We start from the raw sequence: 70,533 nt of genomic DNA on the forward strand, positions 1-70,533 counted from the left end.
TAAAAAGACAGTATAAGTCATTATAATCAGTAATTATGTCCCCACTGGATGCAACAAATGCCTCGTTTGTATATGGTTTCATTGGTTTTGTCTTGTCACTCTGGGACACGGCATCACAGTATGGTGAGGGCCGTAACATTACACAAAACTGATATGTGCTACCTTACGGTATTACTGGGTAAGATGACCCCTTAGCTAGCACAAGGTAAAAAACAAGGTAAAATCTCAGCTGTCATGTTATTTTGTAGAATATATAAAATACATATGACAGCATTTTTCAGAAATTATTTGAAAAAGCTGCTGTGATGTGCTGGGCATCTCTACAGGGTTTTTCCATATACGTTCCAGCTTCCTTGTAGCAATTCATAGTGGAGTGTTTTGGAAAATGGATGCATGGAAGAATAAGGTTTAATAATGTTTTTTAATGTTTTTATTATACATTTTTTATGTTTTTTATTATAAATTTGTTTTTCCCCTTCACAAAATCAATATCAAACTATTTCAATAATCAGCTTTAAAAATGAAAAACCAGTCGTCAGATTTAATTAGTGTAATTTACAACCTCTCTTTTAGCAATTTATCACCATTCCCACATACTTGCCCTTTGATACTTTCAACAGTCTTGTCTTCAAGCCAATTAAAATGGTCATTAAATGTAACTGACGTACGAACGGACAAATGGTGTACTGGGTGACAGGGACAGAAGCGCAACTAGCCAATCAGATTAGGTGAAGCGCGCTGGAGGCGGGACATGTGGGGAGGAAGCGCTGGCGCGAGCTCATTGCCCGTTCTGTCACGAGCTCCGTCCGGGTACAGCGACCGAACGAAAAGTCTCGTACAGTATTGACGGCTAATTATAGCACACAGCGATCTTTTCCTTGAGAAAAAGGTCTGTTAGATTAATTCGTCAGCAAGCAGGATTCCCCGTTGTCCGATCGCGGTCATTTGGGTGATGTATTCTAACATTTGATAGAGCTAGCCAGCTCGCTAGCTGTTTGGCTAGCTTGCCGTGCGTGTTTCAAAGTCAGAGATCTGTCAATTGTTATTTTAACACCATCGACATATAGGCGCATAATCTTAAATTAAAAGCAACACGGTGGCTTGTTTTTTAATTAGTCAGTAACATTACCGCAACGGAAGTGCATGCCTTTCCATAGTTTTCCCATTGACGAGAGTTCACGGGATTGAATGAATTAGCCAACGGAAACAGTAGTCTCTCCCTCGCTCACTCTCTCACTAACTGCATTCACTTCTTTTCTTCATAAACACCCGCAGCTTCATTTCTGTGTGCTTTAAGAGCGCTTACAGTTTTACTCAGGGCTAAATTCGCGGTTTAAGTGTGAGTTAACTTTAGCCCGCTAGCTCGGTTCATTAGAACTAAAACCGCCGTCTGTTTAACTTGCACCTCTGAACATCTGAAAGTCATTTGTTTCTTGTTGAAGCCGACTTGAAGAGAAAAAGCGAGCAAACATGCCGGCTGTGTCGAAGGGAGACGGGATGCGAGGATTAGCTGTGTTCATCTCGGACATCAGAAACTGTAAGTGTCCCTGTCACACTCAAACACAGCTGCACTGAACTCTTCCTATATACGCCCTAAACTGGATCAAATGGCTTCTGGTTTGCTCCGTGATGCTTTTTATCCAGAATTATAGGCTAAAGTTAGACGAGTGGCTCTTGGCTTTTGGACGATCACCCGGGCCCGTTAGCTTTAGCTCCGGTGATGGAGAGATGTTTTATCGTCAGTGAGCCCGCTAGGCCGCCACCGAAAACCGTGTGTTTCACTGCAGATGGTGTATCCAGCATGTCTTGTCTTGTCTATTTTGGTCTCGTCACCTTGACTATTTGGATAGCGGTTGATATCGCTGCTCGCCCAGAGGATTCAGTTCAGATGTGTTTTTCACGATAATCCAGTTATCAAGCAGTCGCCTTGAGCTCAGCGTTATAGGAGGGTCATCTGGTTTAGATGTTTCTGTAGTTTTCTGCTGCTGCTTATTTTGTACCTCTAATTTTACCTCTTGAATCTTAAAAGGCTTTTTTGTGGTAAGTTCCTATAGTAATTTTGTGGTGTTTTAAAGAATGGCTGCAAATAAGATTGATATCCATGAACTTTTTCATCCTCACCCTTCTGTTAAACATCTTAAGACCTAAAGTATGAAAACTTGGCACCACATACACAGTTATATATATATATATATATATATATATATATATATATATATATATATATATATATATATATATATATATATATATATATATATAATGTATATGTGCATCTCAATAAACTAGAATGTTGTGGAAAAGTGCATTTATTTCAGTAATTCAGCTGTGAAACTCATTTATTAAATAAATTCAGTGCACACAGACTGAAGTAGTTTAAGTCTTTGGTTCTTTTAATTGTGATGATTTTGGCTCACATTTAACAGAAACCCACCAATTCACTATCTCAACAAATAAGAATACTTCATATTCATATGACCAATAAAAAAACATTTTTTTTGTGAATTGTTGGCCTTCTGGAAAGTATGTTCATTTACTGTACATGTACTCAATACTTGACAGGGCTTCTTTTGCTTTAATTCCTGCCTCAATTCGACGTGGCATGGAGGTGATCAGTTTGTGGCACTGCTGAGGTGGTATGGAAGCCCATGTTTCTTTGACAGTGGTCTTCAGCTCATCTGCATTTTTTGGTCTCTTGTTTCTCATCTTCTCGAGTAGTGTTGTCACGGTACCAAAATTTCAGTATTCGGTACCGATACCAGTGAAAATCCACGGTTCTCGGTACCAATTTCGGTACCAAAGCAAAACACAAAAATATGCTAATTAAAAAAAAAAAACTTTTTAGCACTAAAAATAAAACCAATGCCATTCTTTATACTTATTTACAATTGTGTTTAAAGTTTTTCTACAAGTTATATAATTATGAAAAACAGTAAACAAGTTTCACCCAAATTGAATTTGTCTTTTAATTTATGAAATTTAAACACATTTTTTGGTAAATAAAGGGGATTTGCTATTAAAATTAAAACATGGAAGAAATATTGTGATTTATTTCTTTAAAAAATAAAGTTTTAAAAAAAATTCAACAGTAGTAGCAGTATCACATACATTTTACTAAATAATAGTAATATTTCTAGCACAATGCCTTTATGTAAAAATGAACTTTTAGGCCTAATGAATGCATATTTGTCATTTTAACTGAACTGAAGACTGGTGGTGATGCTTAAGATATTTTTGGTCATTAAAGGTTTCTGTAAAAAAAATAGTAATAGATCATATAAATTATTATTAAAAGATAATACTACTACTAATTCTACTATCATACTAATGTATATACAATGCACTATGAATTGATGAGCTGCTGGGTTCATGAATATTAATCACGTTGTCTGCGTTTGGTCAAAATGATTTGCTGAAATCAAAACAGCGCGGTAAGAGATCAGCGCCAGCCAATGAAATTGCCATTTGCGCATTAGCTCCGCCCACTACCGGAGAAACCGGTATGTCTTCTGCTTGTTCGAAAATGAATATGAATAATTCTAATTTAACTCCATTATTTTGACAGGAGAAGACTACAAAGAATAGTTTACATATAGCGTGTCGATTCAGCGTGGTAAGACTCTCGCTCTCTCTCTTTGCGTGTGTGAGAAACAGCGCTATCAGTAAAGCGACGGTGAGTCGTGCGCCTTCACAAAGAGTTTACAGAGCATCAAATACAGGTGCGCTGTGCGTCCATTGAGATGAACTGAAAAGTTCAGATCGCTTGATGGAGAGAGAACTCTGAAGCTCAGATGCTGAAATTAATGCAAGCGTCATGCGCTTCGGTCTATGTAGTAAACAAACCTGCATGTCTCTGCCATTCATTAATTCACACAGAGACGCGCAGAACACGGATTCATATTTCAAACAACTTTTGCGCCTTTACATTTACAGATACTGGTCCATATGGAGATTTGATTTGATTAATTTATGCTAACTTTGACAAATTCCACGACTGTCCATATTAAAATGTAAGTTTCATTTTCATGACTGGATTTTGAGATTCCGTCCTCGTTTTCTGCTTCGCGGAAATCATAGCGCTGAACCGGGTTTGAACGGGACCTCGGTACTACCGGTACTTAAAGAAACTTGGTACCGTCACATTTAAATGTTTTTAGTACTGACTTGGTACCGAAGTACCGGGTCTTTTGACAAAACTACTCTTGACAATAGCCCAAAGATTTTCTATGGGGTTCAGGTCTGGTGAGTTTGCTGGCCAGTCAAGCACACACACACACCATGGTCATTAACCAACTTTTGGTGCTTTTGGCAGTATGGACAGGTGCCAAATCCAGCTGGAAAATGAAATCAGCATCTTCATAAAGCTGGTCAGCAGAAGGAAGCATGAAGTGCTCCAAAATGTCTTTGGTTTTGAAAAAACACAATAGACCAACACCAGCAGATGACATTCAAGTTCAAGTTCAAGTCTGCTTTATTTTTAATTCTTCCACATGTACAGTACATACATACAGAGAATCGAAATTGCGTTACTCTCAGACCCCCGGTGCACACAGATAACATTAACATTAAAGCCTAAAAATCTAGATCAAAATATAAAATTTAGATACAACTATACCATAATGGAATGTTTATATAAGACATATAATAAAATTAAAAATAGTTAAAGCAGCGCAAGGCAAATGGCAGATAGAGTGCAAATCAATGAAGTGAACAACAGTGCAGATAAAAGATTTAGTGCAAAAACAAAAGCTTATTAAGTCTGATTAAAGTGGCAAAGGGCTCAAGAACAGTTATTTTATTTAACTGACTGATGAGGTAGTGGAATGATGTCAGTTCCATGGAGAATGAGGTAGTGAGCAGACCAAGGCTGCACAAAGTGACTGGTGCATGTCATCGTATATTAGTGGGGGCGGGGGTTCATAGTTCAGTGGTGCCTGGGGCAGAAGAGGGGAGGGGGGGGGGGGCAAGTTCGGGAGTGAGTTCAGCTTCCTGACAGCCAGGTGGATGAAGCTGTCCTTCAGTCTGCTGGTGCTGGCCTGGAGACTCCGCAGTCTCCTCCCTGATGGCAGCAGGCTGAAGAAGCTGTGTGATGGGTGGGTGGGATCACCTGCGATGCAGAGGGCTTTGCGAGTGAGACGGGTTCCATAAATGTACTGGAGGGAGGGGAGAGAGACACCAATGATCTTCTCAGCTGCTCTCACTATGCGTTGCAAAGTCTTTCGACAGGACGCGTTGCAGGCACCATACCACACAGTGATGCAGCTCGACAGGATGCTCTCGATGGTGCCTCTGTAGAAGGTGTACATCAGTGGTTCCCAAACTTTTCCATTCTACGACCCACCTAGACAAGTGTAATCTATTTCACGACCCACCAAAATATATATATATAAAAAAAAATAAGAAAACGATTGACATTACTTTAAGCCTAATCTTAAAAGTTTGATGACAGAAATTAAGTATTTAATAAAAATAAAAAATTTTCACTACTAATATTTCAGTTTTAATTTTTGTTTACAGACGTTAAAATATGTAGTGTCCATAAAAACGTGAAGCAGGCTCACTCTAGTGAACTGTAATCTGCGCTGCTGTGTTTTGTTGCAGAAAATACATTCATGATCTTCCGTTTGTGTCGTCGAGAACGGAGCACAATCCAACACTTATTTAGAAAAGCATGAGAAGCAAAGCAGAGCTATCTAACACAGTTTTGAGATTAAAATAATTGTGAAATTGGTAAAAAATTATAATAAACAGATGTGTCTCATTTTAAATAATAATAAAAAAAATATATTTATTTTTGTGATGGTTAAATAAATGTTCAGCAATATCTTCAAAAGACTTCTGAACTTTGGCAAATTTTTCTCTAAACAGAGATGATACATCAAGGAAATATTGCAAACTTTTGTACATTTTGTTACGTGGAAATGTTTAAATCTTGTAGTGTTACAATTAATCCTGCATTTGTGCCCTGCTTATGGAATTACATTTGTTTCAATAATAATGAACGAAACTTTATAAAACTGAACGTAACTTTTTCAGAAACTATCAAAAATATGCCATTACAAAAGAAGAAAAACACTATGAAAATGAAAAAAAATTAACTCAGTCGCACAAATTTAACAGGCTCTTCAAATATGCTTCATTCTTTGTTAATGTTTTTCAAAGATTCGTTTTCGCTAATCGTGGATTCTGAATTCATTGCTACAGATTTCGCTTACGTTTCGCAGTTTTTCGTTTGGTGTTTTGACACAAACATCTCATGGGGGTGGTGTTAACAGTGATCTACTCTGATTGGATAGTGAGCTTTTGATGGACAGGTGCTCTCTGACCGGGAAGTACAGACGCCACCCAGTGGCCTCTCTCGTCCTTCACTGTCGTCGCTCCTCTTTTGTATACTTCCTATCTCCTCCGGGGTTCTCGAGACCGGTGAGTGTTGCAGGTGTCGCTCATTTCCCAATCACTCCACGGCTCTCGGCCCCGCCCCACTCGTCACATTCGTGCAGCCCTAGACTGAACTGTGTGAGTGTGTGTGTGTGTTTTTACTGAAACGCAAATTTAGCTGCAGCCAAGTGACTTTGTGTGACCCACCTTGTTCCATTCTGTGACCCACAAGTGGGTCGCGACCCACAGTTTGAAAACCCCTGGTGTACATGATGGGGGGCGGGGCTCTGGCTCTCCTCAGTTTGCAGAGGAAGTAGAGATGCTGATTTGATTTCTTGGCCAGTGCTGCTGTGTTTTCAGTCCAGGAGAGGTCCTCTGTGATGTGCACACCCAGGAACTTGGTGCTGCTCACTCTCTCCACAGTCGCACCGTTGATGGTCAGAGGAACGTGCTGAGTGTGTGCTCTCCTGAAGTCAACAACAATCTCCTTCGTCTTCTCCACGTTCAGAGAGAGATTGTTGTCACTGCACCACCCGGCCAGGCGGCTCACCTCGCTCCTGTAGTTTGTCAGAGTGAAGAGGAGGGGTCTCAGCACACATCCTTGGGGGGCCCCAGTGTTCAGTGTGATGGTGCTGGATGTGTTGCTGCCGACCCGTACTGCCTGAGGTCTTCCAGTCAGAAAGTCCAACAGCCAGTTGCACAGCGAAGTGTTGAGCCCCAGTTGTATCAGTTTGTAAATGAGCTGTTGAGGGATGATTGTGTTGAATGCTGAACTGAAGTCAATGAACAGCATTCTGACATATGAGTCCTCTTTGTCCAGATGTGTGAGTGCTGAGTGGAGGGAAGTGGAGAGGGCATCATCCGTCGAGCGGTTGGACCGATATGCAAACTGGAAGGGGTCCAGGGAGGGTGGGAGGACAGACTTGATGTGGTGCATGACTAGCCGTTCAAAGCACTTCATGAGGATTGGGGTAAGTGCAACAAGGACGGTAGTCATTGAAGCAGGATGGAGATGGCTTCTTCTGAACTGGGATGATGGTGGTAGTTTTAAAACATGTGGGAACAACAGCCTGTTGGGCACCTTGGTTGGTGACATTGCACCCCAAATCATCACAGACTGTGGAAACCTAACACTGGACTTCAAGCAACTTGGGCTATGAGCTTCTCCACCCTTCCTCCAGACTCTTTGACCTTGGTTTCCAAATGAAATACAAAATTGTCTCTCATCTGAAAAGAGGACTTTGGACCACTGGGCAACAGTCCAGTTCTTCTTCTCCTTAGACCAGGTTAATCGTCTTACCTGGGCTAAGGAGACGTTGTCTTTGGTTCAGGAGTGGCTTAACAAGAGGAATACGACAACTGTAGTCAAATTCCTTGACACGTCGGTAAGGTGACACGTCTGAAGTTCACTCAAATTCTTGAATTGATTTTGCTTGACAATCCTCAAAAGGCTGCGTTTCTCTCGGTTGGTTTTGCTTCTTTCTCTTCCACACTTTTTCCTTCCACTCAACTTTCTGTTAACATGTTTCGATACAGCACTCTGTCAGATTCTTTGGCAATGAATGTTTGTGGCTCCAGGTGAAGGGTGTCAGTGATTGTCTTCTGGACAACTGTCAGATCAGCAGTCTTCCCCATGATTGTGTAGCCTAGTGAACCAAACTGAGAGACCATTTGAAGTCTCAGGAAACCTTTGCAGGTGTTTTGAGTAGGGATGCACGATCATGATTTTTCTTGGCCGATACCGATTTCTGAATTTTTTTTTTTTTTATCTTTAAGCAACAAATATGAAAGAAGGAAAGTGTGCATAAACAAGATGTTTAATTGGTATTTTATAGGCCAAACTGGCTTTTGGCTATTGAAAACAATAACCGTAACCATCTGAAATTAATTGCAGTAACTGCATAGTAAGTAGCCTACATTCAATACAAACATAGATGGTACAGACATCAGCATTTAGCTTTTGTTTTTGAATTGGGTTGAAACTACAGAGAACTGGCCTTAAATTAAAAGATTAACTGTAACCATGTGAAATTAAAGGCAATAACTGCATAGTTCTACAGTCCAAACAACACAATCAACACACATTCAATAAGATGTTTCTTAATCAGCATTCAGTATTTTAGTTTTTAAATTTGGTTTTAAATAAAAGTTCTTTACCAGTCAGACTAAATGAAAGTATGCTATATAAATACATTTTCCAAATTGTTAAAATGAAATAATGTTGGTGCGAATAAAACAAAGATGCAAAGTGTTTCATTCATCCAATAAAAATGATTCACATCTATATTTTTATTTCAAGTTAAAAAATATAGATGTGAATCATTCATTACCCTAAATTTTTTTTATTCGACTAATGAAATACTTTTTCAGTGTGCTACAGCAGGTGATTTTTAAATCAAATTAAGTCGATGTCATTTTAAGGTAAAATAAAAATAATCATCCTATACAGAACTAACGTTTACTTCTGGCTTTTCAAACATGTATGCAAGTTCTACTTTACGAAAAAAAAAAAAAAAAAAAAAGCATTTCAGTTTTGTCACAGTTTAGTCCGTTTCATTTTCTCTTCCAACACGTGAGAAGTTGAGCTGAACTGTCTCCGCTTGTGCAGTGCGCGGACAGGTACTTCAATGAGCGCAGGAAAGGGACTCTTATTTTGTGCAGTCAGCAGTTCGCTTCCTGCTGTGCCAGTGCTGAACGGTTGTCCGTGTCCTGCGCACAACTTTCGAAATACTTCCACACAAATGACATGATAGCGAATGATTACAATGTAGTCTGTGCACGCGGGCGCACTTCCGGAAAAATCGGCCAAAAAAAGACCAAAAACCGTCTCCAGTTCCGATTTATGGCCGGTCAACCGGTGCATCCCTAGTTTTGAGTTGATTAGCTGATTGGAATGGCACCATATTCTAATTTGTTGAGATCGTGAATTGGTGGCTTTTTGTCAAATGTGAGCCAAAATCATCACAATTAAAAGACCAAAAGACTAAAACCACCTCAGTCATTGAATTGATTTAATAAACAAGTTTCACAATTTTAGTTGAATTACTGAAATGAAGTTTTCTACAACATCCTAATATGAGATGCACCTGTATATATAAATATATGGCATGTCTTATGCAGGTATACGAGCAAGTAAAAATATGTCCACACTTTAATTTAGGTCCTCATGCTTAAAAATGCGTGGCTTCTGTACTAAAACTTTTGATGCACAATTAAGAGTCATAGTGGGTAGTGCATGCGTTTATGGAGATGTTGTGCTGAGTAGGGGTGTAAATCAGATGTTTTATCCCAATACGATCTGACATTAATTCCCTTTCAGCAATGTGATGCTTGCCAGTACCTCAAAACATGCTGTGATATTATTTGATTAGATTCAGGGGCCTGTGATCAATATTACAATGTTATGTGCCTATATTACATAAAGTTACATTTTTATTAATTTAAAAATGCTAAAAAATATATAACACATCATATAATTGAACTCTCTGAATATTTCAAATTGTGTATTCCAGTTGGAACATCAACAAAAAAAAGTCTAATTTTTTTTTTTTTAAGTGATAAAGAAAAAACAAATCAGTCACACATGAGATCATCAATCATCTAATAACAGCTCTACAGATAATGAGATAAGTAATGACAACAGTCCAGAGATTCTTTCAGTCCTCTGTGCTCTCTAAAATGTGCAAAATTAGTAATAGGACATACACAACAAAATGTGCATAAATTGTTAAAAAAATACAACTTAACAAAATAAAGTTGTTAAAACTTATCAGGTATTTGATGACACCTCAGTGGCAATTTGACATTACTGTCAAATATCTTGTATGTTTTAAAATATAAATATAATTTTTTTTTGTCATATCAAATCCAGCGTGAATTTTTTTGCCTGTCTGTCTTGCTCTATTGCATTGCATTATATTAAGCCATACAAGTCTTAATATCCAGGGTTCCCTTTAAGTAGTGGATTGATCCACTCAATTTATGATCCATTAACTGGTGTTCTCAGTATTGTACAGGTGTTTGTCACTGACACTATTTGAATGAGCTCTTTTCAGCATCATTATTGAGCTGGAGAACAAAATAAATAGTGCGTCAAAAAAGGATATGAGAATGCAATGTATGTGCTGACATTCTGGCTGATATTTGATTTTGAGGTCATTGCTAGTGAGTTAATCGTGTCAAACAAACCATAAGATTTGGCTCACTGATTCCTTTGAGGTTAGTCCTTTTTTGGTTAAGGTTGTGCATCACTTTGCATGTCATCTGGTAAACTTTTGAGGGTGTGTTTAGTACTATACAGTCTGAGACACCTTTATGATGCTTTTACCTAATAATCTTTTACTTAACATATATGCACAAAGGATTGTTTATTCTGTTGATTTGTTTGAGTGTTAGCAATGATTGGTGTTAGCCACAATTGAAATCGGATTGCATGTTACTGCAAGCTTTCATACAGAGAACCAACCATTAAACAGCTTGAACTTTAAGTTGGTTAACATCTACGCTTACATAAATTGTAGGAATAATGTTGACCCATTTTGTTTGCTGCTATGTCAAGTTACTTTGGTGGAGGGAGAGTATGATTCAGTCTTTCATTGCTGCCATAATTGCAACATTAGTGGGTCTGTTGCAATTATTATAAAACCGGTGGTTACTGCAAATTACATTTGCATGTATTCATCAAAAAGTCGATTTCTAAACGTAGTGTAATTCATTAGTGTCCTATTAGAATCATTAAAGCTGCAACACCAGTAAAAGCATGTCTGCATGGTCAAAGTTAGGTTGACTAACTTATGACTCTACTGGATGATAATATTCTCAAAAACACTAAATTCTCAGACACTAAATTGCACCAAAATATAATAGTACTTATTTGCCAAGCTGTTCAACATAAGTTTTTTTCTTTTAACATTTGGTTTTATTTTCCTTCCAGCATTCTCATGTGTCAGCAGTTACAAGGATTTCATCAGTTTCCTTCTTGAAAAGTGCTTGTGCAAAGCAGAGTGAATATTTATCTGTTGTACATGAGTAACACTGGAAAAAATAAGAAATCTTTCAATAACATTCAATAATGAGCTGTACAACATTTTGTATATGTAGTTGCAAAAACATGGCTTTTGTCATGCAAGTGTGAAAATTAGGGATGTATTTTACCAGACTTTGTGAAAACTTTAATATTTCCAAGGGCTTTATCCTGTTTAACCCCCCCCCCCCCCCAAAAAAATGTGTTGCTACTTCCTGTCGTCTTTCCTAGTTTGCCATCCTCTTCATTTACCATCTGCTCCTTTGACCCTCCTTTTATTTCATTCTCAATGCACCAACTTTTATAATATCAACAATGAGGGATAGAAATTTACTTTTTTGTCCACCGGCCACTGTGGCTGGTGGATTTCAAAATCTACCAGCCACTCAATGTTTTTAACCAGCTACTTTCTTGTTTTTAACCGACAATGTGTAACTGCATGTGAAAATTAATACTACAAGATCTACAATAATTAAGCAGTTTATTTAATCTCAAGTCGCAATGAAATAATGACATTTTCTCTTTCAGTGTTGCTCAAAAATGCTGCCTATCTATTTGAAACAGCCGACTCTTACTGAAGCAGCTCATTCTCTCAGCTCCGTAGCCCAACCGGATGATACACAACTTTTTTAATGCACAGAATTTTTATGACATTCTAAACCATTTTCGTACGCATTAATAATGTTGTATTTAATTCCAAAGGAAAGGCTTCACCAGTATTTGTATGTGTAAGTGTATTTATTTATTTTTTTTTTGTGGTTGAGGGAACACGTGGGGAAAAGTCCCCTGATCAACACTGTATCACTGAAAGAAATCTCGGCTCGCAAACTTCCGTCAAACGCTCGCAAACACCCGACAAACGAACGCACAGCGTTTTTAATACATCGTTTTTATGCGTCTCGTCACGCCAGAGCTGTCAAACATGTGTAGTGATACAATGTTGTTTCTACATAACTTACAACCCTCTACGGACACCTTGGCAATTGAATCGCCATTGGCTAGTAATTATTTTAGTTTACTCGCCAGTCAGTCAAGCTTTATAATAATCAAGTATCATTTAAGAATAGAACTTTAGTAATTAGAAGTAAACTTGATAACCATGTTTGAATGCTTATTAGTCATTTTAACTGAACATTTTAACTGGACTGGTGGTGGTGCTTTTTTGGTTTCTGTAAAAAAAAAAAAAGGAAAATAAAACTTACAAAAATACTGATAAGATAATAATAATACAATTCCTACTAATAAAAACTATAAAACACACTAAGTATTAATGAGCTGCTGAATTTATGATTATTAATCAGGTTTTGTGTGTTCACTCGAATAGATTTGCTGAAATCAAAACAGGGACGATAATAGGTGAGCGCCAGTCAATGAGATTGCCATTCGCGCATTAACTCCACCCACTACCGGAAAACCCAGCTGTTCTTAAAAGCTGAAGTCTTCCATAGGAACGCCATTATTTTGACAGAAAAACACAACAAATATTGTTTAAATGTAGCACGTCAATCCCCTCTCTCTCTCTCTCTCTCTCTCTCTATGTGAGTGTGAGAGAAAGCGAGGGTGATTTGTGCTCCTTAACACAAGAGTTTACAGTACATTTATACAGGTGCGTTGTGGATCCATTGAGGAAAAATAAGCACACATCGACTGTTTGCGAGTGAAAATATCTATGCTAAACTTAGCCTCCAACTAACACACTGGCGAGCAAAATCAGAGAATTTATTAGCCATTGGCTAATATTAGACATCATTTAGTTGCCAGAAGGAAGATTTAGTCGCATATGAGAGTGATTTACTCGCAGTGTAGAGGGTTGACTTACTAGCCACAGAGCTAACATCTGAAAAAGTACTTGAAGACTGGAAATAAAATGCATCCCCCGGACAGCAGTTATTAGACACGCGACCGATAATACTGTTTGTTAGTTTGCTTATTATGCCGTTAAAAACAATAAAATAAACACAAACTGTCCATATAATCTTAAATGTTGCAGAATGCTACAGTATGCGGAAACTTGTGCGTGATAACAAATTCAACTCTTCACGCAATCTTGTATAACATGAGTGTGTGCTATAAAACGTACTGTAAATAACCAACAAATATATCACTCCGCAGGCGGCACTAACTTCAGCTGCAAACACTGTACTGGGAACAATGCCACCGTTTCGAGCCCGGTTTACACTGCCTTTCTCCACAGAGCTGCTTCCGATGATATTACACTTAATTGCGTGTTGTACACACACCAGGGATGGAAATGAACTTTTTTGTTCACCTGCCGGGTGAAACAGTATGCTATTTTTATTTACCCGCCACGGTGGCCGGTAGGTGAAGCGAGTTTACCTGCCGCAAAACAAAATCACACGCATTTGGCTGGTGGCAGGTGCTAATTTCCATCCCTGTCAACAATCACACCACATAACTGTGGCCAAAGGTTTTTTTACTTTTCTTTTTTTTTTTTCAGATTCCTGATTTTGATCCTATTATGAAGATCCTTGATACTCATTTATAGATTTTTAAAAAAGATATAAGCATTTTGATTTATAACTTTAATTACAGTTTTATACAAGAATAATTGAATGTGAAATGAAAATAATGGCATGGAAAGTGCATATTTTTCATGCCTAAAGAGCTCACAGCTCCGTTATACTGTCTAAGCTGTACTATGGTAAATGCAAATGCTAGCTATGTCCATTTGAGGCAAGATATCAACAGCAGCCGGGCATTTTGTCAGCTTGTGTTGTTTCCTGATAAGTTCAGATCACCCAGTGATAACCAATTGTTCTGGCAGTTGAAATCCTGTTGTCTGAGGCTCCCTGTGTTTCGTTTCTCTCTTCAGGTAAGAGTAAAGAGGCCGAGATCAAACGCATAAATAAAGAGTTGGCCAACATCCGCTCAAAATTTAAAGGAGACAAGGCTTTGGATGGATACAGCAAGAAGAAGTATGTGTGCAAGCTGCTCTTCATCTTCCTTTTGGGCCATGACATTGACTTCGGCCACATGGAGGCTGTCAACCTGCTCAGCTCCAACAAGTACACTGAGAAACAGATTGTGAGTGGAACCATCTCAAATATCCTACTGTGTGTGGATGTGTGTATTAAATTCTAGAAGGAGTGTTGTTTTAAGGTGTTTTGAAATGTCTTTTTATTTTGGAATTGAAACTGTTGACTTTTGTGAGTGAGTGTGTGCAAGCATGTATTTTTCTGGTAAGTTATTGCACACTTTACTGCCACTCACAGGCAGATAAGTTACAATGTTTTTGGCCAGTGAAGTAGACCAAAGGTTTAAGGAAATGATGCAAAATATGACAACTGTACAGGAAATAGTTGCATATCAGGATAATTAGGTACACAAAGTGCAGTAGTGTCTGAATTCATTCATTTATTTATCCTGGCATTCATGTGGCAATCACATTCACAATACATTTACTGGTAAATAAGTCAAAGTGTGCAGTTTCGAAAACCGCATATACAAGAAAATATAATAGTTTGCAATGCCTCTTACATGCTTGTTACCTGACACTCCTCATGAGTTCAGCGCCATGGCAAGATATCAGCAAAAAGTAAATGTTTTCAGTTTTCTCTTTTTTTCTTTCAGTGAGAGATACTCTCTTTTGTCTGCATATAGACATGTAAGAGATTACTCATGCAAATGATATGCAGGATATTGACTACATTACACTGTTTTGTACAAACAGATCCAGTGTGCAGTGTTAACCGCTTCTGAGGTGTAGCTACCAATATAAACTACCAAACTACGAATATAAACTCAAAGTTTGGGGAGTTAAAAAAAATATATATATTATTTAGTAAGAATGCATTCAGTTCATCGAAAGTGACAGTGAAAATATTTATAATGTTATAAAAGATTTCTGGTTTATTTAGATGCTGTTCTTTAGAACGTTCTATTCATCAAAGAATCCTGAAAAAAAAAAACTGGTTTCCACAAAAATATTTAGCAGCATAGCTGTTTTCAACATTGATTATAAATGTTTCTTGAGCAAAGCAGCATTTTAGAATGATTCCTGAAGAATCTGAAGTAATGGATGCTGAAAATTCAGCTTTGTCTTCACAGGAATAATTATAATTTTTTTTTACATTGCAATGATGGTTCACAATATTATTGCATTTTTGATCAAATAAATGTACCTTAGTTGAGAACAAAGCTTATTTCAAAAACATTTTTACAAAGCTTACAGACCCCAAACTACAGTTGAACAGTAGTGTAACAAAAGTATCTGAATTGTATTACTCTGCAGTTTTAAAGGTGCCATCTGTCATGTCTGGCAAAAAAATCAAGTCATACTCCACATTCCATACCAGATGGGGGCAGTATGCCTCAATAAAGTGAATTGGTCTACTCTAGAGTAACAAACGAGAAACGGCATAGTCTCTATGCTCCGCCCCTACCTTCACAACAACCTTACAGCCATAGCCGAAGCCTAAGAGGACGTTTTGCCTCCAGAGGAACGTTGGGTGATGTCAAGTGATTTTGAAACATGACATCTTCAAGCTACTCCCCTTCACCTTTACCAGTGAATATGTTCCTATTCGTTTTGTTCATATTACATTTTGAGTTGTATATACACATTATTTGAATTAAATTAATTTGACAGACAGCATTCTGTCAACATCATTGGTCAACATCAGACAGCTAATTATCAAACGCAGCTACGGTTAGCTATCGCTAACATTAGCACGTTTATCGAACAGCCTTCGATACATTTCTATGTTACAACTTCCCAAAAAAAAATACACAAACATATAAAACAAACTTCTAGCGAAATACTAACAGCATCTAACTTACCAATCCAAAAGAAATGTTGCAAGTTCGGTGTCGAACCTCATTTCTTTCAGGTCCATCAGTTGTCTCCAGCGATTGAAAGCAGTGCCGATGTTTACTCTGGTTCGGCTCCTTTTCTTATCGGATTTGATTTGTGATTCCGAGCGCGGTTGTTTCCCTGTAGCGGGTGGTGGTCTCTTGCCAAGGGCTTCAGTCATCCTTCCGCTCTCTTCCCTGAACTGAAATGAAGTAGTGGGCTGTACTTTCCACACGATTGACATCAGGTTCAAGTACGCCCACAAGCCGTGCGAGTTATTCGTGTATTGCAGGTTGGCTGGTGGTTATGTTGCCCGCATACCACCTCCCATGGCCGAAACTGGTATTACGACACCTGTTGGGCCGGGGCTAGTAATTCTAATGCTAATTAAGGTTGATATCTCTGCAGCACTATAACTTGACATTTTTTTTAATGACATCATCGCCCTTATTCTCATTCTTTTGATGCGTGTAGGTCATTTTTTGGATATTTTTACCTCAATTTTTGCACATGGCACCTTTAACCTTTGTAGCTAGTGAGAGTGAGCAACAGATGTGCTTTTAGCTTGTCAAAGAGGCTTAGTGGTGCTCCATGCCATGTACACCTACCATGAGGTCTAATTATCTCCTGCTGATCTAACAGCCACGCAGCGCTCCACAGGGTAACACTGACAGAAGCAGGGCCGAATCTGGACAATCTGAGCATGTTTCGGTACAAAAAGAACAACAAACTGAGGGCCATTTTGAGTCAGCTTATCTTTTTGTTTTAAAGGAAAAGCATTAAAATAACATTTACCAAGCAAACTAAACGACAACATGTGTTGTCACTAAACTCCACATGTCCTTAGCATCTGTTCTTGGATAATGCTGCACATGGCAAAATGAAGGATATTTACATAGCACTGAGAAATTGTGGAAGGGTTGTAGAGCACACCAAGTCATGCATCTTGTTAGCCTTTGTTCAAGTCCTTTTCACTGCAAGTCATTCTAGTATAATGCTGAAGAATGAGGTGATGTCATCATGTTTTGACCTCCCATACGGGTCAAATACATTCAATGCAATATTCAGTTTCCTGTGAGCCCTGCCCAAAAACTCAGCTTCTTCACTCAAATAGAATACCAATTTTCTTATACTTCTAAACCTTACAGATTTCTGTGATTCTCTAAAATGAGACTTATAAGCACATCAAATAGATTCCAAACCTGATTTAGGTCACTGAACGGCCGGCTGTGTAAGATTTGGTCTCTCAAACTAAACAATAAGTCACAATCTACAGATAACAGTTTCAACACATCCATTAGTCGGAAAATTCCACTGCTCTTCCGATACATGATATACTGAGTCTTGGATGCTGAATTTAGCTGCAGAAGGTTATTTTATTACAATTTTTTTATTTTTTATAAATACAATTACACCAACAAACAAACAGACTAATAAGCAAAAGGTACTATAATTTATAATGTATGTATGTACCGATACATGGCAGAGAAAGAAAAGGTAATGGGCAATCAGAGAGAAATTTGTAAAAACCTAAGCAAAGGCTTCCAGAGTGAAGATTGTATTCTTGATCAATTCAGTGAACTGTAATAATGGAGTTTCAATACACCAAATAGAGCGAATGATTGAATTTTGCTAATGATAGTAGAATTCAGATGATTCTGATTGTCTTGCAAGACCCATTCCTCCAAACCTCCAGCACGCACAACATCATGATGCAGAGAGAGTGGAAATGAAGCAATTCAAGAGAGCTTCAACCCTTGCAGCAGTGAGGGAGGCACATTAGCTCAGCGAGGGAGAAAAGCTCTCTCTCGTGGTGTAGTGCTTATCCACAGAGCTTGCAGGGCTGCCGCTCTGAGCCTGTTTGAAGATGACAGTTCTTCAGTGATGCTGTCTTCATTTCAGCTTTAGTCTGTGTGCAAAACATAAAGCATAACCATCAGCTTTCTTTTGACTGCTTCTTTTTTTTTGTCTATGCTCCAGGGATATCTTTTCATCTCTGTGCTGGTGAACAGTAACAGTGAACTGATCAGGCTGATTAACAATGCCATCAAGAATGACCTGTCCAGCCGAAACCCCACCTTCATGTGTCTGGCTCTGCACTGCATCGCCAACGTGGGCAGCAGAGAGATGGCCGAGGCCTTCGCTGGAGAGATTCCTCGCATCCTTGTGGCTGGGTGAGCAACTTTGGGTTGGAAGGATTGTGTGAGAGGGATTTAGATTGAAGGACCTTGCATGAGGAGAAAAAGAGGATTAATAAAGTATGTATTAAAGTGTGTATTTGTGGTGTCACATGTAAGAAAAGTGAAATGCTTTCTTGTGTTCAGTTTTAGAGATTATGATTTGGTTTTTTTGACCGTTATAGCCTACACTTTTTTTTTTAAGGCAAGACAATACAGGCAAAACCCATTGTTTTTTTCAGGCACTGGTCAATTTTGAGGATTTGTTCCGGTAACACTTTAGAAGAGAGAACACATTCACTATTAACTAAGAGTTTTCTCTGAACAAACTCCTAATTTGCTGCTTATTTAATAGTTAGTATGGTAGTTGTTAAATTATGGGGTGGATTAAGGGATCTAAAATATGTTCATGTAGAATAAGGCTTTAATATGTGCTTTTATAAGTACTAATTAACAGCCATTATGATAGCAATATACATGCTAATAAGCAACTAATTAATAGTGAGAATTGGTTTTTTAAATAAAGTGTTACCATTTGTCCTATTTGCTTCCATAACTTGTTTTCTTTTAAACTAGTTAAAAAATAAAACCGCCAAAATACACATTTAATTTTATATAGATAGATAGATAGATATAGAGAGAGATCTATCTATCGATCTACCTACCTACACATTAGAGCTGTGCAATTAATCGAAATACAGTTTCGATTTCAGTTTCGGCTTCCAGCGATTATGAAAATGCAATAATCAAGATAAAAAGATTATTGTGCCCCATTCCACCCCTCGAGCAGTGCAGTTTCACTCTCCATACAAGCCCAAGATCACGTGCAAATCAGTAAAAATCGTGTAATGTGGCACCGCAAAATGGGCTTAATTTGTTCGATTTATTTGTGTTTTTAAAATCAGTGTGCATGCGCTCAGACACGGAACAAAACTGACAAGTGAAGTGAATTTTTAGCTAAGGTGTGTGCCTAAATGGCCAAATACACACAGGGATGTTTCAAAATGTAGCACTTGGTGATTATTCATGTAAATCCTCATCAATTATGTCTTAAGTGAACATAACGTGTATAACATTAAATTGGATCTGTGAGGCTCTTAAAGTGACAACAGGTAATATTCCTTCTGCCGCCTGTGTGCTTAATATCAATCAAACAACAAAATACAAAGAGAAAATTACTGGTTTCTGACTGAAGGACTTTTGTAGCTTTAATAAGACACAAAACAAGTTTAAATCTTACAGTGAAGAATATGCCGTTTTATTTTATATTTGATTATTCAATTTCTGTAGTTTACTGTATACTAGCTGAATGCTTAACTTAAAGCACTGTTTGTTTCATTTATATAATTTTTTCTTATGTAGTTGACCTTTTACTTTTTGTTTTAGTTGTATTACTGGGTTTATTTTTCAATACTTTCTGAGGATTGTTATATTTTATTAGTTTTTTTACTTGTATAAGTTGCCCTAGTGTTCTGCTGTGTAATTGAGAATTGTGAAATTTCACTGGTATTTACTTAAAATGTATATTTGACATCTTTAAATTAATCACTTCCATAAAGTTTTGATCATATGACCCACTCATAATCACGTTAAATAATCGTGATTACAGTATTGACCAAAATAATAGTGATTATGATTTTTCCCATTCACACACACATTTTATTCTTAAAATTATGGTGCAAATGTATTTTTTTATGGTTGTTGACAGTATTTTCTCATTCATGGAGGGATTAAAATGATATATAAAATCCCCATAAAAGCTTGTTTGTCAGCAAAATGAAAATTTTGTACCTGGCTTTATCCAATTTGTACTGTGATTTTAACCAGCTGGGGAAAGTATGGTGATATATATTGGTTAAGATTTTTACCTTATTCACATGCTATAGATAACTAATGTAGTTCCTATTCTAATGGCAGGGACACTATGGACAGTGTGAAACAGTCAGCTGCTCTCTGTCTCCTCCGTTTGTATAAGACCTCCCCAGACCTGGTGCTCATGGGAGAATGGACCTCTAGAGTGGTGCACCTGCTCAATGACCAGCACATGGTAAGTCTGGCACATAGGAAACCACCACCTCATGATGTTCATATGATGTGTGTAAAATGTACTCTTTTATAGATCAACATGGTTTATTTAGTTATTGCATTTTAAAAGGCTTCTTTCTGATTTCTGATTGTTCTTTTCTCAGGGTGTGGTCACTGCTGCAATCTCCCTGATCACCTGTCTCAGCCAGAAGAACCCTGATGAGTTCAAGACCTGTGTGTCGCTTGCTGTGTCACGACTCAGCAGGGTGAGTGTGTGTTTATGTGAGCCGATAGACCAGAGTTTCCTGAATAGGTTGCAGTCCTTTTAGACTTTGTGAGATTGATCAGAATGCCAATTCTTTTTATGAATGAATGCATGCATGCAACTTTGTTCAACAAAGAATCCTGAAAAAAACTAAAACATTAAAGCAGCACAACTTTAACCATAATACTAGGAAATGGTTCTTGAGCCGTAAATCTACATATTTTACTGATTTCTGAAGGATCGTGTGACACTGAAGTCTAGAGTAATGACAGGCACCGGAATACATTACATTTTAAAATATATTAAAATATATATTTTTTTTTTAAATGCTAATAATATTTCAAAATATTACTGTTTTATTATATTTTGATCAGATATATCATTGGATCCTTGGTGTGTATTTAACTTAAATGTAAAATGTTAATTCTATATAAAAAGAATAGCAAGTAACAATAGAAATATTTCATAGATTAACATTTCAAATTTGTTGGGTTAATTTTTTTATTTATAATGCATTAAAATTATAATTTTTGTACTTACAGCAAAAATCTGTAGTTGGTTCATCCTGCCATCTTTTCATAGTTTTCTTTATTTGCCATGTTTATCACTAAAAAACACATGACAGTTTTATGAAATGTTCAATTCTTTGCAGCCCCAAATTCATGTGTTCTTCTCTTTTTATTTATTCATGTATTTATTATTTCCATTCTCAGATTGTGTCTTCAGCCTCCACTGACCTGCAGGACTACACCTACTACTTCGTTCCTGCTCCGTGGTTGTCCTGCAAGCTGCTGCGACTCCTGCAGTGCTACCCACCGCCTGAGGATGGTGCCGTGAAGGGACGGCTGGTGGAGTGTCTCGAAACTATCCTCAACAAAGCCCAAGAGCCACCCAAATCCAAGAAGGTTCAGCACTCCAATGCCAAGAATGCCATCCTCTTTGAAGCCATTTCTCTTATCATCCACTATGACAGGTTCAAGTTGTCTCCATTTCTTTTGCCCCCCATAGGAAGTTTACAAACAATTAAAAACACACATTTTAGGAATCATTTTTGTACGTATGGATTCATGAGTAGGGATGGGTATCATTTAAGGTTTTAACGGTATTACTACTCTTACCGATACTGCTTAACGGTCCGGTACTTTAACGGTATTCTTATCGGTACTTTGTGTTGTGTTACTTTGTGTTGTGTTAGGGGCCGTTCACATATTGCGTCATTTGCGCGCTCAAGTTTGTTATTTCCAATGTAGGTTATAGAAGCGACGCGGTCGCGACACGCACGCGGTGCGACGCGCTCGTTTTTTCCAGGCGCGTCCGCACCGCATCGGGTTAAAAATATCGCGCATGAGAGATCTCGCAGATCTCACAAACAAATGTCTTAATATCGGAAATTAGAAATGTTTGGTAAGATAAAATGTGCACGATAACATTATTAAGCAAATCTCTTCGCCATCGTCACTCTTTATTATTACAGGGGTTTTTTTCGTACTGTGTGTGTGCGCCGTGCTCGTTGTGGTGTGTGTGACTGACAGACAGCCTCTGCGGCGGGCATGAGAGATCTCGCAGATCTCACAGACAAACGTCTTAATATAATCACACATTAGAAATGTTTGGTGAGATAAAATGTGCACATTATTAAGCAAAAATACATAGTACATTAATTTTTTTACGTCCAGTACCGAAAGCAGCACCGATAGCGTCAGGTCTTACTGATGCTATGGTCTTTCATAATTTAGCCCCGGGGCCAGTTTAATACCGGGTTTCGGTACCCATCCCTATTCATGAGTGATTTATATAAAAATGTATTGTGCTTGTTTTTTTTTTTTTTAATTGATCACTGTTTAAATGATCTGAAATTATGTTTTGATAGTTCTATCTGTTGTATTTAATCTCTCTTCATGGCCCGATTCTCAACAGTGAGCCGAATCTTCTTGTGCGGGCATGTAATCAGCTGGGCCAGTTCTTACAGCATAGAGAGACCAACCTGCGCTACTTGGCCCTGGAAAGCATGTGCACCCTTGCCAGCTCTGAGTTTTCCCATGAAGCAGTTAAAACGCACATAGAGACAGTCATCAATGCCCTGAAGGTAAGTGGATAGATTCTGCATTCTTACAAAACAAGGTCTCTCTTTTATTTTTCAGCAATAAAAAGTTTTTTTAATTTTTTTTTATGGCAGATTCATTCTTTTATTATTCATGGACATGGTTTATAACAGTTTAATTCTATTTCTTCTGCTGGCAGACTGAGAGGGATGTCAGCGTGCGTCAGAGAGCTGCTGACCTCCTCTATGCCATGTGTGACCGCAGCAATTCCAAGCAGATTGTCGCAGAGATGCTGAGCTACCTGGAGACAGCCGACTACTCCATCAGAGAGGAAATGGTGCGTCTCTCTTCATCTCTTCCATGTCTCTTCAGCCACAGCTCATTGTTTTAATGTGTGACTCCTGTGTCTGTAGGTACTGAAGGTGGCCGTCCTGGCAGAGAAATATGCAGTAGACTACTCCTGGTACGTGGATACCATTCTGAACCTAATCCGCATTGCTGGGGATTACGTCAGTGAGGAAGTGTGGTACCGTGTCATCCAGATCGTCATCAACCGTGACGATGTGCAGGGATATGCAGCCAAGACAGTCTTTGAGGTAAATGACACCAGATGCTCAAATAGTCACTTCTTGAACACATTCAAAAAATTTATTTCCGCCATCATTATGACACTTCGTTTCCTGCTCTGTTTTTTTTTTTTTCTTCACAGGCTTTGCAGGCTCCAGCTTGTCATGAGAACATGGTAAAGGTTGGAGGCTACATACTGGGAGAGTTTGGTAACCTGATTGCTGGTGATCCTCGTTCCAGGTGAGTTATTTAGCCACTCATATCAGCGTTTTCTGACATCACACTTTGGATGTGATTTTATCTTACTCTGCTGTACTAATGATGTCCTCTTTTTCTTTTCTTTTTTTCCACTTTCTATTTCCTTCATCTTTGCTGTAATCTAAAATTCTTCAAATTGTTCCCATTCATCCCACCTCTGTTCTTCCATCTCACTAGTCCTTTGGTTCAGTTTAACCTGCTCCACTCTAAGTTTCACCTGTGTTCAGTCCCCACGCGTGCCCTGCTGCTTTCTGCCTATATTAAGTTCATTAATCTGTTCCCGGAGACAAAGAGCACCATTCAGGAAGTGCTGCGCTCTGACAGCCAGATCAGGAACAGTGATGTTGAACTGCAGCAGAGAGCTGTGGAGTATCTCAAACTGTCCTCCATCGCCAGCACCGATGTCCTGGTGAGATCGCACTCTTTTTCACACACTTTGTTGATTTGTGTCGCACCATTTATTTGCATGATCATCTGTGTCACTGTGTGTAACTGTAGGCCACAGTGCTTGAGGAGATGCCTCCGTTCCCAGAGAGAGAGTCGTCCATCCTAGCCAAGCTGAAAAAGAAGAAAGGACCAGGAGCCGTGTCTGTAAATGAGCTAGAGGAGGGAAAGAGAGAGGGAGGAGAACTCAATGGAGGGGGAGAAAGAGGAGACAGCTCTGCCATCGCTGGATCTAATGCTGTGAGAGACACAAACAAATATGGAGAACACTGCTTTGAAATTTTTATATCTGCGCTACAGTTAAACATTTGGGGGTCAGAGTTTCTATTCATTGAAGAATCCTGAAAAAAAAATTATCAGCAAATCAGCTTATTAGAATGATTTCTGAAGGATCATGTGACACTGAAGACTGAATTATTCAGCTTTTCCATCACAGGGATGAGATATGTTTTAAAATATTTTAAAATAGGAAAGTTATTGTGGTAATATTTCACAATAATACTTGTTTTGACTGCATTTATGATCAAATGAATGCAGCCTTGGTTAGCATAACAGACTTCTTACCAAACATTCAAAAAATCGTACTGACCCCAAACTTTTGAATGGTAGAGTACAGCAAGCCTTTTGCCACAAATATTGCATCTGGTCCAGTTTGCAGCTTATGCTTGTCAAGAACAACCCACTTAAGACAAAAAAGGTCTGTCTGATATTAAAGGGATAGTTCAGCTACAAATGTATCATTAACCTTGTGGTGTTCCAAACCTGTATGAATTTATTTCTTCAGTTGAACAAAAAATAATATATTTTCAATTAAATCATTAACTAGCAACTAAAACAGTTGCTAGTAGCAAAAATGATGACGGAATTTTCATTTTCGGGTAAACAATCCCTTCAAAAGTGATCGGTAACATTTAGTTTTGTTCTTCCCATGTTTTTTAGGATCAAGTTTATCTGTAATAGCTGATAGCACCACAATAGACCGGCATGATCAAAAAATATGCCCACTCAAATAGAATAAGCACAGGCATTACTAAAAAAACAATATGGTTCTGTTAATTGTTTCTATTGTTCCTCTAGTGTGGCAAACATTGCCAAATAAAAGTTTTTTCCTCATAAGTGTTCATTTTATCAACCCAGACCCTTGTGGACATGACTTTATTTCTGGTCAACCTGTCTCATCAGATTGGAAATGCAGCACGCAGCTCTTAATTATTTTTGTGAGCAATATGCATCAGATAGTCAGTGCATGAAGTGTGTGCAGTCTGTGGGCTGAAGCTGAGACTAATACGTGGCAGACTTCAGCCGATGCAGCCATGCACACATTTGCATTGTCAGTAAATACAGAGCAATCCCTCAGAAAACACCCACCCACGGCACACATCCTGATTCAAATACTTCATTCTTTAGTAAACCAAAACCCAATGTAAGAACACTTTCTTTCTTTTAGTCCACTCCGTCCCCGTCTGCTGATCTGCTGGGGCTCCGTACGGGTCCCCCTGTCACCGCCGCCGCTCCCAGCGCAGGCAGCTTATTGGTTGATGTTTTCTCAGAGGCTGGCGTCAATGATGATGGCTTCCTGAGGTAAATAAGGATCCAGTTCATAAGCATCCTGTTTTAAGTCCCTTGTGCATTTATTGCTTTAATTAACTGAAGTGAAGTGCACCAATATTTTAACATGTTCAGAAAAAAAAAATATATATCTACATGTCTGTCAGGCTTTCTGCTCTTCTGTCGGTTCACTTTCTATCTCTCGTTCTTCTGGTCTTCCGTTTTTTGTGTTGTGTAATCTTGTGTCCTTTATCTTGCCGAGTATGTGACTGTCTTTCTCTTTTCTTGCTTCTTTTTTTCTCTTTCTCTTTCCCTCCCTTTTCCATCTCCCTCATTTTGGTGTATGTGTGCACATTTGTGTGTATGCGTGAACATATGTGCGTCTCACGTCCTTGCTTTTCATTGGACGATGGCAGAGATCTGGAACCCCCCACTGAAAGCTCTGACTCCCTATTGGCTGAGGGTCCTGGTGACTCTGAGTAAGGGGCCAGTGGTAGACTACAGTGTCAATATGTTACAGCAAAACTTATTGACAGTCAAGTGTCATACATAAACGCTTAACTTTTTGATTCTTAATAGATGTTGTGGTGTAAATGTTTTTTTCTGTTTGTGTCTGTGGAGTATTTTGTATTTGTGTGCTGTTTGAAGGTAATATGAATTGCTAACATTTTACTGACCGCAGATGTAATGCCGGTACTAACCTCTGCCTTTGTCTTTTTCTCTCCTCTTTCTCCCTACCTACTTTGGCTACACTCTGCACTTTTTACTGGCTCACCACTTTCTAACATCTTTCTGTTTTAACCATCTGTGCCTTTTCACACTTACCACTTCTCACCCCTCTCTTCATCTCCTGGGGCCGCTCTCCTCTCTCTGCATCCTTCGCTTTCGGTCTCTCAGCTCTGCTCCCCCTTCTGTGGTCTCTGAAGATCCTGCTACTCCTCTGCCTGAGTCAAACGAACTGCTCAACAAGTAAGAGCTCACTTGCCCACCTCACTTCCTCCATTCAGTCACTCAACCATCACAAACAACCCACAGCCTTTTCTCATTTTATTTCTTCTTATATTCTGTTGGAAGACAGAATGTAAATGTAGTTAAAAATAACCACAGACCAATTTTTTTTTCACACACACACACACATTTTTGGTAAATGTCAAGTATACACTAAAGGTCAGGGTGGATCAGTAAGATTTTTTACTTTTTTTTTTAAACAAGTACTTTTATTATAGTAATAAAGTGATTGAAAGAGATTTATAGTGTTAGAAAATATTTCTATTTCAAATGCTGTTCTTCTATGTACCTTCTGTTCATCAAAGAATGTTTTCAACAGCGATAGTAAGAACTTTTCTTGAGCATCAAATCAGCATATTTGAGTGGTTTCTGAAGGAGCATGTAAATACTGGATTAATGGCTGCTGAAAATGCGGTCACAGGTTTAAAGAAGAATGCACTGATCAAATACTCCGTATCGGTGTTGACTCAGATGCTGCCATTTTCTGTCAGAATGGGTATCAGTCAGACGAGTTTTTGTGCACTCTATTCCAAATGTAACATTGGTTAATGTGAGGTACAGTTGAATATCATTAAATTCAAGCTGACCTAAACTCTTTTCTCTGCTGCGGCTGTCAGTCATCCTCCATCCACTGCATGTCATGCTTGGTTATGTCAGTCAAGACGATGAAACTCTCCCCATGATGATTCAGTGTTCTTATTATTATGCTTGATCTATAGATCTAGATCAGGGGTTTTGCATTAAAGGGCTTTATTTTGCTGGAGTTTAGTGCTGTTTCTAAAGCATGTTACTTTCTACCGGTTGTCTGTTAGATCACAGATCTACCTCTCTGTATCAGAGCCTTTTGTATTATGTGAAATGAAAGATTATTAATAGCCTTTCTTTTTCTGTCCTATCTATCATCTTGCTGCCTCATTACTATGCTATACATTTAAAAGAATTTTTTTTTTTTTAAAGAAATGTTATAGTATATATTTATATATAAATATATTTACTTGTTTTTCACGAATGTATTTTACAACAATACAAAGAGTAGTAACATTTTACCAGATTTAGTCCTACACTTATTTACTTTTATTTGTTCCCAAGTGAATAATGTTTTTTTTTTTTTTACTAAATGTTTAGATTATATTTTTTTTTTTCATGTGTTTTTTTTTTTTCTTTATAATGAAGTTGTCTATATTTCGTAGATCACAAAACCGTGATGAACAGGTCACACACAGAGGTATAGAAATTCTACATTGATTAAAAAAAAGCCCTGGTAGTATCGGATCGTTTTCAGTACATTTTAGGATCGGAACGGTTCTGAAAAAATGGTATGGGTGCATCCCTAGTTTAAACTGAATTTTAAAACATAAAAATACAAAAGTTATTTTAAATTGTAATATTTTTTGTAATATTTTGATCAAATAAATGCAGGCTTGTTGCGGATATCAGACTTCTTTCAGAAACATTAAAAACATCTTACAGTCTCCAAACTTTTGAATGGTTATATGAATAGAATATGTATTATTTAATGTTGGGAAAAGTTGTCTTATATTCTGTTCTGCAGACAGACCAGATTTATAATCTCTTAATTTTGGTGACCCAATAATGCATTTAAATGCAAAAAAGTCAGAGTCAGAAGCATGTTGACACTCACTCAAAATCTCTAGTCCAAGAAAACAATAGCCTATGTCTGCTTGCACATTGTAGATACTTCTGTTAAATGCCCCATATAAGCTTCATAGATATATTTGTAGCATGTGCACTAATCACTAGTTCACAGCTCCAGTACTTATTTTTAATAATTTATGGCACTACATGATAAACAGCAGCCAGGATCATTGAAGTTTGTGTGTGTGTGCTTAGGCTCATATTACAGTCTCTTTTCTCTGTTGTCACCCTTTCAACACTCACTCTCCTCTCAGTGTCTTATGCTGCATTCACGTGCTCCTCAGATGGTCCTGTTTCCTCAAGGCGAAGTCTTCTTCCAGTGTTGATTTGCATGGCTTTACTTGCCTGTTAGAGTTAATACTTCCTACATTTTTTTAATTAACTGAGTCCCTTAGAATGGATAGAAACTAATTTTATCTTTTACTAACACTGTTGGTAACTACCTGTTTTACTGATGGTCACAAATTACCATTTAAAGATCAAATAAATAAAATGGAAGTGAGTTTTCCATGTGAGTTTGCCCAGTGGCTGGCTCATGTTTTTGATTTTTCTGACAACATGTGGACACACCATTACAAAACCAGTGCCATTCCTGGCTGTCCCTGCGTTTTTGTCTGCCTCACACACACTCTTATCTCTTGCCCTCAGGTTTGTTTGCAAGAACAATGGAGTCCTGTTTGAGAATCAGCTGCTACAGATCGGCATAAAGTCTGAATATCGCCAGAACCTGGGTGAGTCACAACATCTGCAAAATCATAATTACATCATCTGGATGTCAGTGTCAGCAGACTTCTGGACTTTTTCTTCAAGTTTATTGTATTTTAACCAGGGTTTACAAGTGACTGTAGTTTCAATGTACACATTTAAACTGTTAAAACTTGAAAGGGATGTTACAGTGTTAATATTTTACTTGATAATCAGATTGCATGTGGGTTAAAGACAAGATGACCCATTTTAGTGCCTACATCTAATTTATTTTACAAAAGTTATTTTATATAGATAGATGCATATTTAATGCAGGTGACTACTTTAATGTTTGAAATAACTTTTGTGAAAATAAAATGTCAACATTTGGGTAAAATGTCCCATCATCATTCAGCTTAACCGATATATGTAAAAATGAAACAACATAGTTATTCTGACCAGTAAAATATAAAAGAAAGTGATCATGCTCAATTATTTTTTGAATGATAAACATCTTGATTATAAATGGGTAAAACCTAGTGGTTTGAAGAATATTGGCAAAGATTAATAAAGATGTAAAATTACAATTAATTCTTGGGGGATGCACTGTGATCCTTATTTAATGTCATTTAATGATTCATGCCTGAAAATATTTTTTGATGTACAAGCTATTGTAACACTGAATGACATTTTAGTGTCTTCTGTAAATATTGTTAAATTGTATGATAGTCGTTATTTTTTGCTCAGCATAAAATAAACAGGATACATTCTAATGCACAGAGAAAACGAATAAACAAAATGTAACCTTTTGATGCTTAAATCCCTTCTCATGTTTGACCTGTGTATGCGGTCTCTTGTCGCAGGACGGATGTATCTGTTCTATGGCAATAAGACATCCGTGCAGTTCATAACCTTCACGACTACAGTCACCTGTCCAGGAGAGCTACAGTCTCATATCCTTCACATCCACACATGAAAACTCATGATCATTCTTGCTTACACACATTGTGATTTTTGTCATGTGCATTATCAGAGTATGCTGGTTTGTTGTTTAACTCCTTAACTGATCCCACAGCTCAATGTTCAGTCTAAACCAGTGGAGCCTCTCATAGAAGGAGGTGCTCAGGTGCAGCAGGTCATCAACATTGAGTGTCTGACTGACTTCAGTGATGCACCACTCCTCAACATCAAGTTCAGGTAACAGATGCATGCATTTATACAGCTTATGACCATGAGTCAGCATACGCTCGGAGATTTACTGAACTGTTGTGTTGTTTCAGGTATGGTGGAGCTCTCCAGAATCTCACCCTCAAGCTGCCTGTTACCATAAACAAGTTCTTCCAGCCCACAGAGATGGCATCACATGACTTCTTTCAGCGCTGGAAACAGCTCAGCCTGTGAGTGTTTGTGTGTACACAGAAGACAAATTACTGTATACATGCATCACAAACTGTTCAATTGAGTGAGAAACATGTTAAATTCCCTTCTCACAAGGCCTCAGCAAGAAGCACAGAAGATCTTCAAGGCCAACCATGCCATGGACACCGAAGTGCTCAAAGCAAAGGTGGGACTACACAACTTTATACTGACTTTGTAATGTCATACTAGGCTTCTGTGTATTGCACAGTGTATACTGTACACTGGCTACTGTTTCTTTAATGGCAAGTAAAACAATAGGCATTTTCAATCAGTAGTATGCAAAATTGTCACATGACATGATCCCATTTAATGTTTAATAGCAGTTGTTTCAAAATTCAATGATTATTTTCTATTTTTATCTCTAAAAATGATCATGAAAATGTGTTCTCTTCAGATCAATAGAACGATGGGTCAAGAATAGATAAGTACACCACTTCTAAAATGTAACAAATTCAGCAATTACGCTTTACTTAGAAGGCATGTTAATGTTCTTTGGAGATATAATGTTTCAACAAGCCTGCTTGATCAATTACCAAAGAAGAATGGCAAAATGATTCAGCAAAATAAGATTTTCTTATCAAAGTGATACAATTTTGTGTACACCCTCCTGAAAGTTACTAAATAATAAAAAAAGTGTGTAGGTTTAAAGCTATTTTTGATGAATGAGTGCTGAAGGTGTGAGGGAGCTGTGCTTTATCAATACTGTTATGAATACACACACTACTGTGTGATGTCTTACAAAAACTTAAACCAGAAGATGCACCCTTCACTCATTCCCTGCATTATTGGGCATTTTTTCAGCAGGACAATGAATAGATTAATTCTCCCAAGATGAAAATCCTTCAGTGGACATGTATTTCACTCAGTCTTAACACTCTTGAGCAGCTGTGGGGGTTTCTGTAGAGACGAACTCCTCATTAAAGACCAGAGCATTTCTCGTCCAGGAGATAAACAGGACAGATGTGAAAATTTGTCATAAACTTGTACACTCAGTGCCAAGAAGGGTCAGAGCAGTATACTTTAAGTTCTGGAGGGACATGCTAAGTACTAGAATATTATACATCTTCTGGGTGTACTCATTTCTGCAGTCCTTAATTTAGACAAAATTGTCTAATTTATCTTACAGAAAAATAGGCATATATTTTGATGTTTTTATTAAGTACATGTTTAATACGTCTCAATATTGCCATCTTTCCATGAATTATATTAGTTATCATTAAGAAAATAGATCTTTTATATTTATTCAGAGGGAGTGTAATCATTTATGCTGTGCACTTTAGGTCCATTCTTCACAGGAATATGAGCAATCAAGTTCAGTGCATTGCATTGTAAGATACAGTTCCCAGAATATTTTGCACTGTATGCTACACATTTTGGTGTTATCTGGTGTTTTTCTCTTTTTGGCCAATGAACCACACTCAAAATATGAGTGTGGTGGGGCAGAGAATGAGTTTGTGACCATAAATGAACAAATCTGTACAAAAAGAACTTAATGTTGATGAGAACTTCCTGCGGACTGGCTCGACTTATTTTACAGAATCCAAATAACTCCCACACTGGCAAATAAAAGTGTGTGGGTAAACTGTCTCTCTTTCGTCTGTCATCTCTGACTTGATTTTGTTTGACAGTAGTATCTACGTACTGCATCAGTCTTTTTTTCTGTTTTATAATAGGTGGCAACCAGTCATAAGGTGCAATACAACTGTTGCAATGTAAACCAGATTATTTATGATATTATCATATGTGTGGTATTAACAGGATATTTCATTGTTTAAATATCACAGTAATCACTCATGCAGGTACTTTGTGACATCCCTCTGCAGGAATAAGATTAGTAGGGCAGAACGTTACTTCAGTTATAGCCTTTCTGTTTAGAGGGCTGATGTCATTCCTGCAGAATTTATTTACAGACGAGTCCAGTTCATTTGATTCTCATCTTCTGTCTCTTTCATCTTTTCCCTTCACGCACATGTTTCATAGTTACTGGGATTAGGCATGGCTCTCTTGGAGAATGTGGATCCGAACCCAGAGAACTTTGTGTGTGCTGGAGTGATCCAAACCAAGGCCCAGCAAGTGGGTTCTCTGCTGAGACTCGAGCCCAATGCACAAGCTCAGGTATGAACAGAGTTTTATGCTGATATGTATCCATTTTACACAATCAAAAAGAAAGGAAATCGACGAAGAAATGCCACCAAGTCCCTCCCTGGTGCTATGGAGCACAGACTTCTCTCCAAGTCAGTTTTATTGCATCTTACTGTTGTCTGTGTGTCTCTGTGCCTGCTGATGCAACTCAAGTCTGGGGAGCAGGTAACACATTCAACCTGCCACCCCTTTCAACTCAAACCACCTCCCATCCTCCCTCCCTCCTGCTTTTGTGATTCACTCCATGTCTGGTAGTATAACCCAGTTGATCTGGCGTGACAGCAGCATCCTTCTCTTTGTATCTGTGGAGTTCCCTTTGTCCATTGTGCAAGTTTACATTTAGTCTCCCTGTATCGGCAGTAAGGATCAGACACGCATTCGGACAGCAGAATTGAGCGTCTGTCTGCATAGATGATGTCTTTCTCAGTTGTTTGTGTGTGTGTTTATATTTTGTAACACTCTTTATTCTATCTCTCAGATGTACCGGTTAACCGTGCGCAGCAGTAAGGACACTGTCTCCAAGCGTCTTTGTGAGCTGCTGGCAGAACAGTTCTAGAAAGTGAGCCGAGACGTAACAGCATCTAGAACCGACACCCAGACCAGACCAGCGTTCATGAGAGACCCCAGAATAAAGATTCTATAAAACACATTCATCTATAAGGGAAAAAGTAACTGTCAGTCTCTGGCAGCCATATTACTGTCCTTCTGATAATGATTATTATTATTACTGTTATTATCATCAGCGCTGCCCTTTTTCTGTTTTTATCTGTGTTTAACTGTGTGTGAGCAATGGTGCGAAAGGAAGCGTGCATGTTTTTTTTTTGTTATTTTTCCGTACGTGTGTGAAAGAATCTTGGTGGTAGTTCCGTTCTCCATCCTGTCTGTTCAACGATCAACTCCTGTGCTTGTGTTGACAGCTTGTGTGTGTGTATGTTGTGGGTTGAGGGGGGAGGGAGAAAAGTAAAGCAAAAAGATGGAAGTGGAGCAAGTCTTCCCTCTCTCCTGTTTTATCCGCAAAATTTCAACTGCAAAAACTGCACATTAGCTGTTTCTTTGAAACATTCCCTATAAGACTATTAGAAGGACAAGAAAACACAATCTAAAGACACTAACGCAATGGCACTTCCCTAAAAGAGGCCAGAATCACTAACCCCCATCGCTTTCTCTCTCGTTTTCCTCCTACACTGTTACATCCAGAGCCTATGGTGTACGTATAAAAACATTTAAAAAAAAGATTCTACATGCATTTCCAGTTAAGCGCACGTACGTACGTTCTTTCCAACGTAGAATTGGCCAGTGCAGTTTAAGAGGCTTTGAGAGGAAAGGCTTTTATAGTCCCCACCTCCTTTTTCCTATTCTTGTCCTAAGTATTCAGTACTAGTCCTGACCCCCATATCTGACAATGTTTATAAAAAATAAAAAAAAATCTCTATATATAAATATATATATAAACCATGTAAATGATTACCCTTCATGGTTGCGTTTGTATGTCTCTTGTTTTTGATAGTGGTATATTGTCAGTGTGTTTGTATGCTTTCTTAAATGGTCTAATGTTTTGGCTCTTGTTTTGGACATTCCATTCTGTACTTCAAGTGAATGGGCATAACGTTTCAGGTTAGTCTACAGTGTTAAACGAACTGGGGAGGAACTAGAATCAGAAAGTTTCTGCACATGAAGAGTGCAACTGCTGTGGACCTTCATGTAAATGTCTTTCTTTTTTGTAATCTCATTTAAAAAATCATCTGGAGGACACTGACAACATGTCACTCTTCCTGCACAGTTATTGACTGAAATGAATATTAGATAGTGGTTACCTCATTACTAAATCCTTACATGACATCAACACACTATTAACTTTTGAGTGGTGAGTGGCCACAGCTGGAGATCCATATTTTCTCTCGTGTCGATAAAACCTGGGAAAGCACTTAGTTCTGAAAAGTGGTCAGATGCACGCAGTTGTACACCCATTTTTAGGCTTGGGGGACAGGGCCTTAAGGGGGAGCACTGGACCAAAGCAGCTGCCAACTCAGTCACGTACAGGGATCACAACGATTTTGGTCAGCAACGTTTGGTGAGCAAGTGTGTGGTGTTATTCTGTGTGATCCATGTGAAAAATATAATGGAATTTATCCGACATTGTCATATTAGTTCAGCTGGGGGTCACGCTTCCCTGGATGCAGTGATGCAGTACTGGGGACATCGTCATTGTAGTTGATTAGAGTCACAGTCATGGCGAGTGTGTGTGTTTCTGTGTGCGCGTGTCTATGCAGTATCCGCTAGCTAATGCAACCCCGGTGTATCGCTGTTTAACCTGTCAGATACCTGTGTTAGATTAAATTTACTCTGTGCTGAATAATGTGAAAGTAAAATTATGCCATATACTCGAACCAGGTGTTTTCTTTCTGTGTGTGTGTGTGTTTGGTAGGGGTGGGGAAAGAGATCAGAGTGACAGTCAGACAGCTGAATCTCACACATGGACAAAGCACAAAATTGGTCTTTTTTTGAGCACAACACTGTACAGGCCGACTAAATCTCGAAGATATAAAGTGCGCCATAACAAAGGTTTAACAATGTAACACAACTGTAATATAAAAACAAGTTGAGTGTTTTCCAAACTTGACCCTATGGCGTTCTGATTGGAAAGTAACCACAAATATTATTTTATTTGAAGTCTGACAGAACTGATGGGTTGAAAAAAAATGCAGTGTCAACTTGTTAGAAAATAAATATTTTCTACGTTTTATTTTTTTTTCGCAGAATAAATCATATTGCCGGACACACTAAATATTGTGATTTATACTGTGGAAAAAAAAGTAATATCAAGTTCATGATTAGGTGGACCTGTATGTTTAGTGAAAATTATTAATCTATCCAGGAAAATATTTTGCAGGGTTTTCAAGACAATATCGTTTCAATGTTCAATGTTTCCATCATTGTTCATTCTTTTGTTAAATAGAAAATGCAAGTCACCATTTTGTAACCCGGGGTGGTATAGCATCATGCATATATATATATATATATATGTATGTATATGTATGTTTAATTAACATAAATCGATTCAAGTCTGTTGCAAATTAATTTTTGTTTTGCAGCTGTTGTAGCGCGAGAAATAAAATTAATTTCGTGATACACTGATAAAACCACGACATTATTGAAACAGAAATATAATGTCTACAGTGCATTGCGTAAGGTTTAATACAGTAAAGTTAGGGTTCGAATGATATCGATAGGTAAATGTGGACAAGTGAACTATGCGTTCTGAATAATTTATTTTTCTTACGAGATAAACACTGCTCGCATGGGTTTGCACACGAGTTGGCCTACAAAAGCATCTAGAAGGACAGAAGAGGCTCGTTTGAGGCTCTCGATTTGCAAATGAAAACTGCGTGTTTGTCTGAAAAGCTACAGAGAGTAAAACACGATTCATCACAATAAAAATGCCGAGGTCTTCAGGGCAAATTGATGATGGCTAACAAACAGAGCGTGCCCGCGCGCGCGTAAGAGAGCAACTCTGCGCGCCGATTGGCTGGAAATGACATCACATAGAATTGTACTATTCTTAGCTTGTGGAAACTGGATGACCTCATCTTTTTCCTCCCTCGCGCAGGTATAGACATACAACAACAAATAATGTTTGAGGCGCAGACAGACCGGAGAGGAGCACAGGAACACAACTACCGAGAAGAGAGATAAAGGATCTATTTATAATCAAGCAGATACATATATATACTTCATGCTTTCTCCTCTTTGTGCTATTTACAACGTTCCTCCACTAGCTTCGTTGGACTTATTCAACATTCTTTTGATTTCCTACGCACTCTGCTGATCTGTAACGGACTGGACTGGTGGTGAGTACCAGCTTTTAGTTTGTTGTCAATAAGCCTTACTTGTATATTATTACCATTGTTAAATGCAATTCATTAAAACTTTCAATAATTTTAGGGATATTTGGCCTGCTTTTAGGATTCTATATGTTTGTGTTCATTGCATCATAGACTCAGGTAGTGATTTTCAGTGGATTTTCCCTATAGGTTTCGGGATATATAAAAGAAATATATATATATTTAAAAAACAAATCAAGAGATGGTGTACTACAGGGACAGTCAGTCCGAGCGGCCACCGTTGTCGCGTATTCTGCCGCATCTGTACCTTGGTGCAGAGACTGACGTAACGCAGGTATATTTACAAATTCACTACTTAGTTTTCATTTTGCATAATCTTCCCTAATCCATATTAAAATTACATCTGCTACATAGTTTATTTGAATAAACATTTGCTACAATAGTTTGCTCTCGCCAATGTTTTGCAGGGCATTTAAGTCACTTTCTCACCTTTCTCCCGCTATTCGTACCCACAGGATGGTTTGTCTGACCGAGGCATCTCGTACGTACTGAGTGTGAGCCGATGTTGCCCACAGCCTTCATTTCTACCCCAGTCCCAGTACCTCCGTATCCCAATAGACGACTCCCTGCGGGATGACCTGCTTCCTTGGATTCCTCAGGCGTTGCACTTCATTGGTGAGGGCCTCAGAATCCCACTGCTTACATCAGCCTGCATTTGCATCCCAACTGCATTACATCATTAATGCAACCATCGATGCATAGAACTATGACTATGGAAACAGATGTGTTTTCTGTCTAAAAAACATAATTTGAGGCTAATTAAAATTATGCATCTGGTAGAAAGTCCTCAGTATACACTATATGTTTTAAAATATGTCTAAATCTATTTACAATAATTTTTTTAATTGAAACAAACTGTTTCAGATGGGGCCATGTCACGTGGCTCCTCAGTCCTGGTCCACTGTGCTGCAGGAATCTCTCGGTCTCCAGCACTTGCTGTGGCCTATGTCATGTATAACCTGAAAATGGATCTGGATCATGCATACAGGTAATGTACATATGTTGTTTTGTTTTAATTCTATGCCATTTTCTATGGAAAAAAAGAGTTATGAAATTGAGTTGAATATGAGTTTTTTCTTTTTCTTTTTTTATCAAGAATGCAGATAATTTAAATAAGTTAATTATTACTATCTGATAATTTCTCTAGGTTTGTGAAAGAACGCAGACCTACAATTTCACCCAACTTTAACTTCTTGGGGCAGCTGCAGCTCTTCCAGGGGACGCTGTCTTTAAAGAATAATAACACTAACCTTCACGTTCAGCAGTCAGTCAAACCTTTGGATAACTGCATACAGCCCACCAATGAAAAAAACAACAGCAGTTCCACAGTGGCACTGTTAACTAACCTGAACCTTCACAACAACATGGACAACAACTGTATTATTAATGGATGTCCTGAGGATTCCAAAGCAAACTTGCACTGTGAGAACAAGAACAACCAAATGGAAACTATTCAGAGCCAAGGCCAATGCTATGAGGTGATGAAGCCAGAGTTTACATTATCTCTTTCAGACAAGCTCGGAGCGCTCACTCTCCGCACAAATCCTGTAGAGGTACAAAGATCAGTCAACGTCACATCTCAGACACAGCAGGATGAACCAAAGTCCAACCTATCCAAGCCTACTTACCTTCAGATTCCGTCTCTACAGGAGAAACGCAAAAGCCTTACTCTTTCCCTATCACCAGTGAGTGCAGTTACTCAGACTCACCAGAAAGGGTCATCAGTGAACAGCTGTGATCTGAGGCAGAGCAGTTCCACGGTTGACCAGACGGGGGCGTTAGATGACCTCGGAAGAGTCCATTTGGAGCCGTCAGCATCAGAAACCAGAACAGAACCAAAAGAGGCAAACGGTTTTATCGTCGAGGAAGCTTCAGCTAGACTCAGCATCTCGAAATCCCAAAGAAGAAAGAGTAAACTAAACAGCAGTAACCCCAGAGCAAATGCGGAACTACCAAAAACAAACCAACTGAACCATTCAAGCACAAGATCAAAGAGGCAGACCCGGGTACCGTGTGGTATCATAACCTCCCCGGAGGAGCATTTCGAGAAGGAGGTTATTGGTGGTGTAGAAGCAGTGGAGGGTATGGTTGGAGACCGGAGCCCCTTGTCTCCAGTAAGTCTAACAGTCAACAAAATACTGGACTGGGGTGAACGCATGCTGCTTGGGGTCCTACTTGGCCCACGTGTTAAACTGGGACAGGCTGCTTTGCCATACAGATGTTGAAGAGAGACTGGCTGTATGGACTGCGCTATTTAAAAATACAGGTGTAAACAAGGACTTTACACCGTATCTCCCTAATGATCTGAAAGAACTTAAATGAGGAAAACAACACTATGGATAAAAAAAAGCATATGTATGATTGTGTGAATTCACTCATTTATTTATTTAATGAAATTGCATGTTCCTCCAAGACTATTTTGACAGACTCACGTCATCTGATGGACTGGTGATATGTGAATAAATGACTGAACGTTTGCAAGAACACGTGCGATTTGTTTTATTATAATGCACAGCCTCTCTGTGACTTTATTTATTGAAATACACTGATGATTGTTATTTATAAAGGGGTATTTTGCAGGTGTAATTTTAAATCTATAGCTTGTATTGAATCCAGTGTTCATTAAAGACAATTATTTTATTCTGTCTCATTGTCTCTTTCATTTTAGTGTTAACTTTAGCAACTATTTGCTGAATTTTATTATGAAATGTTATTAAAAAAATAAATTTTGATGTGGATTTGAATGCCAGTTGATCAATATTGCAATGGTCCTGTGCACCTTAAAGGAATAGTTCACACAAAAATACAACTTTGTTGAAAATGTACATTAGGCCATCCTAGATGTAGATGAGTTTGTTTCTTCAGTGGAACAGATTTGGAGAAATTTAGCATTACATCACTTGCTCACCAATGGATCGTCTGCAGCGAATGGGCCCGCAAGCAATCTACGCAACTCCTGTAAATCAATTCAAGTCTTGTAAAGTGGAAACCTGTGTGGTTGTCTTAAGTGCTTGATCTGTGCATATTTTTCTCCTGATTCAGAAGAGACATTGTTTTTATTGGAGAAAACAGTATTATGGTTAGAAGTCTCTTATTTTAGCTGGAGCAGCAGTTTTAAGTTAATTTATTACAAACAAGCAGCTTTTTACTACATAAGACATTCATTGATGGACTGGAGTCATGTGGATTATTGTGATGTTTGGACTTTCATTCTGATGGTACCCATTCACTGCAGAGGATCCACTGGTAAGCTAATTATGTAAAGTTACGTTTCTCCAAATCTGTTCTGTTGAAGAAACAAACTCATCTACATCTTGGATGGCCTGAGAGTACATTTTCAGCTAATTTTCATTTTTGGGTGAACCGTTCCTTTAAGAAAACATTTATGAATAAATATACTACTAATGATACATTAAGTTTTTATTATTATTATTATTATTATTTGTTTGTTTTGTTTTGGGGAATTTATTGCAATGAAGAGAAGTAATGTTTCCTCAAAAATGTTGGAAAGGCAGACATTAACTGGTGGGTGTAAAAACATTTTTACTTCTGTAAAGTTTTCGTTTAAAACAAGCCAAGTGATCCAGCATCCATTATCCAAATGTTATGTTTTTTATTATATTATGTTATTATATTTATGTTATTATTATTGCCAAAGTATCAGAACAACAACAAAAAAAGTTATATATACTGAAAGAAGTTAAGCAAGTACTAGGAAGGAAAAACACCAATTATAAAATAAATAATCATACAAAACATTTCATCTGGACAAACTTCTGGTCTTATTTACAATGCCGAAATTTTGGCCACAGAAAAAAAGAACAATTAAATGCTGAAATAACGCTCTATGTAAACATCTACTTTAACGCCGACAAACCAGGCCCTTGGCCAAATATGGGGAAGACTACGCTCGAATTATACATTTATCATATAGCCTGCCTCCTATTGCGGAAATGCAAGCGTAGTAACAGCAGAATCGTTCATCGGATCCTGCGCATCAGCCAATTAGAACTCGCCGAGGCTCACCGATAACGAAATCATGTTTTCGATGAGAAAAACAACGATGAAAAGCCACGCCCATTTCAGGCATACGTATGATACACGCTCAGAAACGAAAAAAGTTGCCCCTGGTCATGAAAAAAAGCCATCGGAAGCACGAGAGAGTCCAGAAATCACCAAGAAAAATCCACAGGGCGGACATTCCTTTAAGCCTGGAATTCGCTTTTTATCTCCCTTAGAAAGATGGTTGTAACGCTTGTACAAAGGGAGAATTTGTAGGCTAAATCTTGCGGTTATAGCCTATTAAAGTTGTCAGAGTATTCTCGGCTTGGCAGTGGACTAAGTTGTCCAACTTTCGAGTCGCTAACTTGCCACCAGAAGGCTAATTTACTCAAGGCGGCTGCGGAAGAAAGGTAATCGGCGATCAGTGCCCAGACCAGCACGGTATTTGTTTTATTTCCTCTCTAGCGTTATCAATCTGCAAATGCTATTGTTCTGTACAGATTTAACCACGGAGATTGGATTATGATACTCGTCCAAAATCTGTAACCTTGTAGCTTACTGTAGAGGTTTATCAACGATGCCAGGCCTTGAACGGTCTTATATCTTTATGCTCGATGGAGCCACATTATTCCATTTAAAACCATTTTAGTAGAATAAGAAAACATGATTATTATTTAATTTATTTATCTTATATAACCTAATGTTTCATATTGGCAGGAGTAGGACGATGTCAACTGAAGAAAGATATAAGTTGGTGGTCGTGGGCGGTGGAGGTGTGGGGAAAAGCGCCCTCACCATTCAGTTCATTCAGGCAAGTGCATTTTTGAGGACTTTGTATTAAATAAATATGTATTTATGGCGTAACGTTGGGGAAATGCGTTGCACTAAGTATTTCTATGGGTGTGTTGTAAGAGTTGTGTTAAGTTCACAGTACAGTGGGCTCTACTCTGCATGTTCCTTCATGTTAAAGGCCTTGTTGAGGGAGCTGCTGAACAACCAAAATGTTTTCTGTTTTCTTTCACAGTCGTACTTTGTGTCTGACTATGACCCAACCATTGAAGATTCATACACTAAAATCTGTACCGTGGATGGAAAAGAGACGCGATTAGACAGTGAGTTAGACTCTATGTGTTTTTATATAGGAAGGAATGAGTGTTAAAAAGCTCCACAAGTTCCCTCAGAAATGAGATTTTGGTCAGAGTTGCATCAGTCTGATTCATTGCTGACTATGGGTTCCTGCCCAGGTTTTGTTTTGACTTGCTGTCAGTAAGACATCATGCCAGATGTGCTTAAAGCAAGGTTTAAAGATACATTTGTTTGTGTGGAACAAGAGCTCATCTTGCACACTCCCCTCTATTAATTTGTGTTAATGTGCCGTTCACCTGTTGATTAGTCCTCGACACAGCAGGACAAGAAGAGTTTGGAGCAATGAGAGAGCAGTACATGCGCTCCGGAGAGGGTTTCTTACTGGTGTTTGCTCTTAATGACAGTGGCAGGTAGGTGTTTTCCAGAGTGTGTTTGTGTCTGTGTGTGCGAGAGGAAGGGGAATAGATAGTTCTTAACCTTTGTGTGTGACGAGAACAGAGATTTTGTATGTGGCTGTGTGCGTTTTAAAAAGAAAACCACAGAATGTGTTTGTGATGAGAATAAGAGCACAGACTATGAGTGCTCATGTTATCAGTGTCAATGTAGAGGTTTCTTACAGATTTGAATAAAACTATATTTTCCAGATTTTCTATGCAAATATTTGTACATTTGTAAACTGCAATCAATTACTCTGCCTCCGGAATTAAGATTTTTAATATAGTGTTTTTTTGCTTTGTTTTTTCAGTGAAATTCTTTGTTTTTTTTAGTTTAGATTTTGTTAGTTTTCGGATTCATTGTTCGGTTAAATGTAATACATAATAAATGCTGTTAAAATTCTTAGTACACTCTAGTGGCATTTTTATGTTTAATTAAAATGTTTTAGACATAGCATGTTATCAGACCTTAAACTGGAACTGATTTGTTTAAATTTAATTTGACATTTGTTTTAGTTTAACGCTTTTGAGTCATCAGAAGTTTTTTTTTCATTATCTAGGAATTATTTCAGTTCAGGAAAATATTTTTGTATTTCATGTCATTTTTGTTAGCAGTTATAACACTCATAAAAGAGATTTTTTTGTATTTGTCTATTGAAGATTCTTGACATTTTGTGAGCTATTATTTTTGCAAAAACTTGTCATTCTAATGAACACTTTCTATCCGTTTCAGTTATGATGAAATTCTGAAATTTCACACCCAGATACTGCGGGTGAAGGATCGAGATGATTTTCCTATGGTTCTTGTTGGCAACAAATCAGATCTTGACCAGCAGAGAGCGGTAAAGATTTCATGTTACACAAATGATTGAAGTTTTAAAGAAAAAACTTAAATAGGCTGCCAATTCATATGAAAGTGTTGTTGAAATAGATCTCAAAAGATGAGGCCATGTCTTTTGCCCGAGAAAACCGGATCCACTATATGGAATCGTCAGCTAAGAACCGCCACAATGTGGATGAAGCCTTCATGGAGGTTGTGCGAGCAATAAGGTATTTGGAATAGAGGTGCACTCTTATGAGATTGACAGTGTAGTGCATTGTGATAAACGTGCATTTCCGTCTGTCTTCAGGAAGTTCCAGGAGACAGAGAGCCCACCGCTCCCCGCTAATCACAGTGGGAAGCAGAAGAGTGGTGGCTGTCCCTGCACCCTGCTCTGACTGCCCCTCTGCACTGTTGCCTAGGAGACTGAAGCCCTCACTCTCACGCCTGGTGCCTTATGTGTCTACACGGAGTGTATGTGTCTGTGTTTGTGTGGGTGTTTGGCACTGTATGCATCAGTGTTTTATTGGCTTTTACAGTATGTATGAATTGGTTTTCAAGAAGAAACTAGACTAAAATAAGAGTGAACCGTGAATCTGTTGGAAAAATGGAGTTCTTGTTTCATCCACATGTTTTATTTAGTGCCTTGTAAAATCATGCTCTTGTTGTTAGATTCAAGCACAGTATTTGTTTATATCCGACCACAGGTCACAGACTGATTGTGTGCCACAAAAGAGATTTTTTTTTTATTCACCACTGAGGTGGTGAACAGTAGCAACAATTTTAAACAACCACATCAAAGATAGGCTGTGCTGACATAGCTTCTGATTGTTCTTGTGTCATCTTGTGTCATATATTGGGTTACTGACTCAAAAAGATAAGTCAGACAGTGTTTTATCAGCCAAGAGCTGTCTTTTCTTGGGAGATTCATTTAGTCAGTGAAACTGCACTGAAATGGCTGCTCTAATCTATACCTTGCTTCCCATCAGTGGCAAAAAATATATTCAGCAAGCTTGTTTTCATTTATCTCTGCTGATAAAGCAATGTGGAATAATTAAGACGTGATGCGATTTTAATAACTGAGTATTGTTAGTGTATACGGTAGTGTCAACGGTGGGTCCAGTATCTGAAATGCTAGTATTCATACAAACCAAAGGCTATAATGTACATGTTTGCACACCTAGCTTTGTCATCGTGAATAGTTTTCTAATGTAGTTTAACACTAAAATGGACAGATTGTGTGGTTTTATTGTAGAATTTCATTTTGATCTGTTTCTTTTTCGTTCTGATTTGATGTCTTTTTGAAGGTACTTGTATTTGTGCGTATATGCAGAATAAGGCAGTCTGTCTCCAGGTTCACATGCATGTATTGTATGTGACAAGCTTGTGATTTTTGCACCTTCATTCATAGACCGTGATGAAAAAGGAGGAGGAATTGCCAAATAAATGTACTAACAAAGCATGGTATTATTGTAAGGGACTGAGTCACTGTAAATTGGTAGAAAGACCTAGTTCAGGGTGAGAAAAAACAAGACTAGGTGCTTTTCCTTTTCAGAGTATAGCAGTTCTTATGGTATACACTCGTCTCTCGAGGGAGTGACTACTCAGTTTTTAATCAAGGGACATTAATTTTTTTTTTCCCCAAACTGTCAAATTCTGTTGTAGATCAGGTTTGTCAGATGCAAATAAGAACAAATCAACAAATCACTATTTAATTTGCATTGTTAACAAAATTACACAATATGGTCACAGGATGATTCTCACTCATATTGCAATATAATTTCATGTCTTAAGTCTGATTATTTCAGTTTTTTTTTTTAAATTCAAGCTATGTTTTTGTTGGCTCTGTTGAAATATCAGACACCATTAATCTTCCAGTTTTGTATCTAAATCTAACAATATTCTTTTGTACACAATTAAAATACATCTATAAACCGTTTCATGTAATAATTTATGGATGACTGATTTATTGGTGAGTGAATCATTTTTAAAGTTTTCAAAACGGTTTTCACACATAACCGTGTTGGATTTGGCATCAGATGCTGATGAATTAGGAAATAATGATTAAAGTAAAAACATTTAATTATGACCTTTATTCATTACTAATGAATAAAGTATATATAAATTAATGTTTTGTATTATTTCCTACTGACTGTTAGCTTCATATAAACTGTATTCATCTCTGTTTGTGATCAACACTATTCTAGTTTCAAGTTTCAACTGCCTAGTTTCTAGTTTCAGTAATCAACACACTCTATTGGCCCATAACAATCAGATAAGAGAAGTACCCTGCGCAGTGCTAGCTGCTAAATGACTTTGGTGAGAGAAAAGTGTAATCGCTCGGGGGGAATCAAACCGAGAGTATGAATTCATAAAGAAACACCAGCATGGCGTCGTTTTCTCATAGAATCCGAGTCTAGTCGTAACGTTCTGAATGCATGTTTTAACGCGATAATATTAGACAAATATCACGTCTATAGGACTGACTTTAGTAACTTAATTAAAAGCTGTTGTCACGTCGGCTCTTGCTACGAAAATTGGTCCATTCATAACTATCTTTAAAAAGGAAGTCTGATCCAATCAAGGCTCAATGGCCTGCTGAAACCGGAAGCTGTTGACGGGGGCGTTGTTTGTTTGTTTTAAATGACAATTGATGAATGACATTTTTGAACATTAAACTGCGATATAGAGAGAGAGAGCGCACTAAGACTTACTAATACTTCTGTTTATTTTTCGTAATTGTAGCGATTAGCACCTTTGTTTACTGAGATGTTCAGGTACGTGAAGTCACCGAAACTCTGTCACATCCCAAGCCGCTCCTACAAATGCTCGCGGCTGTCAATTATGTTGTCAAACTGGTATGTCTCGTACGCGATGAGTTATAATGCAGCTGTGAACGAGAACACAGTCGATTTATAGAAGAATTTCAATTAAAAGCATCGAATATGTGAATACCTTGTATTCGTACTTTAAAAAGCCTTTTAAAAAAACCTATAGCCGTAATAATTTACAGCACCAAGGCAGGGAATCCCAGGAGGAATCTAAAAGTATTTTTCATCCAAAGTTTCCTTGTACGGAACATAAAAGAGTGTCAAGGTAAGCAGGCGGTGACCCGTGTTATTTTTCTTTAGACTCAGGTGCAATAGTTTTGCTTTATTTCTGGCTGTCGTGCGTTTTGTGGTACAGCTTGTTTTCAAAATGAATGGGAAGATATTAACTTTTAGTCTACTTACTTAAAAATACAAAAATAAGTATTTAGACATTCCATCGTGTTGCTGCCACTATTTTGTCAATGCATGTTTGATTTAAGCTGAAGTGTTGAAAATAAGATATTAAACTGATATTTTATGTAGCCTATATGTAGGCCTATATCTGTTTTTATTAATACATAAAATGTATGTTTGCATCTGGTTAAGTGCAATGACCGATAGAGGACGACATTGTAAAAGCCTTTTCCTTCTGATTCTGGAGAACATTTTTGTGACGAAATCTTCAGAGTTATATACTTCCTCTATGTTGATTTTATATAGCCTATTAATATTTGTAATATTCTTAATATTGTTTTGAACAGGTACAATGCTAGGGTTTCCAGCGACAGGTTTCAGTTTGCTTTTCCTGCTGCATCTTGTTTGGGGCAGAGTGATCTACAATGCAAATGATGGTAATAATGAAAAGCATTTTAATAGCCATAGCTATCGTTGCTAGTAAGTTAGTATCATGGTGTATTTTTTTGGTTGGTCTACCTCCCTATGCACCTCATTATGCTCAAGTCAAAGACTTAGACCTTTGCACATTACCCAGTCTCACATTACCCAGTCACTTTTATTGTCCTTTAGGTGTATTGTAAAAAGACATGATTGAATGCATGTTTGTGGTGTTTAGCTGATTTTCATTAGGATTCATATTCTTGTGTTCCTCAGTGTTCCTAGAAGAGAAGTCCGCAGATTCGTTTCTCTCCCGTAACCTGTTGTATAACAGTTGGGATTTTGAGCTAGTGGTGCCTGCCAATCTAGAGAGAGAATGTATGGAGGAAATATGCTCATATGAAGAGGCCAGAGAAGTGTTTGAAGATGACAAAAAGACGGTGAGAAAAAGATAGTATAGAAGAAAATGTGAACACAACAGAAGCATTTCCTAGCCATGTATATGCATTTGATGATATTTATTTAGCTATTTATTTTGTTTCTAACAGGCTACTTTTTGGAAAACATATGTCAGCAGTCACGGTAAGGTTGTTCTTTTTCATTAGTTCTAATTTTTTATTTTGTAGATAAAGTTGAAGATATTGGACTTCAAACAACTGGATAAAATTTATCAAATAAAACCAACAGCTTAATGCTTCATAGCACTGAAGCAAGCAGCCTTCACAATTAAAAATAAAGGTTGTTTATTTGCATCTATGGCTCCATGAAAGAAAATTTTACATCCATGGAAACTTTCCATTCCACAAAAGATTCTTTATAATGGAAAAATGTTCTTTTAGATTTTTAAAATCTTTTATGAACTGTTCACAGAAATGTTTTCTGGGGAATTAAAATGGTGGTTCTATGGGCAACCTGTATTTTTAAGAGTGCTGCCTAGCTCGTATCATGGTATAAGCAAGTGCAATCTACAGATCTACTTAGTGGCTAGTATTTTCAATATTTTACCCAAAAAGGAAAATTGGATCAATGAATAATCAGTTAAAATGTGTATTTGTTGAGAATGATGAACTGATTGTTTTTTTCTTTTCTACAGAATCTTCGCCCAGAGTGGATGTGTCTGGTTTGGTAGCTGGCATTGTGGCTATTGTAATAGTAGGGATTATAGCCACTGTGTTGGGCATTTATTGCTACAAGAACAGAGGCAAAAATTCAAGAGGGGGCAGGTAAGATCATGTCATAATGACCACAGCAACATGCCTTTATTCAGCAAAATCGCACTAAAGGATTCTGTATCTTCACAGCGTTCCTGTGCAAATAGGTGTGAATGGGCAGCCACTACCTGAATCTGTGCCCTTGGCGATCATCGCTCCAGGTCTCCCCTCGTACAATGAGGCTCTGGCCCATGGTGGCCAGCATGATGCACCTCCACCGCCGTACTCTGGGTAAGAGCTCTGAACGGCTTGTTTGTATATCTTATATAAAAGCGATGTGGCTGCTGTAAAATTATTTTACGCTGCATGTTCGAAAAGAGTTTTAAAATATGCATCTTTGCTCTTTACAGGGAAAGTGCATCTGCGCCACCTCAAACTCCAGATGAGGAATGACAAAGTCATGATGTTGTTGGTTTTTTAAATGGGGGGGAAGGGTGATGCATGGATTTACTGGTGAAAATGTGTAGCTTCAGTCACTAAGTGGGGTATTTATTACACTTAGGCTACATGTTCCGCAGTTAACCCTATTTTATTCTTTAGAATTATTTTGCTACTGTCATCATGGAACAAAGTTTCAGGGTGAAATGTGAATACTGTCAATATTTTCTCAGGCCAGGCTTGTTAGTGTCTTTTTAAAGAGTTGTATTAAATGTACTGCAATTTTCATTATTGATAAAAAATAAAACGTATACAAAACTTGAATTTGCTCATTCGACTGTGTGAAACAACTGCGCGCGTGAAGCTTAAATCGATTCCACTATTTGCCATTAGTCGCTGCTGTCACTCATCATCGCCTCTGTCTTTGACAGTGTCCGTGCGCACCGACACACAGACCGTACTGGAGAGACCGTCCGATACTCAGCAGTGCCTCTGTGCCGTAACCAGGCGGCAGTACGCACGAGACTTCCAGACAGACTGCGTATGTGTGAGAGTGTGACAAGCGAGAGGGGGAGGCCTGTGGTGTGTGTGTGTGTGCGCGCGCGCCTGTTAGTCCACTCATAAAAATGGCGTCTTCTTGGCTGAATACCTGAAAATAGCCATTTTTAACCCGGGCACTGTAGCCTTTATGTGAGGCAGTGAAGCATTACATTAGCCCCTTGTATTATTCTTATAAACTTTAAGGATTTAAATGAATCTAGGCACAACAACAAGTCACTTTGTTTTTGACGAGGGGGACCATCCCGTGTATTTATCCATAATGTAAATATTTGGGGCGCAACACCTGGAAAAAAAGCGCGCTCGGTGGACTACTATTTATAGAGACCTAGTGTCTCACCTTTTTATGGCAATGCAGTACGCAAACAACTGAGAGGAAATGGGGTACAATCAAGCACGTGTCGTACATCTCGGGTGTAACAAGCAATGGCATCAGAACTCGACATGTAGAGCATCAGCGCGTTACTGTTTCTGCTACGAAGGACAATAGGCATCGAGATATATAAGAGGGCAAAAGAGGGGAGGGGAGGAAGAAACCGGATTTTTTTGTGGTGGCGGTGGTTGGTGTAATACTTCACCCCCCTCCCTCCTCCTCCTCCCCTCTGTATCCTCCATCTCCCCCTCCTCCTTCTCCTCCCTCCATTCCTCTCCCCCTCTGTGCTGGTCCTATTCTTGAGGACTTGCTTGTGAAACAGGAGAGATAAACATTCACTGAACGCAGAGGAAAGGACACGGGGAGAGATAGTGTGTTAGAATTTAGGAAATACCTCCCTCCCCTTCCCCCTGTCTATCTTTCCATCTACATCCGTTGTCTCTTCTTTAATGGATAGAAATTATCCTGGCACAGGATTCGGTGATCTGGGCGCTGGATCAGGATGGAGTTACGAGAGGTCGGCGAAGGCAAGGTAAGGCACCCGTGCAAGTTCACTTCCATACGCCGGATGCATAAATATGCTTAGCTGGCTGTAACAATGCCCATGCCGACGGACGCACGCACGGACGCAATGCAATGCAATGCATGCTCCCACTCTCGCTCGCGGTGCTGTGTTCATTGACGTCCATGCATTATATTGTCACTGGCTCCACGTACAGCCATCAGTATTGTCATTTCTGAGGGAGGAGGGGGTGTCTTGAAAATGCAAGGAATGCGATTGAGAGTTACTGCGTGATACGGAAGGTAGACTGAGACAGAAAAGGGGGAGAGGGCGAAAAGAGGGGGGATGGGATTATGTTGCTAGCTAGCTTGCTAGCGTATTATCAAAAATGAAAAATCAAACCTTCTGCCTTAGAGGCGCACTAAACAGGACATTGCACGCAGTACTTAAATACTCGCTTATTATGCGTAGTAAGTAATGCGTGGCACAAAATGCACGTTGACAAAGCGTTATTCTGGAGGCAACTAATTACATACAATCACATATATTTGGGGATGAAATGGTCAATAGCTACTGTATGTTGCTGATCTCTGTAGGTAACGCGTATTGTGCCTGTAAAATGGAACAGGGATTATTATCGAAATATAAATTTTGTGTTAAATCAGAGAAAAATGCGAACGTTAAATACCGAGGTGAAGTTCCTGAAGTCAACATGTATTCAGTTACACGTCACAAGACTTGCTATATATTAAACGCAATATGAACAACCATACTGATTCATAGCATACTTACTACCATATACGACATCGCATAATTAAAAAAATATATGTATATAACTCAAACTTTGCACAGGCTATCGTTACTCTCTAACGAAGAAATACCATGTCTGTTGTTGAGGATACTGTCTTTTTACTAGTCACTTGGCAACGTACCAAATAGTGTGTAGTGTTCCTCAGTGAAATTACAGCGTGACCGGGACGTGCACACTGTAAACATAAACGTAAGACGCACTGCAAACGTATTTGCAACTTAACAACAGAAAATGAAACTAATAAATACTTACTGCAAAATTTTCTTTTTTAAAATATCAACAGCGATTTGGAGGAAATGGTTGAATAATAAAATGACCTGATTTTATATTGACTAGCCATTAAATCTCTGCAGGAAAAATTAGGTTTGCTCAAAAGGGTTGATACGTTTAGGAAGTGTTGCATTGTAATATTAAAATATCGATTAATTATTCTGTTACTACCTGAAACGGGACTGTGTCGTGCTCCACTATTTTCGCGGCCTACTTACAGTTCAAAGGCGCGCGGCTGTGTAAGTTATCAGTCGCCGTGACAACCAAATCAATCTTAGTAGATTACAGAGCGCGCGTGCAATCATTCTTGTGTCTTTCGTTGCATGTATAGAGACAGTCGTACACTTACAGCATACTATAACCTATTGTTCTATGGTAACGGGAAGTGAAATGTTGAGACATTTGAATTATGATAATTTAGGTGTTTTATGCGATATGGTGGAATCTGTGCTACTATTCGTTGTCTTTGCAGACTTCTTGTCACTTGAAAAAATTATTAATCATCATAGGTTGTAATTCATCTTTTTTTCACAGATGCATACAGGTTCTGGTGCCTATTCTGGTGGCTCCTCTTTTTTCTTACATGACGGGACACCAGTAGTGCAATTATTTTAAGCAGTCATCCCTAGATTTGTGTATGTATGAGGAATTCTATTCAGACTCCTGAAAAAGGACCACAAATGCTGAGTTTTTCCAACACGTAACATTCCCCCATAATTCTGTGAGACTCCATCCCAGTATCTCTCTGGCTGACTCTTAGTAAGTCTGAAGAGGAATTCTTCTATTTTCTGTTGGAATCTTTCATATTGTGTTTCTGACTCGAGAGCATCTCTGTAGATTCGGGCAGATTGATAGAATCCAGAATCTTAATGAGAAGTTCAGCCTTATAATGATGGACAAGCTTCAGTGCTGCTGATGCAGAGGCTGAAAAGCATCTGCCGAATAAAACAAAATGAAATGAAATGCTTTTGTATTGATTCTTCTCTCTTTTGGTTTTCCAAAATTGCTTCTGCTTTTGAATGAATATTAGATAGTGGGACTGCTGCTTTGGGTCATTGGAAGCATAGCCATTATGCTTTGATGAAACACCATCAAGTGTTAAATTAGCATAAAATGAAACAAAATTACATTGGGGTCTGTGTAGGACACCACATTCGGCAATATTGGTTCTTATGTTAAGAAATGTTGTTGCATGTGTTAATATTAAATGAGAATAAACACACACACACACAAACACGCACGAATGATAGCACTGTTGCTTACCAAGACTCCTGCACACTACATCTTGGTTAGGAAGACGACAAAGGCATACTCCTTGATGGCCAGGTTCACCAGGCCCTCTGTCCTTCTCAGGGCAGTGTACATCCACCACACACCTCTGCATGGTTCTAATGGAGATTAATGGCCACGACTGAGCTCCCCATCAGGCTGTAAACATTTTGCACCTGTTGGGGGACTGTGTTGTATCACTGGCTGTAATTAGGAACAGTCTTGTACAGTGGATTCAATCAAGCTTTCTAATATAACCCTTCTCTTTGTATTTTCCTGCTTTCTTTCCATTGTTTATTTTTTTTTCAAGTTTCACCTCTTATTCTTTTTCACTCCATTGTCAAATTATGCTTAATCAGCTCAAGAACAGACACAATGGCAGGAGGTGAGAGGTTTAGCAGGATGAATTGATTGACTGAAGGTGCGAGACAGCATGATGGAAAAAAGTGAGAGAGGAGAGACAAGAGAGGAAGAAATTATTGGATGTAAAATGTCTGCAGTGTGATCCAAATGTACAAAATATACATATATTAAATCTATATAAATTTTTTATATATTAAATTAAATCGAGTCCCTCAGTTTTTACTGTACTATCAATTAAATATAATATTAAAACATAGTAAATGTATTTGCAGGTCACTAATCAAATAAGATAATTTGTGACGTCGGCAGTGGGAACTGTATGAAGATTTCCTTTATCATGATAACATGACTCAGGTTTTGCACAAACTTTTGCTCAGCCCTGCTTTTTAAAAAGTCGTCATGAAACAGAAACCATCTTCTCTTCCGTGTTGTGACATTTATATTCAAGTGAAATGGCTTCTCGAAAGAGAAAGATGTAATTGATTGGATTGTTGGTCATAGTTGTTTGCTAACTGATGCTATCTCAGGTGAGTGACAGGTTACAGGAGGGAGGAATTATTGTCCAGCCCTCACACCTGTGCACACGTGATCAGAGAAGAGATGCTGTTGTGGGGGGAGGGTAAGAAAAAGTTCATGTTTATGATGAAAAATTATGAGTGCACATTCATTTAAAAAAGATGTGCATGGATAAATCATTTATAATAAACACTGCAATATTCAATAGATAAATAATATGCATATAATGTAACTTGTCACTATTATGCTGATGATATACCCTAATTTGTAATAAAAGCATATTTATTTAAAAGCAAAATAGACCCACTAAGTTGTCTCATTCTTTGGAACCCCACTGTTTGCACAATGTCCTTCGGTTTAGCTAATTCTCTTGAAGTTCAGCATCATCTTTGAGCTGCCTTTTTGGGATTAAAGGAACACTTCACTTAAAAAAAAAAAAAATAGGCTCATTTTCCATTTCCCCTAGAGTTAAACAGTTGTGTTTTACTGTTTTAGAATCCATTCAGCCAACATCCAGGTCTAGCGGTAGCACTTTTAGGTTAGCTTAGCATCGATCATTGAATCTGATTAAACCGTAAGCATCTCGTTCAAAAATGACCAAAGAGTTTCGATATTTTTGTTATTTAAACCTTGACTTTTCTGTAGTTATGTCGTGTACTAAGACTGACGGAAAATGAAAAGTTGCCATTTTCTAGCCGATATGGCTAGGAACTATATTCTCATTTCGGCGTAATAATCAAGGATCTTTGCTGCCATACCATAGATGTAGCAGGCGCAGTGATATTACGCAGCACCTGAAATAGTGCCCAGCTAGTTTGTGTAGTTGCGGAGTTGCTGGGGATTATTTTCAGGTACTGAAACAATTTTTTCAGCTCATATTTTTGAGTGAGATGCTAACAGTCTAATCAGATTCAATGATCTATGCTAAGTTAGGCTAAAAGTGCTACTGCCAGACCCGGAGATCGGCAGAATTGAATTGGAAACGGTAAAACTCATCTGTTTAACCTATTTTTTTTTTAAGTGGAGTGTTCCTTTAAGAGCCAGTAACTGTGTAATTCCCATCAAACCTCACATTACCTAGAAGTGAAACTGCTTCCTTTGGTTGCACAGAATACATGAATACTCACATTTGAAGAGAGGGTACTGATGCTATGATGCATTAATTATTTAAGATAAGACATTCAGTTGCAGGAGAAACATCTGCTTGTCAGAGTTCCTCATATGTACTTAATTTTTTTAATGATTATTCATATCCAGTCCATAACTTGATGCTAACATTTTGTCTAAATTTTCTTTCAAAGTCCTTCTCAATGTGTCACTTTTGCATGGTACTATGTCTCTGATATTTTATAAAGCAGTGACTCGGCTTATCTACAATGCTTGCCTTGTTCTGTGTAACCTGAAACGTTTCCACTAAAGAATCATTATCAAACAGTAGCAGCAATGTATCAAAACATCATAAGGGTACTCTTGTCATGGCACTGTATTATGCCAGAGGTACAATCAGTGAAGCAGTTGGCAGCTGGGATATGTGCTTTTGCTCATGCATTTAAATGTTTAACCCAGTTCATTAGAGCCTTTATCCAGTTAATTACGCGAGTCTTGTGCCTCCAAGATGAGGGTGTTTTTAAAAGAGATGGACATGCTTCCAGATGGAACCCCCTCAGGATGGACATCAGTTGTCTTTGTCACATTTATTAGGGTCTTTTGGGAGACATGTATTTCAGTGACTATATTGAACCCAGGAGTCTATTTAATGGAGAATGACAATATAAATATATTCTTGCATTCTGTTGGGAAGTATGAATGAGAGGCTGCACTTACAACCCGAATTCCGGAAAAGTTGGGACGTTTTTTAAATTTTAATAAAATGAAAACTAAAAGACTTTCAAATCACATGAGCCAATATTTTATTCACAATAGAACATAGATAACATAGCAAATGTTTAAACTCAGAAAGTTTACAATTTTATGCACAAAATGAGCTCATTTCAATTTTGATTTCTGCTACAGGTCTCAAAATAGTTGGGACGGGGCATGTTTACCATGGTGTAGCATCTCCTTTTCTTTTCCAAACAGTTTGAAGACGTCTGGGCATTGAGGCTATGAGTTGCTGGAGTTTTGCTGTTGGAATTTGGTCCCATTCTTGCCTTATATAGATTTCCAGCTGCTGAAGAGTTCGTGGTCGTCTTTGACGTATTTTTCGTTTAATGATGCGCCAAATGTTCTCTATAGGTGAAAGATCTGGACTGCATGCAGGCCAGGTTAGCACCCGGACTCTTCTACGACAAAGCCATGCTGTTGTTATAGCTGCAGTATGTGGTTTTGCATTGTCCTGCTGAAATAAACAAGGCCTTCCCTGAAATAGACGTTGTTTGGAGGGAAGCATATGTTGCTCTAAAACCTTTATATACCTTTCAGCATTCACAGAGCCTTGCAAAACATACAAGCTGCCCATACCGTATGCACTTATGCACCCCCATACCATCAGAGATGCTGGCTTTTGAACTGAACGCTGATAACATGCTGGAAGGTCTCCCTCCTCTTTAGCCCGGAGGACACGGCGTCCGTGATTTCCAACAAGAATGTCAAATTTGGACTCGTCTGACCATAAAACACTATTCCACTTTGAAATAGTCCATTTTAAATGAGCCTTGGCCCACAGGACACGACGGCGCTTCTGGACCATGTTCACATATGGCTTCCTTTTTGCATGATAGAGCTTTAGTTGGCATCTGCTGATGGCACGGCGGATTGTGTTTACCGACAGTGGTTTCTGAAAGTATTCCTGGGCCCATTTAGTAATGTCATTGACACAATCATGCCGATGAGTGATGCAGTGTCATCTGAGAGCCCGAAGACCACAGGCATCCAATAAAGGTCTCCGGCCTTGTCCCTTACGCACAGAGATTTCTCCAGTTTCTCTGAATCTTTTGATGATGTTATGCACTGTAGATGATGAGATTTGCAAAGCCTTTGCAATTTGACGTTGAGGAACATTGTTTTTAAAGTTTTCCACAATTTTTTTACGCAGTCTTTCACAGATTGGAGAGCCTCTGCCCATCTTTACTTCTGAGAGACTCTGCTTCTCTAAGACAAAGCTTTTATAGCTAATCATGTTACAGACCTGATATCAATTAACTTAATTAATCACTAGATGTTCTCCCAGCTGAATCTTTTCAAAACTGCTTGCTTTTTTAGCCATTTTTGCCCCCGTGCCAACTTTTTTGAGACCTGTAGCAGGCATTACATTTTAAATGAGCTAATTAAGTTGATAAAAGTGTAAAATTTCTCAGTTTAAACATTTGCTACGTTATCTATGTTCTATTGTGAATAAAATATTGGCTCATGTGATTTGAAATTCCTTTTGTTTTCATTTTATTAAAATTTAAAAAACGTCCCAACTTTTCCGGAATTCGGGTTGTATATGTTGTACAGATTTTTTTAGGTAATTCTTTGAATACTACACTCGAAGATGAATAAATTTCTTTTATAGGTTTTAAAATAGATTTTCTGATCCACTCCACTGCTTCTGTTGAATGACACCCACCCCCTCACCACGCGCTCACTCAGTATGTGGTGTCTGTGGCTTCCCACTCTGGTCTCAGAGTGAGAGGGATCTAGACTAACTGAGCTGTATACTCACACTAAGAGCCCGTTGAGGAGGGAGGGGAGGGGGTTACCAAGGCAATTCAGTCAGTGGAGAGCTTTTATCAATGAGCGCTCTGTGTCTTACCTCAGCAACATCCTAACTGCCATTGTCAACTGAACTGGCCAGTCTCTATGAAAGCGGACAACAGAGACAGTCTGCAAAGACTGCAAAAGTCAGTTGATTGGCTGGCAACAGGCAGAGTGGCCAATCAGAATGCTGGGCTACACTCTGTATCATTGCACATCGGGAGTGGTAAATGTGAGACTAATTACAAAGAATGAATTAGAAAATGATCTTGTTTTGTCATTCAGAAGTTGTATATTGATGAGTCAGCATATTTCCCTAATTTATTGATAGAGGAGGCAATATTGAGAATGCTGATGATATATTTGATGTTGTAATGATTGTTGTATATATATATAGTCTGTCAAAATCAGATCCTGCATGCGTTTTGGGAGAAGGAGGATGTGGAAGTGAGTAGGCTGATTAAAGAGCTAATCTTTGTGTGTGGCTATGGTGTGAGAGGGATAATGCCAAGCTGTATCAACTGATACTCTATACAGGGATTTAGTATGAGTATAGAGACCAACAGACTTTCACTGTCTGAACAGAGGGGGGACAATGAAATCCATCCCAATGTCACACAACTGATGCTTGATACAATACAGTGAGTTATTGTTTGATTTAGTACTCCAAAATTACTTTTAAGTAAAGAGAACCCAAGTATCTTTTATCAATTTTAAAACAAAGGGAAAAATATTACATTCTACTAATATATCTAATTAAATAATCATTGATTATTTTATTTTCTAATTAGCCCAATTAATGTACAATCCAACTATGTCTTCCAACCATGTTTTTTTTTTTAAACTAAACATCAAGCAAGTTTGAGCAAGTAAAAAAAAAAACATGGTTGGATATCATAGTTGGATTGTACATTAATTGGGTTAATTAGAAAATAAAATAATTAGTGATTATTTAATTAGATATATTAGTAGAATGTAATTTTTTCCCCTCTGTTTTAAAACTGATCAAAGATATTTGTGTTCTCATAACTTAAAGGTACTTTACAAAGCCCATATTAAATAAATAACAAACAGTGAACCAAAACAATGGTATAATTACAATTCCTTCCCAGTACTTGTTTTCTCTGCATTATGTAACTTAATATACAGTATAGCAAAATATTACTGGGAGTTAACGTGTATGCTTAATAATTTGTAAATATTAAAACAGTCACTTTATTTGTTAATTTGTTATTATGCAAAATTATGAATATTTATGTTTTTATAACCTTAACAATTAATTTCCTTTTATTTAAAAACTTTTAAATAGATTTTATTCATTTTTTTAAATAAAATAGAATGTTTATGCACTACTTAACCATTTACCATGTAAACATGTACTTCTCTGATGTCAAGTCAAGTCACCTTTATTTATATAGCGATTTAAACAAAATACATTTGCGTCAAAGCAACTGAACAACATTCATTAGGAAAACAGTGTGTCAATAATGCAAAATGATAAAGGCAGTTCATCATTGAATTCAGTGATGTCATCTCTGTTCAGTTAAATAGTGTCTGTGCATTTATTTGCAATCAAGTCAACGATATCGCTGTAGATGAAGTGACCCCAACTATGCAAGCCAGAGGCGACAGCGGCAAGGAACCGAAACTTCATCGGTGACAGAATGGAGAAAAAAACCTTGGGAGAAACCAGGCTCAGTTGGGGGGCCAGTTCTCCTCTGACCAGACGAAACCAGTAGTTCAATTCCAGGCTGCAGCAAAGTCAGATTGTGCAGAAGAATCATCTGTTTCCTGTGGTCTTGTCCTGGAGGTCCTCTGAGACAAGGTCTTTACAGGGGATCTGTATCTGAGGCTCTAGTTGTCCTGGTCTCCGCTGTCTTTCAGGGATGTAGAGGTCCTTCCTAGGTGCTGATCCACCATCTGGTCTGGATACGTACTGGATCCAAGTGACTGCAGTGACACTCTGATCTGGATACAGACTGGATCTGGTGGCTACGGTGACCTCGGAATAAGAGAGAAACAGACAAATATTAGCGTAGATGCCATTCTTCTATTGATGTAGCATGTACATAGGGTGTTATGTGAAGTGTTCCCGGTTCCGGTTTACCTAATTAATGCAGCCTAAAAATCCTTTAAAGGATTTGGATATTAAAAGCATATTAGTATGTTATGTGTAAGCCAGGTTAAAGAGATGGGTCTTTAATCTAGATTTAAACTGCAAGAGTGTGTCTGCCTCCCGAACAATGTTAGGTAGGTTATTCCAGAGTTTAGGCGCCAAATAGGAAAAGGATCTGCTGCCAGCAGTTGATTTTGATATTCTAGGTATTATCAAATTGCCTGAGTTTTGAGAACGTAGCGGACGTAGAGGATTATAAGATAAAAGGAGCTCATTCAAATACTGAGGTGCTAAACCATTCAGGGCTTTATAAGTAATAAGCAATATTTTAAAATCTATTTGATGTTTGATAGGGAGCCAGTGCAGTGTTGACAGGACCGGGCTAATATGGTCATACTTCCTGGTTCTAGTAAGAACTCTTGCTGCTGCATTTTGGACTAGCTGTAGTTTGTTTACTAAGCGTGCAGAACAACCACCCAATAAAGCATTACAATAATCTAACCTTGAGGTCATAAATGCATGGATTAACATTTCTGCATTTGACACTGAGAGCATAGGCCGTAATTTAGATATATTTTTGAGATGGAAAAATGCAGTTTTACAAATGCTAGAAACGTGAAGAAATATAGAGCTGAGTATCATCAGCATAACAGTGAAAGCTAACACCATGTTTCCTGATGATATCTCCCAAGGGTAACATATAAAGCATGAAGAGTAGCAGCCCTAGTACTGAGCCTTGAGGTACTCCATACTGCACTCCATACTGTGATCGATATGATACATCTTCATTCACTGCTACGAACTGATGGCGGTCATATAAGTACGATTTAAACCATGCTAATGCACTTCCATTAATGCCAACAAAGTGTTCAAGTCTATGCAAAAGAATGTTGTGGTCAATTGTGTCAAACGCACTAAGATCCAATAAAACTAATAGAGAAGTACACCCACGATCAGATGATAAGAGTAGATCATTTGTAACTCTAAGGAGAGCAGTCTCAGTACTATGATACGGTCTAAATCCTCACATATACCATTTTTTCACATATACCAAGGTTTTGGGGACATATCCTAATGACAATGTGGAATTAAATGTTATCTCTAATAGTATCGATTTTAGAAGTAAAGTAGTTCATAAAGTCATTACTGCTGTGGTGTTGGGAAATGTCAACACTTGTTGAGGATTTATTTTTCGTTAATTTAGCCACTGTATTGAATAAATACCTGGGGTTATGTTTGTTTTCTTCTAAAAGAGAAGAAAAGTAATCGGATCTAGCAGTTTTTAATGCTTTTCTGTAGGATAGGTTACTTTCCCGCCAAGCAATACGAAATACCTCTAGTTTTGTTTTCCTCCAGCTGCGCTCCATTTTTCGGGCTGCTCCCTTTAGGGTGCGAGTATGCTTATACCATGGTGTCAAACTGTTTTCCTTAACCTTCCTTAAGCGTAGAGGAGCAACTATATTTAAAGTGCTAGAAAAGAGAGAGTCCATAGTTTCTGTTACATCATCAAGTTGTTCTGAGGTTTTGGATATGCTAAGGAATTTGGATACATCAGGAAGATAACTTAAAAAGCAGTCTTTTGTGGTAGAAGTAATGGTTCTTCCATACTTGTAAGAAGAAGTAGAATTTACAATTTTGGCTATATGAAGTTTGCACAAAACTAAATAATGATCTGAGATGTCATCACTTGGCTGCATAATTTCAACACTATCAACATCAATTCCATGTGACAGTATTAAATCTAGAGTATGATTTGAGTATGACTGAAACGTGTTGTCTAACCCCAATAGAGTTCAGAATGTCTATAAATGCTGATCCCAATGCATCTTTTTCATTATCAACATGGATATTAAAACTTTATCTGCAGCCAGAACTAACTCGGATGTAAAATCACCAAACTCTTTAATAAAGTCTGTATGGTGCCCTGGTGGTCTGTATACAGTAGCCAGTACAAACATAACAGGGGATTTATCATTAACTTTTGTTTCTCTGGATAATGTTATATGAAGCACCATTACTTCAAACGAGTTATACTTGAAGCCTGCCCTCTGAGAAATCCTGAAAACGTTGTTATAAATTGAAGCAACACCTCCCCCTTTGCCTTTTAGACGCGGCTCATGTTTATAAAAGTTATCTTGGGGGGTGGACTCATTTAAAATAATGTAATCATTAGGTTTTAGCCAATTAATGTATGTATTATTGATGTATGTATTATGTTCTGTCCAATTAAAAAACGGGGGAGGTTGTGTCAGATGTCCAAATAACATGTAATGCATATGAATGTATGCAAACAATTACTATGTTATTGTGTCTGTTTCTGTACCATTCCTTCTGTCAGTTACCTCTTTTTGAATCCTCTGTTTTTCAGTTTGGTTTATGGGAGCTCCAGATCCTCCCATCCAGACTCAGAACTCCTCCACCGTCAACCTTATGCCACACCACACTCCTTGCAAGGATATGCAACAAATCATCATCCAGGCACCTCTGGACAAGCTGGAGCATGGGGCACAGGAAGGAGCTTAGGTAAGGTCTACAAAATTATGTAATTAATTACTGGAAAATTACTGATGTTGTTTCATAAAGCTTGTTTGAGTATAATTTTGTGACAGTATATAAAAATGTATTTCTTCAGAAATTGCTTTGATTTAATACTGTACTGTATTCATTGTGTACCTTGATGTTGAGATGATAAAAAAAGACATCCTCTGAGCAGGTGTTAGACCTTGTCTTAATAATAGTATTTTGCAGGGCTCTCAGGCTTGTTTGATACTGGACTACATCATGCCAGTCCCTCAGGACCAGATGCTTCAGTTATGAACTTGATCTCTGCTTTGGAATCCCGAGGTGCTCAGCCACCCCCCTCTGCCTCTTCCCTTCTCTCCCAATTTCGCACCCCCACCTGGCAAACTGGTTAGTATTGTGAGTTATTGAATGTAGAATTATCTAATTATAAACACAGAAATATGTCATGAAATAAAGATAGACGATTACTTTATTAACTGCTGAATCATTTTCTTTTTCCTTTCATTTCCCTCTCTGCTGCTGTAGCAATGCATACTCCAGCCCCTGCAGAGCTATTCATTTCTGGTGCACTACCTGGCTCTGGCTCATTTCCCTCTTCCTCTGCTCTGTCGGCATATCAGCACCCTGCATCATTCTCAGGGCGCTCCTTCCCTGGAGTGACCCCATCATTATCTCTGCAGGACACGCCTACCTTCAGTCCTACTTCCAATGGTCTCCTGTCACCACATGATCCTTTGCTACACATTAAAACACCCACCCAGTCAAGTCTTGGCTTTGACCGTCTTCTGTCTTCACAGAGTGGGTCTGCTTCATATAGAGGGCCACAAGAGCCCACTAGTGCTCCTCCACCACAAACACCTGCATCCTCCTCAACACGCCATTTACCACCTCAGTTTAACCTGCTGTCCTCACAGCTGCAGGATCAGTCCTCTCAGCTATACAGTTCCTCTGTTTTTTCTTCTGCACCCCCTCAACCACCACAGTCCCATGAAAGAGCCATCCCCAGGCAAGACAGTGTGATCAAGCACTACCAGAGGCCTTCTCCTGGACAGTCTCAACTATCCTCTTCTGCACCTCATACCCTACAACACTATCTTAGTTGTGGTGCATCAGGATACCAGCAAATACCCCATCATCGGCATGGCTCCTCCATAAACTGTAGCCCACTGGGTGAGCAGAGTCCATCATCTGACCCCAAACCCTCTCCCCGATCAGAACAGGTGTATCGTCCTATTATCCAGCCCCCATACACTTCCTCCTCAGTCTCCTCCTCAGGGGGTTCGGGTGGTGGTATTGGGAAAACAGGAAAGAGTTCCAGTTCAAGTAGTGGCTACTCTTCCTCTGGCTCGTCCTCATCTCGAACCCCTCACACTCCTCCTTCAGCTTCTTCCACTTCCTCTTCTTCCTCATCTGCCTCTAATCCTAATGTCTCATCCAGTACCTCTTCTGCACCCTCAAGGCAGCAACCAGCACCGCAACCCCCACCACCTCCTCCTCCAACTGTGTCATCCTCTTCTACACAACAGCAGCCATCCAAACCTTGCCTGTCTACATATGGCTCTCCAATTGCTCCTGTCAAGCCAACTGCTGGGCTTCCTGGTCAAACCCCACCACAGCAACAGTCATATTCACCAAGCCAGCCACCCACCTCTCACTTGCCCCAGCCATATGGGGGATTCAGTTCTCCGCAGGCTCAGGATCTTGGTTCCAGTCTTGGGGGGACAGGAAAAGCCTATGGAAGTCTTGGAACTACAGGACGCTCATTTTCAGCTGAGGTGGTCTATGGCTCTGATTCAGGATATGGTTCTTTGCCACCATCTCTTGGTGGGGCAGGAAGTCCCTCACTGGGTTATGGGGGTACAGGACATTCACCTGCTCTAATGGTGTCTGGAGGTGGTACCGGTACAACAAGCAGTACCACCGGATCTGGAGCAGGTAGTTCAGGAAGTGTGGGGGGTGGTTCAGGTGGTGGTAGTGGAAGTGTAGGAAGTGGAGGAGGATCATACCACCTCCCCGATTCCAGCCCGTCACCCTCAAGTAATTCTGGAATAATCCGCCCTGGTCTGCACTCCCCTGCCCCAACTCGCCCTGCACAATCACCTGGAGGAAATGGGGGCAACAAGTACCTATCCTCAGTTCTTTCCCCAGCATTCCTGGCTTCTCCACAAGGATACTCAGACACAAGGGTGCCACCCCAGCAAACACAGTCTTATCATACAACGCCACCAAAATCTAAATCTGATTCTGATATGCTTGGGGTAGAAAGATCTCAAGAGGAGGAAGAAGATGAGGATGACTTTTTGATTCAGCACTTACTGCACTCACAGAGTCCAGCACCAAATCCCTCCCAGCATCATTCTCAACAAGCTCAGCAAGTAGCCTCACAACAACCGCAGTCCCAGTCCATTTCCCAGAGCAGGGATGGAGGAAAGTCTCTCTCTGCTTATGAACTAAACAAGGCATCTGAAGAACGTTATCATCTACAGAGTGTCATTCGGACTAATAATACCACCAACAATGTGGCTGCTGCTGGCTCTTGTGGCCCAGGCACAGGTTTAGAAAACCAGTTGGAGATGTCTCTGAAAAAACAGCAACAGACTAAGGCTGATAGAGTGCTTGCTGGAGCTGGTGCAAATGGTGCCCAAAGTGCAGTTGATTCTTTGTCACATACTCATTCTCATGGTCAACATGACTCCCTTGGATCAGTGGTCCACTATGGCAGAGGAGACCCTTATAGTCATCAAACACATCAACATCACACTCCTCACCCATCACTCTCTCAGCATTCACAGCACCCTCATCCCCATTCAATGTCCCACTCACATATAGATCTTAAGAAAGCTCAGGATCCTTCAGAATTACCCTACCTACGAAAGACTCCAGATTTGCAGCAGCGACAGACCCAGTCCTCCCTTGGACTAATGGATTCTCCACCCGACCCATCTCAGCAAACCTCCCAAGCTCACCTTCTCCAATCTGTCCTTTCGCATACCACTCGAAACAAGATGGACAACCAACAGACTCCTTCACAGCAACAACAACACTCAATGACTCAACAAGCCATGATTAGACCAACTGGGGGATTAGGTACTAATGGCTCTGGAGGAGTAGACACTCAGCCACAGGCCTCTCAACTTCAACTTCAGCTCCAGTCCCAAACTATGGAGGTCCACTATGGACGTGAGGCTCAGAGAAACCAAAGTCAGTCAAGTCAGAATTCTGTTTCACCACTAGACATGCTAGAGAGATCTCTCTCTAGAACAAATAGCCGAGAAGGGCCAGGCCCCTCTGATAGAGTTGGTGCAGGAGATGGGGGCAGCACTGATCATCGCAGACAACAGCAACAACATAGGATGTCCTCACACCATCAGTCCCACCACCCTCAACAACCAGCAACAGAGCTTCATGATTTCTTGTCTGAGTCAGATCTGAGCATGTCAACCCCCTCTCATCTGCACCATATGGCCTCACACCATCCACCCCCTCATGCCCACCATCAGCCGCAGGCACACTCTCACCATCAGCGTCCTCACCAGCACCCTCACCACATGCAACCAGCTTCTGGACCTCCACAGCCCCAAGCCCAGTCCAGGGAACAAGAGCCACAGCTGGATCAACTCAAAGAGCATCAATATAACACTGGTAGCCCTGTGGGAAAAGCAGCTCAGAACCAGGGTCAGAGCCAAGACCAGCAACAACGGTTTATGCCACTGACATCTATTTGTTTCCCAGATTCACTTCTCCAAGATGAGGATCGTTCCTTTTTTCCAGGTATGGAAGATATGTTCTGCTCTGAGGACTACAAGGCAAGTTGTGCTGGAGGTGGTGGAAGTGCAGGACAAGGGGGTCAGGATGGTGTGCCAGAGACACGTGGAACAGTACAAGATGGAATGGATGCAGTTAAAGCTACAGGTGGTGGAGGAGGTGCATATGACATGATGAGTCACCATGGTGATCAGGGTTATGGGCAGTATTGTCACAGTCTATCTGAATCTGGCAATGGTACTATGCACTTAGATCTGGACCCCTTGAAATCCCATGAACTCCCATCCACTGTAAACACAGAACAACTAGGTTTAATTCAGTCTCAGGGCCCAGGCCTTAGGATGGGCAGTACAGGACACGTAGTAGACGGAACTGGAAACAAAATGATGGGCTCTGCGGGTGTAGGTAGTGGTCCTGGCACAGGGGGACTCACCTCACCAATCTTTTGTTCATCTAGACCAAAAAAACTTTTGAAAACAAGCTCTTTTCACCTCCTTAAACAGCGGAAAGAGCCTAATGTCCAATCACAGACTAAGAAGAACTTTGCTCAAGAATATGAATTCGAAGATGATGAGGATAAAGCAGATGTTCCAGCTGACATCCGCTTAAACAGCAGACGTCTGCCAGACTTGCTTCCCGATCTTGTTTCTAGCTGCAGAAAGTCTGGAAGTGGTTCAGGAGTTGGTAGTTTAAGCCCTTTGATGGGTGATTTAGATTTCTGTCACCCCTCCGGTTACCCATCCCTTGGACCTCCTCCACAACTGCTCCCACAAGATGGCCCAAAGAAAAGGGGGAGGAAACCCACCAAACCTAAACGTGAGGGTCCACCAAGACCCAGGGGTAGGCCACGTATTCGTCCTCTTCCTGAGCCTCCCTATTGCAGGAACATGATTGGACCTGGTGGAGAGAGTAGAAGGGGCCGTGGTCGAGGAAGAGGACGTGGAAGGAAAGATGATCAAATGATAGAAATACACAGAGACATGAACAAGGGGCAGAACTACCAACAACAAGCACCTCACCTCCATCATCAACCACAGTTACAACAGCACATGCACCATCTACAGCAGCACCAACCACAACAAATGCATCCACAGCAGCACCTACATGTACAACAACTTCAGCAACACCATCAACAACTTGCACAGCATCAGCCTCAGCAACAATACCAGGAACCCATCAAACCAATCAAAGTAAGTAAAGGGTTACGATTTGCACCAATTGGAAGAATTATGTTTGTGGGAATGATGGATCAATGAAACTAACAAGTGTATAAGCATGTATTGATTCAAGTAATACATTTTTTTGTAAATACTTAAATATAGTAATTGCTTAATTGTTTTCCTCCCAGATTAAGCTCCCTATTCCTTCCATACATTCGTCTGACTCCCTACTGAGGACAGATTCCCTGTCTAGTATAGATCCAGTTTTGTCTGATGGTTCAGTAGGTTCTGCACCATCACTTGGTTTGAGCCCAGGGCCCACTACCAGTGTGGACATGAACAGAATTGACATGAACAGAAATGATATGAGCTGTGGTCAGGAAAAGATGAAGCAGAAACCCCAAGAGGTGAGTCTCATCTTGTAAAAATGTTAACAGAAAATGTTTAAATAACTCCAGATGTTCTATGTAAAATGCAGAGCAAATGCCAGTTCTGTGATCTCTTTCGTAATCTTTAGAAAGATAATTTGGTGTCTTTCAAAAATTAGCATAAAGATACACCATACAATCAGAATTCACTTTTTTTGTCCAAAAACATAACAAACAATGTCCTAGTTCATATTGGGTCCTTTTGATGTCCTCAAATGACCTGGAGATTTAGAGCAAAGTTTAATCGAGGAGGTGCATATAGATATTTTGTGACTTGCAAGGCTGTGTTGGCAGCTGTGATAGATTAATTTTACCAAAGTAAAATGCTCTGCTAAATTTGTTCTTTTTAGTTAAAACTTTTTTTTTTAGTTTTAGTTAAAACTTTTTTTATTTCTTTATTTCTAAAGTTTTTGGGGTACTTGTGAATTGAATTATCAAGCATATTTATAGTCCTTTTTGTTAGCCGTGCACAGCACTGATAGACAATAGTATAAGGGATTGGTGGGTAGCAGCATGTGAAATCAGTTGTGATTTATGCAAATGGAAAAGGAATGTCAATTACTGAGCTGAGACCAAGCTCACAATGAGTAGATGATCAACAACCTGAGAAGGATCTTTCCAAATACAGAAAAATCTAAATGATGATGAAATGGTTTGACATAATTCAAAGTCACAAATATTTTGTTCTAAATGGGAAAAGTAAACATCTGCTGTAACATTACGAGATGTTGTCAGACCAAAACCATGTTTTAAAGCATGAAGATTCAATAACTCAACAACATTTACAGCCTTTATCAAGTTATGCCCTCCTCCATATGTTTAAATTGCTCTTATGAAATGTCCTCTGTTGCCTCAGCAACAAGTAGCCTCATGAAAGAAGGGTGGAAGAGCCAGGGTGTATAGATATGTGCAATTTCCTTACATGTATGTGCAATGTTTATGATTTATGTATCTGCAGATGTCCTGGGAGGGAGACATAGATGACCATATGACCCCAGAGGCCTGGGCCACCATGCAGAAGCTTTCGGGCACAGTAAGACTTCAATTTATTCTTATTCTATATCCATTTTCCAGGTGTTATTTGACAAGAAGACCATAAACCACTCATATTTTGACCAAAAGACACATTACTAAATTATGCATTAAAATAAATTTTGGATTTCTTTCACAGTTATTTTACTGAGGAAGCATTGTTCTTGGTGTATGCACTTTGCCACTAGAGGGAGCAGAGTACATAGACTAAGATGATTGGCAGGCCATGATGACTGAGTTCTTAAAAAAATGCAATAAAAGAAAGGGAGAGCACTGTTGCTAGGGTGGCTGTTGCTAAGGTTACTGATTCATAGTAACTATCATCAACCACCCTGCTGTTCAGTAAGGTGTTTTTCCTCCTTCTAAACACACCAAACATAAGAGAGTGGGACTACAGTGATTATGTAATTTATGATGTTAATTATTGTCATTTATTTATAAGCTTTTTCTGGTTGTTCTTTCTTTTCCCTTTATTTGCCTTCTGCGTACATTTCCATGCTATTTGACACTCATTGCTTGTATTTTGTCATCTTCTGCCCCTTTCATTTCTCTGCACCTCTCGCTCACAGACGGAGGAGAAATCTTCAGAGCTAAAGTCGGGTTTCATATCTTCCTTTCTGGATTTTTTGAAAACGGGGAAGAAGCAGCCCGGCACTGATGCTCCACCTGTCGACGGATGCACTTCCACAGATTCCTCTTCAGTAAAGGGAGGCATTCACCCATTATCTCCACAACCACCGCCTCCTCCACCTCCCCACTTCGGAGACAACGAGGGTGATGGAAGCCTGGGCCTCAGTAACTGTCCATCCCCCTGTAAAAGACTTGACGAGGAGCTCAAGAGAAACCTAGAGACCCTGCCGTCATTCTCCTCAGACGAGGAAGACTCAGTCAGTAAGAACCAGGACCTGCAGAAGAGCATCTCATCAGCCATTTCTGCCCTCTATGACACACCTCACAGTCTCTCTGCTGTTCCACCTCCTCCTACACCATCGCCACCCACTCCACAGACAGTGTCTCTTAACACACCCTCGCCACCCCCACAACCTGAGTCTGTTCCACATGTACACACTGAAGCTGAGACAGAAATTAACATGTCACAGGAACTGGATTCGCTCTCACAGCCCAACCTGCAGGAGGAGGCACATGTTCCAAGCAAAGACGAGAAACAGGAAGAACCTGTGCAGGAGGAACATCAACAAAAAAATCAGGAAGAAGACAGACAGAGTGAATGTGAGGAGGAAGGAGAGGAGTTGGAAGAAGACAGAAGTGAGAAGGAGGAAGTTGATCAAATAAGGACAGAGGAGCGCAAGCAGGAAGAAGAAGAAGAAGAAGAGCCTGAGTATGAAATGCTGGGTGCTCCCAAGGTTGATGGTGAGTATATTAACATATGTCTACAGTCAAATACTAAAATCAATGAAATATAAATTCTTCCTTCTTTTCTCAACTGTATCCCCTGTTTTAGGACCTCCATCTGAGCCTCCGCCTGCACCCCCTTCTCCCCCATCTCTTTCTCCTTCTCCCCCGACCTCCTCCTCCCCTTCCCCTCTGCCTCCTCCTCCTCTGTCTCTCCCCTCCCCTCTCCCATCTCAAGAAGAGGAGGAGAATCTACAGCAGCAACAGCCACCACTGCATAATTCCCTCCCTCCCAGCCCTTCTCCACCTGCTCTCCCCTCTCCCTCCCTGCCTCCGCCAACACTGCCCCCCTCTGCTACACCCCCACCATCCCCCTCCCCACCTCCTCCTGAAGAGCTTCCCCAGCCCTCCCCGGTCACACCCCCCACCCCCGAAGATGCCCCGATGCCTCAGATCACTTCACTGCACCTGGCTAAGAAACAGTCCAACGCAGCCATCGCAGGAGAGAGTGAGGATGATGACAGTGAGAGTGGGGGGGAGGGGATCTTTAGAGAGAGGGATGAATTTGTGGTGCGCACTGAAGATATTGGTACTCTTAAGGTAAAAATCCCTTTCTTGCTTTTTTGTTTTTGTAGTTTTCAGTGTGTACAATTAATATTTAGATGTCTGCAGGGATTCACCCAAAAATTATAATACTGTCATTCTAGTCCTGTATGACTCAAATTCTTCTGTGGAACATAAAAGAAGATAATTTGATGAATGCTGGTAACCGAACTGAGTCCCTTTGACGTCTATTGTATGGTCAAACATTGTGTTTGAAGTCAGTGGGAACTAAAATTGTTTTGGTTTCCAACATTCTTTAAATGATCTTTTTTTGCATTACGCTTTCAAAAGAATGTCATACATGGAACAACATGAGGGTGAGTAAATGGTGAAAGAAATGTCATTTTAATATTTGGAGTCGCAATGAAACAGAAGTAGTGATAATAGGTTTCTTCTGTAGTGTGACATACATCCAAGTGAAACAGATTTTCAGAAAAGAAAAAAAAGTGGATGACTTAATTCTGTCTATCGCAGAGCTCTCCATCCCTGCTCCCATACTCCTTTTCCATTGAGCCAGTTTGAGTGTTGGTTCAGAGCCAGAGCCTAGTTTCATATCGGTTCTTTGCCTTTCCACACCCAAAGCACCAGCTCTGAACCAGGAAAAGTGGTTCGTAAGTAGCACCAAGACATTGCTGGTCTAGAAGTAAGAAAACGCTTGTGTCAGGGGTTGGGGGCGAGGTAGTCTCACGTAGCCAGACCTTCAGGCTGAAGGTCTGGAATTCATGGCAGCTTTCATTGACCAAGGTCCGGCCATGAGGCCATTTGACCGACATGTCCAACAACCAATCACAGTTCGCTTCGTTCATCGTCACGTTTCGCGGCGTGGAAATGTTGCCACAATAACAGACCGGTGTGTAAAATGTATTTTAAAGATTCTATGCCGCGTACTTTAAATATTTCACAATCATTTTAAAATCCAGCGTTTAGCTGATCCTGACAAGCACTGTTCGTCACAGTAGTAAACACTACAGCTTTCTACTTTCGTGAGGGGGTTTGGCGCCACGATATCTTTGTTTCCCGTTAAAGAACGCGACTCGCACGTCTCGTTGAAATCCTGTAGAATTCAACTAATCTGATGACAACTTCGACATTCCTGAAGTGTTTCCACTTTTGTGTCCCATATTCATCAGTAGTTTAGCCAACGGTCCGTGGGCATGTCGTCTGAGGCTGAGTCTAGGGGCGGGGTTACCGTAACCAACAAGATGGACAGAAACTATTGATCACCATTTTTGAAATAGCTGCTAAACACAATTGATGGAATTAAGCAAAAACAAGTGGTCTGAGGAG

General features: G+C 39.2%; 5 protein-coding genes across 11 annotated transcripts in view; all 5 read left to right on the forward strand.

Moving 5' to 3' along the window:
• The first annotated feature begins 773 nt into the window (after positions 1–773).
• On the forward strand, positions 774–34,836 carry LOC132149184 (AP-2 complex subunit alpha-2-like). 3 transcript variants are annotated; one of them, XM_059558180.1, is made up of 22 exons: positions 774–1,537; positions 14,235–14,446; positions 18,195–18,388; positions 20,309–20,438; positions 20,581–20,682; positions 21,395–21,654; positions 22,599–22,767; positions 22,923–23,060; positions 23,137–23,319; positions 23,433–23,530; positions 23,726–23,957; positions 24,047–24,232; positions 25,440–25,573; positions 25,957–26,019; positions 26,438–26,509; positions 28,853–28,935; positions 29,752–29,840; positions 29,961–30,085; positions 30,169–30,285; positions 30,383–30,452; positions 32,288–32,422; positions 32,928–34,836. In XM_059558180.1, exons 1-22 carry the CDS (start codon positions 1,471–1,473, stop codon positions 33,003–33,005), a joined length of 2,937 nt encoding a protein of 978 aa, XP_059414163.1. In that variant the 5' UTR covers positions 774–1,470; the 3' UTR covers positions 33,006–34,836. The 3 variants fall into 3 exon arrangements, with proteins under 3 accessions (XP_059414163.1, XP_059414164.1, XP_059414165.1); XM_059558181.1 differs by lacking the exon at positions 25,957–26,019; XM_059558182.1 differs by lacking the exons at positions 25,957–26,019; positions 26,438–26,509.
• A 705-nt stretch (positions 34,837–35,541) lies between these two features.
• On the forward strand, positions 35,542–38,991 carry LOC132149185 (dual specificity protein phosphatase 16-like). The gene is made up of 5 exons (XM_059558183.1): positions 35,542–36,294; positions 36,481–36,625; positions 36,807–36,966; positions 37,216–37,339; positions 37,499–38,991. Exons 2-5 carry the CDS (start codon positions 36,533–36,535, stop codon positions 38,574–38,576), a joined length of 1,455 nt encoding a protein of 484 aa, XP_059414166.1. The 5' UTR covers positions 35,542–36,294; positions 36,481–36,532; the 3' UTR covers positions 38,577–38,991.
• A 1,459-nt stretch (positions 38,992–40,450) lies between these two features.
• LOC132149186 (ras-related protein R-Ras-like) lies at positions 40,451–44,643 on the forward strand. Of its 3 annotated transcripts, none has more exons than XM_059558185.1 (7): positions 40,451–40,794; positions 41,071–41,164; positions 41,378–41,465; positions 41,747–41,849; positions 42,607–42,715; positions 42,805–42,923; positions 43,004–44,643. In XM_059558185.1, the coding sequence occupies exons 2-7, from the start codon at positions 41,081–41,083 to the stop codon at positions 43,089–43,091; spliced, it is 591 nt and encodes a 196-aa protein (XP_059414168.1). In that variant the 5' UTR covers positions 40,451–40,794; positions 41,071–41,080; the 3' UTR covers positions 43,092–44,643. The 3 variants fall into 3 exon arrangements, with proteins under 3 accessions (XP_059414168.1, XP_059414169.1, XP_059414167.1); XM_059558186.1 differs by having other exon boundaries at positions 40,451–40,763; positions 41,074–41,164; XM_059558184.1 differs by having other exon boundaries at positions 40,452–40,763.
• Positions 44,644–45,396: 753 nt separating this feature from the next.
• On the forward strand, positions 45,397–48,250 carry LOC132149190 (transmembrane gamma-carboxyglutamic acid protein 2-like). 2 transcript variants are annotated; one of them, XM_059558194.1, is made up of 7 exons: positions 45,397–45,470; positions 46,265–46,354; positions 46,614–46,777; positions 46,886–46,919; positions 47,431–47,560; positions 47,639–47,779; positions 47,899–48,250. In XM_059558194.1, exons 2-7 carry the CDS (start codon positions 46,270–46,272, stop codon positions 47,939–47,941), a joined length of 597 nt encoding a protein of 198 aa, XP_059414177.1. In that variant the 5' UTR covers positions 45,397–45,470; positions 46,265–46,269; the 3' UTR covers positions 47,942–48,250. The 2 variants fall into 2 exon arrangements, with proteins under 2 accessions (XP_059414177.1, XP_059414176.1); XM_059558193.1 differs by lacking the exon at positions 45,397–45,470 and adding an exon at positions 45,488–45,789.
• Positions 48,251–49,101: 851 nt separating this feature from the next.
• The window catches only part of LOC132149188 (proline-rich protein 12-like), a 27,667-nt gene continuing 6,235 nt past the window's right edge, over positions 49,102–70,533 (forward strand). Inside the window, exons 1-8 of one of the 2 annotated variants that reach the window (XM_059558187.1) lie at positions 49,102–49,389; positions 60,751–60,905; positions 61,131–61,292; positions 61,431–65,860; positions 66,019–66,237; positions 67,217–67,291; positions 67,860–68,661; positions 68,753–69,243. In XM_059558187.1, the coding sequence (XP_059414170.1) occupies positions 49,307–49,389; positions 60,751–60,905; positions 61,131–61,292; positions 61,431–65,860; positions 66,019–66,237; positions 67,217–67,291; positions 67,860–68,661; positions 68,753–69,243 (6,417 nt within the window). In that variant the 5' untranslated portion in view covers positions 49,102–49,306. Of the gene's footprint in view, positions 49,390–60,750; positions 60,906–61,130; positions 61,293–61,430; positions 65,861–66,018; positions 66,238–67,216; positions 67,292–67,859; positions 68,662–68,752; positions 69,244–70,533 lie in introns of those variants that run through there. The other variant, XM_059558188.1, reaches the window with a different exon arrangement.

The sequence above is a fragment of the Carassius carassius genome, chromosome 9 (assembly GCF_963082965.1).
Source record: "Carassius carassius chromosome 9, fCarCar2.1, whole genome shotgun sequence".
NCBI lineage: Eukaryota > Metazoa > Chordata > Actinopteri > Cypriniformes > Cyprinidae > Carassius > Carassius carassius.

What these genes read in the sequence shown, in the direction of transcription:
- LOC132149184 (XM_059558180.1), top strand. Translation starts at nt 1,471, where the DNA reads ATGCCGGCTGTGTCGAAGGGAGACGGGATGCGAGGATTAGCTGTGTTC. An exon ending in AGTACACTGAGAAACAGATT is followed by an intron (nt 14,447 to 18,194) that starts GTGAGTGGAACC and finishes TCTATGCTCCAG; the next exon opens with GGATATCTTTTCATCTCTGT. An exon ending in CGCTGGAAACAGCTCAGCCT is followed by an intron (nt 30,286 to 30,382) that starts GTGAGTGTTTGT and finishes CCTTCTCACAAG; the next exon opens with GCCTCAGCAAGAAGCACAGA.
- LOC132149185 (XM_059558183.1), top strand. Translation starts at nt 36,533, where the DNA reads ATGGTGTACTACAGGGACAGTCAGTCCGAGCGGCCACCGTTGTCGCGT. An exon ending in CAGAGACTGACGTAACGCAG is followed by an intron (nt 36,626 to 36,806) that starts GTATATTTACAA and finishes TCGTACCCACAG; the next exon opens with GATGGTTTGTCTGACCGAGG. An exon ending in TCAGGCGTTGCACTTCATTG is followed by an intron (nt 36,967 to 37,215) that starts GTGAGGGCCTCA and finishes AAACTGTTTCAG; the next exon opens with ATGGGGCCATGTCACGTGGC.
- LOC132149186 (XM_059558185.1), top strand. Translation starts at nt 41,081, where the DNA reads ATGTCAACTGAAGAAAGATATAAGTTGGTGGTCGTGGGCGGTGGAGGT. An exon ending in TCACCATTCAGTTCATTCAG is followed by an intron (nt 41,165 to 41,377) that starts GCAAGTGCATTT and finishes TTTCTTTCACAG; the next exon opens with TCGTACTTTGTGTCTGACTA. An exon ending in GAGGTTGTGCGAGCAATAAG is followed by an intron (nt 42,924 to 43,003) that starts GTATTTGGAATA and finishes GTCTGTCTTCAG; the next exon opens with GAAGTTCCAGGAGACAGAGA.
- LOC132149190 (XM_059558194.1), top strand. Translation starts at nt 46,270, where the DNA reads ATGCTAGGGTTTCCAGCGACAGGTTTCAGTTTGCTTTTCCTGCTGCAT. An exon ending in AACATATGTCAGCAGTCACG is followed by an intron (nt 46,920 to 47,430) that starts GTAAGGTTGTTC and finishes TCTTTTCTACAG; the next exon opens with AATCTTCGCCCAGAGTGGAT. An exon ending in AAAAATTCAAGAGGGGGCAG is followed by an intron (nt 47,561 to 47,638) that starts GTAAGATCATGT and finishes GTATCTTCACAG; the next exon opens with CGTTCCTGTGCAAATAGGTG.